General features: G+C 33.4%; 3 protein-coding genes and 3 pseudogenes across 3 annotated transcripts; all 6 read right to left on the bottom strand.

Moving 5' to 3' along the window:
- Positions 1–19,595: 19,595 nt before the first annotated feature.
- Positions 19,596–20,381, bottom strand: LOC120200762 (transcription repressor OFP15-like). Its single transcript, XM_039201515.1, has one exon. It carries the CDS (start codon positions 20,349–20,351, stop codon positions 19,596–19,598), a length of 756 nt encoding a protein of 251 aa, XP_039057446.1. The 5' UTR covers positions 20,352–20,381.
- Positions 20,382–34,484: 14,103 nt separating this feature from the next.
- LOC120200831 (ubiquitin-conjugating enzyme E2 variant 1D-like) lies at positions 34,485–37,047 on the bottom strand. The gene is made up of 4 exons (XM_039201576.1): positions 36,862–37,047; positions 35,559–35,698; positions 35,173–35,298; positions 34,485–34,858 (listed from the first exon to the last, which is right to left on the bottom strand). The coding sequence occupies exons 1-4, from the start codon at positions 36,893–36,895 to the stop codon at positions 34,718–34,720; spliced, it is 441 nt and encodes a 146-aa protein (XP_039057507.1). The 5' UTR covers positions 36,896–37,047; the 3' UTR covers positions 34,485–34,717.
- Positions 37,048–39,259: 2,212 nt separating this feature from the next.
- LOC120200829 lies at positions 39,260–45,078 on the bottom strand (annotated as a pseudogene).
- On the bottom strand, positions 39,271–40,373 carry LOC120200830 (annotated as a pseudogene).
- A 1,679-nt stretch (positions 45,079–46,757) lies between the features above and the next one.
- Positions 46,758–48,351, bottom strand: LOC120200775 (annotated as a pseudogene).
- Positions 48,352–64,139: 15,788 nt separating this feature from the next.
- On the bottom strand, positions 64,140–68,630 carry LOC120200832 (uncharacterized protein At5g41620-like). Its single transcript, XM_039201578.1, has 4 exons — positions 68,463–68,630; positions 67,514–68,076; positions 66,350–66,472; positions 64,140–65,917 (listed from the first exon to the last, which is right to left on the bottom strand). Exons 2-4 carry the CDS (start codon positions 67,997–67,999, stop codon positions 64,520–64,522), a joined length of 2,007 nt encoding a protein of 668 aa, XP_039057509.1. The 5' UTR covers positions 68,000–68,076; positions 68,463–68,630; the 3' UTR covers positions 64,140–64,519.
- Between the last annotated feature and the right edge of the window lie 3,459 nt (positions 68,631–72,089).

Here is a 72,089-nt window from a genome sequence, read left to right on the forward strand (position 1 = left end):
TTGAACTGTCTTGTACTAGAAAAAATCAACCCAATATCTAAATTAGGGATTGAAAAAGAAGGGTCATAAAATACCTTGTTACTTTTCTTGTAAACAACATATGTATCTTCCTCACTTTCATAACTTCTAGAATCTAATTAATTAATATAACTTGTTTCTTCTCCACTATCAGCATCCCTATATTATAACATCCTCCATACCGGGTTAGTGATTAAATTGTGAGATTTAAAAATTTAGAGACTAAATTGGATAAATTAAAAGTTCAAAGAATTGATTGAAATGTTTTGTGTAGGAGCAATTAGTAAAGAATGAGGAACTAAAGGGGTAAATAAGTCTTTTAATAAGGGAAATAATTAAATATTAGTTGGGGATATTTTATATCCACGTGGAAGGCAATTGAGGGATAACTAAAGTTCCAGACTTCTCTTCTTCTTCATTATTCTTCTCCACCGTGAGACCAAACTAAAGGTGAGTTTTCTTGTTAATCAAATTCTTGATGAATTTAATGTTACTTATTGACCATTAGATGATAACTAAGCTTAAGGAAAGCTTAGATTATCTTAAAACCATAAGATAAGGAGTACATGAAGAATTAAAAAAAAGGAAGTAGAAAAGTGAAATCTTGGATTAGAGTTCATAATAATAATTAGAAGTGGGATTTGACTTGTTATCAAGCTAATTAAGGAATAGGAAGTGTTAGAATTAGATTAAGAACATGTTGGAAGTTGAGTGAGATTCGTAAATTCTATATGGAGAATTGGATTTCTAAGTTTTAGAGGTATGGAATGGATAATAATTAGTTTAAGTAAGAGTATGCAAGTTAGGGATATAAAAAGAGGGGAAATATAAAGTGTTGAGAATATGATGAAGAGATTTTCATGCTAAAATAACATTTCTGGGCTATATGCATCAATGCACATTCAATGTGTACCGATGCATTAAGGATAAATCCCAGAAATTGTTCAAGGTGTATCGATGCACTCCTTTAAAATAAAAACATCGAATGCCATCAGTGTATCGATGCACAAGTAGTGTATCGATGCACCCCCTTAAATACAAACATCGAATAGGATTTATGTATCGATGCATAGATAGTGCATCAATGCACCCGTCAAGGGATGCATCGATACATGGTGTAGTACATCGATGCATACCTTCATTAAAAGATGAAAATGGCTTTTCTTTTAACCCAAAAAAATGATAGTTTAGAATATATTAATTAGTATATTGATAAGTATCAATGAATTACTATGTAGATACAGAGCCTAAACAAGTTCCAGAACAATTGTCCAGTAAGATCGATCGAGGAAAAAACAAGAAATATAGGTGAGTGCATATGCATAGCATGAATATAGTGGTATATTCAGTTCTAGACTTGTGAGAAGTCTAGATTCAATACATTGATGCATGATTCATTTCATATTGTGAAGCATGATATGAATTCATACTATGTGCATTGTGTAACATGTTTTATATGAATATGTATGCAAAGTTATATGAGCCATGTGATGTAGGTAAGAAAATGATATGTCTATGTGATATACTATGTAATTTGGGAAAAGCCCATGTTATGTAGATAAAAACTATAGGTATAGTTGGCATGACAAGAGTAGAGGGTCTACGCGGTCCTTCGGGATATATATGTATTCTTTGGAACATGTGTGAGGTCTTTTGAGACACATACTTGATCTTTGGCATATGTATATGATTCTTAAGGAATTTTCTATGTGGTCCTTAGGGATAATCTTATATGGCACCACGGTGTAATTCTACGCGGCACTTCGGTGCAATTCTACGTGGCACTTCGGTGCATTTATACGAGCTATGGTGACAGCATAGTGCATAACCTCACAGTACTCATATACCTTAGGTTCTCAGTATGGTATCATGTGCCAATAATCTTATTAATACAAATTCATGAGTGTTAATGTACTATGCTTACAGGTAAGAAACATGGTGATATAAACTGCATGGTTAAGTATTTGATTTCATCTCATTCCATTTTATTATGGCATTTTCATTACATTTCTTTGTTGTTATTATTATATTGCCTCACTAAGTCGATGACTTAGCGTGTGAGTGTTTCACACGTAGGATACGAGAAAGTAGACGAGACAGGTTAAGCAGCTGGACAACACTACTCCTGCAACTATCAGATCAGACGCAATTTAATCAGTAGGTTCTTTTGTTATGTAAATGAATGTTGGCATGTAATCAAAGGGTCAAGTTGTGTATGCTCTGAGTATTTTGATAAACTTGTATTAATATATGTATATTATTATATTTTAATAATATAAGTTCAAATGTTTTATCGTTTTTTAAAGAGTATTATTTTGTTTAGTCAATATGACATCCTGGACTCGTATACGGGTCGGGTATGGGTTGAGGGTGTTACATTTAATGGTATCAGAGCTATGGTTTAGCCGATTCTAGGCATAAACCAGAGTCTATAGAGTCTTTAAATAGAATACATGCCAACAAATAGTGAGAACTTCTGATCTGGTATAGTATGAGTATGTTGTTTTGCTAATAGAACAATGTGTTTATTTATTAGATGTCTGGACATAATAGCTCCCGGAGTGAACTGGGAAAAGATAGGCCTGTTTAAAGCAGTAATTCACCTGCCCTGGCCAGGCAAGGTGATGGACAGGCATCTCAGGGAGTGCCTGTACAAGACCAAGACACTTTTTTCAGGACGTTGGATGCTATTATGACGCGTCTTCAACCTCCTGCCCCACCAATTCAAAGAATGAATGTAGCAAAAGAGTTGAGAAGTTTGGGAGCTCCCGAATTTAAGAGAGAATCTGAGGAAGGTCCGGTTGCGGCGATTCTTTGGTTAAATAATTTGAAAATCATGTTGGATGGTTTCCACTGCTCTGAAGTGGAAAAGTTAGATGGAGTTGTCTCATTACTAAGGGTCAGGCGAGAATATGGTGGACGAACGTCACCATGAGGATGTCCAGTGACCAATTGACTTGGTCTTTGTTCTTAGATGAATTTAAAAACAAGTACATTGGAGATCAATTTATTCGGCAGATGAAGCAGGAGTTTTTGAACTTGAAACAGATGAACCACTCTATATATGAGTATGAATGCGAGTTCAACAAGCTAAGTAGGTTTGCATCTGAGCTTGTGCCTGCTGAAAAAGAGGCTTGTGAATGGTTTGTGGAGGGCTTACGCCCTAGATTGAAAGAGATGCTGATAGTATTGAATTTGTCATCGTTCCAAGAGGTGATCAATCATGCAAAGACTCTTAAAAGGGCTCAGAATGAGAGATTCAGGGACTCAAGAGTTCAGGCATCAAAGAGGACAGGTGCTTCTTCTATCTTAGTACCACCAAAAAGAAGAAGAGACTCAAGATTTCGATCACAAGTTAGATCAGAATCAGTTGCATCCTCTGCTAGAGGAACAAGTCAGGCAAGGCCTAGACAGACACAGTCGGTGGGATCTGGTGTTGTGAGATCTAATCAGGGTCAAGCAAGACAGTGTCAACATTGTGGCAAAAACTATTTTGGGGCGTGTCGGATGGCTGATGGGACTTGTTTCCGATGCGGAGATGCTGGATATTTTATCCGGGATTATCCGTTGATGGTTAGGGAACATGTACCATCTGAGAGAGTTGGTTCTGCCTCACAAAGAGGATGAGAAAGAGGCAGAGGAAGGAACCAGTCTAAATCCTCTGCTCAACCTGAAGTTCGGTCAACCGCACGGGTGTACAATTTAAAGACAAGTGAAGATCGTGATGACCCTGATATTATAGCAAGTACTTTTCAACTGTATGATAAATTAGTATTGGTATTGATTGATCCGAGTTCTAATTATTCTTACATTACAAGTAAGTTAGTAAAGGAATTGAGGATTCCCTTAGAAGCTACGAGTAATGAGATTATAGTAACTAATCCTTTAGGCCATAGTGCTCGGGTGAACAAAGTCTGTAAGGGGTGTCCCATAAATATTCAAGGAATTGAATTCCCTGTTAATCTGATGGAATTACCCTTTGACAAGTTTGAAGTGATTCTGGGAATGGATTGGTTGTTCCGTTACTATGGGGATGTTAATTACAGATCAAAAAAGGTAACCCTGAAGAGTCCAAGAGAAACAAAAATAAGTGTGATCAGTGAAAGGTTTAATCCTCTAGCAAATCTAATATCATTAATGTATGCTAAGAAGCTATTGCTACAAGGATGTCAAGGTTTTCTTGCAAATATGATTGATACAAGAGCTAAAGAGAAAGGATTAGATGAGATTTCAATAGTTTGAGAATTCCCTGATGTTTTCCCTACTGAGTTGCCAGGATTACCTCTAGATAGAGATATAGAATTTCAAATTGAATTAATGCCAGGAACAGCTCCGATTGCAATGACACCTTATCGGATGGCTCCGAAAGAATTGCAAGAGTTAAAGAATCAATTACAAGAGTTAAAGAATCAATTGCAAGAGTTGTTAGAGAATGGATTTATTCAACCAAGTGTGTCGCCTTGAGGAGCTATGATGTTATTTGTTAAGAAGAATGATAGGTCAATGCGTCTCTGTATTTATTATCGACAGCTTAATAAGGTGACCATAAAAAATAAGTATCCCCTCCCGCGCATTGATGACTTGTTTGATCAGCTAAAAGGAGCTTCGGTATTTTCGAAGATCGATCTACTTTCGGGTTATCACCAATTGAATATTCAAGAGAAAGATATTCCGAAGACGACTTTCAGAACGAGATATAGTCATTATGTATTCATTGTAATGCCATTCGGAGTAACGAATACACCTGCTACTTTCATGGATCTCATGAACAGGATTTTTCAGCCCTATTTGGACCAATTTATTATTATCTTTATTGATGATATATTGGTTTACTCGAAGTCCATTGAAGAGCATAGTGCACATTTGCGAATAGTTTTGCAAATTCTCAGAGATAAGAAGCTTTATGTCAAATTGTCCAAATGTGAATTTTGGTTAAATGAAGTAATTTTCTTGGGGCATGTGATCTTTGCAGATGGGATTCGGGTGGACCCTCAAAAGGTAAAAGCTATAATGGACTGGGAAGTTCCAAAGAATGTATCCGAAGTTCGGAGTTTTCTTGGACTTGCCGGTTATTATCGAAGATTTGTTTAAGAATTTTTTGATGATAGTGTTGCCTTTAACAAAGCTGATGAGAAAGAATGTACCGTTTGTTTGGACTTCTGAATGTCAAGAAAGTTTTGAAGCTTTAAAGAGAATTCTGACAGAAACTCTTGTATTGGTTCAACCGAAATTTGGCAAGAATTTTGTAGTATATAGTGACGCGTCCCATAATGGGTTGGGGTGTGTATTAATACAAGAAGGGAAGGTGGTAGCGTATGCATCGAAATAGTTGAAACCACATGAAAAGAATTACCCCACCCATGATTTAGAAATGGTTGCAGTGGTGTTCGCTCTCAAGATTTGGCGTCATTATCTGTATGAAGAACAATGTTATTTGTATACGGATCATAAGAGCTTGAAATACCTGATGACTCAAAAAGAGCTTAATTTGAGACAAATGAGATGAGTTGAGTTTTTAAGAGATTATGATATCATAATTGACTATCATCCCGAAAAGACTAAAGTGGTAGTAGATGCTTTGAGTAGAAAAATGTTTGCAACTTTACGAGCTATGGATGCAAGGTTATCTTTGACTGGAGATGGTGGTCTATGTGTAGAGTTAACTTAAACCATCATGGTTGGACCCAATAGGAGAATTGCAAAGCCAAGATGAAATATGTTTGAAAAGAATAGAGCAAGTAAAGAATAAGGAAAGTAAGGATTTTGAGGTGAAGTCTAATGGGAAATTGTATTATAAAGAAAGAATTGTAATACCAGACGATGAAGAGTTGAAGAAAGATTTATTGACAGAGGCTCATTGCAGTCCATTGACAATGCACCCGGGTGGAACCAAGATGTATATGGATTTAAAAGATTGGTATTCGTGGCAAGGGATGAAACGAAGCATTTCTGAATTTGTGTCCAAGTACTTAACATGTCAGCAAGTCAAAGCCGAACATCAAGTTCCGTCTGGATTATTGCAAACACTTTCCATTCCACAATGGAAGTGAGAAAATGTAACGATAGATTTTGTTTCGGGGTTACCCCTGACTCCAAACAAAAGAGATTTGATCTGGGTAATTATTGATCAATTGACCAAGTCAGCACATTTTCTTCCTGTCAGAACAGATTTCTCCATGGAAAAGTATTCAGAACTGTATATTAGAGAAATTATTAGATTGCATGGAGTGCATGTTTCTATAGTTTCTGATCAAGATCCTTGATTCACCTCAAGATTCTGGAAATCCTTGCATAGAGCGTTGAAAACTCGCTTAAATTTTAGTACCGCCTTTCACCCTCAAACAGACGGACAATTAGAAAGAACAATTCAAATACTGAAAGATATGTTGCGAGCATGTATCATTGAGTTTAAAGGGTTGTGGGAGAAATATTTACCACTGGCGGAGTTCGCTTACAATAATAGTTATCAGTACAATATTAAAATGGCACCCTATGAGGCGTTATATAGAAGGAAATGTCGTACGCCATTAAACTGGTATGAGCTCAAAGATCGAAATGTACTCAGTCCAGATTTGATTCAAGATATGGAAGAAAAAGTTCGAGAAATTCAACATAACCTAAAAGTGGCATTTGATTGGCAAAAGTCCTATTCTGGCCTTAAAAGAAAGGAGATTGAATTTGAAGTTGGGGATAAAGTGTTTATGAAGGTATCACCATTGAAAAAGGTATTACGATTTGGTCGGAAATGAAAGCTAAGTCATAGATTCATTGGGTCATATGAAGTTGTTAAAAGAATAAGATTAGTGGCATACCAGTTATCTTTGCCACCAGAAATGGAGAAAATCCATAATGTTTCCCATGTATCTATGTTACGAAGATATAGGTACGATCTCTCTCACATCATTGCACCAGAACAAGTAGAAGTTCAACCTGATTTGACCTATGAAGAGTAACCAATACAAATATTAGCTCACGAAGTTAAGCAATTGAGAAATGAAATGGTTCCGTTGGTCAAAGTTCTTTGGAGAAATCACAAGGTAGAAGAAGCCACGTGGGAACGTGAAGAAGATATGTGACTTCAATATCCTCATCTGTTCGTATAATGAAAATTTGAGGACGTTTTTTTCTTAAGGGAGGGAGATTTGTAACATCCTCCATACCGGGTTAGTGATCAAATTGTGAGATTTAAAAATTTAGTGACCAAATTGGATAAATTAAAAGTTCAAAGAATTGATTGAAATGTTTTGTGTAGGAGCAATTAGTAAAGAATGAGGAATTAAAGGGGTAAATAAGTCTTTTAATAAGGGAAATAATTAAATATTAGTTGGGGATATTTTATATCCACGTGGAAGGCAATTGAGGGATAACTAAAGTTCCAGATTTCTCTTCTTCTTCATTCTTCTTCTCCACCGTGAGACCAAGCTAAAGGTGAGTTTTCTTGTTAATCAAATTCTTGATGAATTTAATGCTGCTTATTGACCATTAGATGATAACTAAGATTAAGGAAAACTTAGATTATCTTAAAACCATAAGATGAGGAGTACATGAAGAATTAAAGAAAGGAAGTAGAAAAGTGAAATCTTGGATTAGAGTTCATAATAAGAATTAGAAGTGGGATTTGACTTGTTATCAAGCTAATTAAGGAATAGGAAGTGTTAGAATTAGATTAAGAACATGTTGGAAGTTGAGTGAGATTCGTAAATTCTATATGGAGAATTGGATTTCTAAGTTTTAGAGGTATGGAATGGATAATAATTAGTTTAAGTAAGAGTATGCAAGATATAAAAAGAGGGGAAATATAAAGTGTTGAGAAGATGATGAAGAGATTTTCATGCTAAAATAACATTTCTGGGCTATGTGCATCGATGCACATTCAATGTGTACCGATGCATTAAGGATAAACCCCAAAAATTGTTTAAGGTGTATCGATGCACATGAAGTGCATCGATGCACACCTTTAAAATAAAAACATCGAATGCCATCAGTGTATCAATGTACAAGTAGTGTATCGATGCACTCCCTTAAATACAAACATCGAATAGGATTTATGTATCGATGCATAGACAGTGCATCGATGCACCCGTCAAGGGATGCATCAATACATGGTGTAGTGCATCGATGCATACCTTCATTAAAAGATGAAAATGGCTTTTCTTTTAACCCAAAAAAATGATAGTTTAGAATATATTAATTAGTATACTGATAAGTATCAATGAGTTACTATGTAGATATAGAGCCTAAACAAGTTCCAGAACAATTGTCCAGTAAGATCGATCGAGGAAAAAATAAGAAAATATAGGTGAGTGCATATGCATAGCATGAATATAGTGGTATATTCAGTTCTAGACTTGTGAGAAGTCTAGATTCAATACATTGATGCATGATTCATTTCATATTGTGAAGCATGATATGAATTCATACTATGTGCATTGTGTAACATGTTTTAAATGAATATGTATGCAAAGTTATATGAGCCATGTGATGTAGGTAAGGAAATGATATGTCTATGTGATATACTATGTAATTTGGGAAAAGCCCATGTTATGTAGATGAGAACTATAGGTATAGTTGGCATGACAAGAGTAGAGGGTCTACGCGGTCTTTCGGGACATATATGTATTCTTTGGAACATGTGTGAGGTCTTTTGAGACACATACTTGATCCTTGGCATATGTATATGATTCTTAAGGAATTTTCTATGTGGTCCTTAGGGACAATCTTATATGGCACCACGGTGCAATTCTATGCGGCACTTCGGTACTATTCTACGTGACACTTCGTTACAATTCTACGTGGCACTTCGGTGCATTTATTCGAGCTGTGGTGACAGCATAGTGCACAACCTCACAGTACTCACATACCTTAGGTTCTCAGTATGGTATCATGGGCCAATAATCTTATTAATACGAATTCATGAGTGTTATTGTACTATGCTTACAGGTAAGAAACATGGTGATATAAACTGTATGGTTAAGTATTTGATTTCATCTCATTCTATTTTATTATGGTATTTTCATTATATTTCTTTGTTGTTATTATTATATTGCCTCACTAAGTCGATGACTTAGCGTGTGAGTGTTTCACACGTAGGATACGAGAAAGTAGACGAGACATGTTAAGCAGCTGGACTCGTTTAAAAAAAATTGTTTTATCATTTTTTTTAAGAGTATTGTTTTGTTTAGTCAATGTGACATCCTGGACTCGTATCCGGGTAGGGTATGGGTTGAGGGTGTTACATATATTCCTTATCATCCCTTTTACTCTTCATATTTGAGGCTTGACTGGTTACAACATCTTCAAAAATAGGCTACTCATGCACATCATCACTTGACAGCTTCTTACTATTTTGTTTCTTATAGAATTTCAGACACTCTTCCCTTATTCCCCTAATTTCATCATCATCATATCCATAACCATTTCTTTCTGCAAAAATAAAACATAATCCATCATCAGCAGCATAACTATCACTCTCACTGTCATCCTAACCCTTAGCACCCTCACCCTCATTGTTAGACTTCTCAGTCTCACCATCAACACCCTTACCCTCAGTTTTAGACTTCTCAGCCTCACCCTGAGCACCCTCAGTCTCAGTTTTGAACTTCTCAACCTCTGCTTCAATCTCAGTCTGAGATTTTACCTCAAACTTTTCTTCACTTAAATTATTGTTTTTATTCAACATATAGGCCCCACCATCATTTATTGTCTCACCTACAGAACTGTTAGGTCCACCGGCATTATCACATGTACCACCAACATGTGACTCAGACAAGATCTCAATGGGTAGACTTAATTGGTCTTCATCAACATATTCTGGGATATCCACTTCATGCTCAACATACACATGCAGTACCCATTTTTTACTATGTAAAATCATAGTCCTAAAAGATGCATCATCATAACAAACTATAGGCCCATCCTTTAAAGTATCTCCTTGTACCAAATAGCTAAACCACTTTACTCATCTATAACCAGCCTTATGTACCAAGTCAATTAACTGAAAATAACTTAATAACTCCCTGTCAATTTCCCACTCAACCTCATCTCCACCAACATATTACAAATTTGGGTTCTTATCAAACTTGCCACCCATGTGCATAATAATTATTGTTTTGTCTACACTCATTTTTCAATTGAAGCCTAACATATACAAGAACAAATTTAACTCAATATTTTATTCAATTTTTTAAGCATTTCTATTGAAAATATGAATAATGAATAAAATAAACAAATACTTACACTTTCAAAATATTCTCTACAATTCAGTCACTTTCCCAAAATATCCACTAAAATCGAATCTCTAAAAGCAACAGTAGTCACTCTCTAAAATCAATCAAACAGACAAAACAAATTTTTTAAAAAATTACCCCAATTTAAAACCGTTTAAAAAATACTAACACCCAAGAACCTAAAATCCCTATTCAAAATCGAATAACAAAGAAAATATCCCCAAAAATCAAATGCATTATTATGATTTAGATAAGGATACTTACTTCAAATAATATGCGAAGACGAATAAGATTAAACACTTTTTTAGATTTTAGAAATTCCTCAAAATCGAAAAGCAATAAAACCTTGCTCTCGCGTAGAAACCCTAACCCTGATTGTTTAAAACCTCAATTTCAAAAAAAATCGAAGTGGGTATTCGCCTAGAAACATTAATTCATACACTTCTTTTCGATGTACAACCTTTTTATCCGATAAACAGAGGTGAAAAACCAGACTCGTTAAATCCATATGGGAATAATGGAGTTTAAAATCAAATGGGGTTTCTTCTGATCATTTAATTGACGTGGAAAATATGAGGCAAATGAGTGAAAAAAATATTTAAAAAATATTTTTTAATCACCACGTGTTAGATTGTTATAGGTCAGGGGGTTCCACGTAATCTTCCGTGACAGAAATGAGTATACCCGTTAACGGCAGAAAACATTATGTAGTTAATCGAGAATTTTTAAACTTTATGTATGAAACTGATAATTGTGTATAGTTCATGTATGAAAAGGGTAATTAACCCAACAATCAATTATAATTTTTATCTATATTAAAAAATAATCATTTATATTTACTATAAGCCATATTTTACCATAACAATATTTAGGGTAAAGTATATAAATGGTCATTGAACTTTTTAGATGCTTGCATTTAGGTCCCCAAACTTTTTAAACTTGCAATACAATCACCAAACATTTAGTTCGTTTCTAATATGATCCCCGACGTAACGGCCATTTCATTGTTGTTAGGGTAAATTATATAAATGGTCACTGAACTTTTCAGGCGCTTGCATTTAGGTCCCCCAACTTTTAAAACTTACAACACATTTATCAATTACATTCTAAACCCCAAAATGTTTCTATTATATTCTAAACCTCAAATTCTAAAATACTTTAATTATATAACCAACCCCAAATTCATAATCCATTATCAAAATTTGCCATAACAAACTGAACTTGAAACATCAACCCTAAACCCTCAAAACATTATTGTTTCAAAAAAAATTAACCAACTATAAGTGAACAATAAGTGATTATGTTGGGTTTAGGGTTGTATTAGACTTAAATACTCAATTCAGTTTATAAAATAGTTGACTCAAAATTTTTTTATTTGAGTTTATAAAATTTAAATCAAATCGAATTGAATTGAATTTTCAAATTTCTGTTTAAATTTAATTATAAATATTTATCATATTAGAATAGTATTTGATTCTAATTCAGTTCAGTTTATAAAATAGTTCTCAAATTTTTTTCGATTTGAGTATTAAAATCAAGTCGAATTGACTTGAATTTTTGAGTTTCTATTTAAATTTAATTATAAATATTTATAATACTATAATATTATTTGATTCTAATTTAAATAGTTTTTTAACCATATACAATACATATATTTCTTCATATTTTTTCCATATGTGATATACATATATCATAGAGAGTCAAGGGACTTGACTCAAACTTAAAAATTAACCCACTAATTACTAAATATTTTGAGATATTCAAGTTGTATTTTACAACTCAATTTTAACTTGAAATTTTTTTAAGTTGAGTTTATGAAATTACAACTCAAAGTCAATTTGTATCAAATTTTTTGAATCAATTCAAGTCGAAAAATAATTTTTTCGAATTGAATTGAGTATTGTTCACTTATAGTTGGTTAAATCTAACTTTTAAATCCTAAACCCAACATAATCACTTATTCTTATGGACCCAAAATGAACTAAATGTTGTTGATTATGTTGGGTTAATTGGTGGGAAATTTAGTATTTAGGATTATGTTTTGAGGGTTTAGGGTTGATACTTCAAGTTCAGTTTGTTATGGCAGATTTTGAGAATGGATTATGAATTTGGGGTTGGTCATGTAATTAAAGTATTTTTGGAATTTGAGGTTTAGAATGTAATTGAAATATTTTGGAATTTGGGGTTTAGATTGTAATTGATTACTGTGTTGCAAGTTTTAAAAGTTGGTGTGACCTAAATGCAAGCGCCTGAAAAGTTCAGTGACCATTTATATAATTTACCTTAATGGCAGAGAAACGGCCGTTACATCGGGGATCATATTGCAAACGAACTAAATGTTTGGTGATTGTATTGTAAGTTTTAAAAGTCGAGTGAGCTAAATGGAAGCATCTGAAAAGTTTAGTGACCATTTATATACTTTATCCATATAATTATTCTAGTACAGCCATTTTAGATTCATAAAATTATTACTGGAAAACTTACTCTCTACAAATAAAAAACAATCTAATTTATGTACAAATCTATAAGCAGTTCCATTAGGAGATATCACGTGCTAATAAAAACAAAACTTTATATTTATGTTAAGCATCAGCAACATTAATTGAGCTAAACGAAGGTGACATGCATTCGAGTTTAGCTGTGTAGAGGAAAATATTTTAGCCAAAAAAAAAATTGAGCAAAACATTTTCCACAAACAATTAGATTACAAATATAATGCGAATGTGGTTGTATGGAATGCAGTGATAATTATTGCTTGCATGTGACAATTTCTATTTTATTTATTTTTAAGAAAAAATCTGTCATTTCAATAACTATTTCATAAATGTAGGTGTCTGTTGAAATTAAATGACTTAAATGTGATGAGCATTGAAGGGTTAGTCAAAATCCATCCATTCATCAATCTGCGAATCTGAGAGCTTCTACTGCTACAAAGTGTAGCACACAAGGGACCCTTAGTTTATGCTTGGTTCCATAAAAAAATAATAGATGGAAAGAGTTAACAAAAAATATAGTTTATTGAAACTTATTAAGATGAAAATTAATAAATAATTTTTCCATCAAGTGATGTAAAAAATAGAAATTAAAGAATTCTTAATTAGAAGTATCGGTTAATCATATTTTTAGTTGATCAAACTGTCAGAAAATTTTCATTAGGGCTTTTTTTTAACGATGGAAACCATTGGGATTTAGTAATCAAAGGAAATTACAAACATTTTCGAAAAGAAGTTGACTTGATTATAACTGCGTATAATGACGGTTGCTTCTATCCGTTTCTCTTATTTGTTTATTTTTCACAATTATTTCATAAATGAGCTTGTCTGATCAATAAAGGAACTTAAATGTGGAGGTGTTGGTCAAAATCACAATCTCATCATCTTTGGGGTCAGTTGAGACAACAAGTGAGCATCATGAGCCAGACCCATACTTGAGAATCTTTATAAGGGGATTATAAGTTATTATATATTTATATTTTAACAATGTAGTTATTCTATAAATGTAGTTATTCAAATTAAAAATCTTAAATGAAAATAACAGGCCTTTTAATCTTTGAAGTTTTTGTAGAAGAGATAATTGGGATTTTCCATAATATAATCGTGGGCGTTGTTAACGTACCAAAAAATGTACACAAACTGTGCATAATTGAGACAAAGATCAATTTACCCTTTATGCTTTCGCAGCTTTGCTGATGTATAATATCCTCCCATTTTTGCTATTAATGTTACAATAGTTCCAAGGTGAATGAGTTGTTTACAGTGGTGATTGTGAAGTTCAATTATCAGAAGTAATAATTACCTTTGGGCCATATGTTTAAAATAAAGATGAAAATGTGTGGTTTTTATGTTAGATTATAACTCCACGCATCTGAAGAGAGATTTTTCAGCTTTCAACCTTTCCCCCTGTTTTTCCTTTTCAACGATTTCCAACTTGTTAGAGTTGACTCGAATTTAAAGTGACACAAATTAATTAATATATAAATATTAGAAAATTAGGAAACCTATAAAATTTTATTAAATTAGATTTATATTTTATTTAGTTTTCTTTTGTAATCAATTATATATCGTTATAAATAGATACTAAGGGTTAAGGTTAAATATCAAGTTTTTTTCTTTCACCAAAATCCTCTTGTAATTTCTTCCTTCATATTAGTAAAATTATTCTCTTTTGTCCGTTATTTTTTCCTTTTCGGTTTTTCACATAAATTCTGGTGTTCTTTGTTTTTCTTTTTCAATTGTGTTTATTTGTTTGCCGATAATCATCGTTTCAATATTATAACATATTAGTATCAGAGCTTCGGGTTCAAGATTATGACAACAATGAAGTATGATATTTCGCTGTTGGATCGAAACATCTGGTTCTCGCTATGACATGTGAAGATTTGAGATGTTATTACACAGTTAGATCTCGACGATGCAATAAAAGGATTTGATAACACAATGGACGAATGAGGAAAAGCGTAAGGATTGTGCAGTGCATGATATTGCTTGTGGTGAAACATTTGTGAGCAAAGTTGACACTTATGATAACGTCGATGTGAAGACTAAATCAAAGCCTAGAAAAAGCTTGGATTTGATCAATGTCCGTTATTGAAGATTACCCCTTTGAGAGGTGTTGTGGAAGATGTGGAGAACTTGTTCGTTGAAGTGAAAAATTGTTTTTTGTTGAGTTTGAGTGTCACATCGAATTTGAGTATTTTGTCTTGAAACCTTTGTAATTTCAAAATTCGTATCAAGGTAGAGATTTGTTAGAGTTTGATTTGAATTCAAAGTGACACAAATTAATTAATATATAAATATTAAGAAAGTAAGAAACCTAGTAAGAAAGTAAGAATGATAGTTAGATATCAAGTTCTATTCTTTCACCAAAATCATCTTGTATTTTATTCCTTCACGTTAGCAAAATTCTTCTCCTTTGCCCGTGGTTTTTTTTGGGTTTTCCACGCAAATCCTGGTGTTTTTTTGTTTTTTTTCTTTTCGATTGTATTTATTTGTTTGCCAATAATAATTGTTTCGATATTCCGATGGACATTTTATTTTCAATTTTAATGTATTACGAATCAAGAGGTTTTGTAGAAAAGCTTTGCTTTAAGAAATGAGAAATCTAAACGGATAACAACATTCTTCTTCAGTCGATGTAGGTGGAGTTAATTTGTGGATTGAAGAAATGGAAATCTCAATCATAAATTAAAATGTTGATAATGCCTATGTTAATTAAAATTTCTATCAACAACCCATTGAGTGAGATGAAACACTAAATTTCTTAAATAATATCAAAAGTTTTAATTCTAGCGATTACAAATGGAACAAACTAAATTATAAGCATCGCCCCATAATGACCATCTACAAAACTCAACCTGAATAAATTAATCAATAGACTAAACACTAGTAATTAATTAAAAAAAATATTACAAAATAAAATTTGTTATTATTGACTATCAAAATTAGTGATAATAATAATAATAATAAAAGGAATAAAAATGATATAATTATTATATCGTGTGATTTATTGTTTTAAAAGTAATTGCACTCAAATTTATAAAATCTTAAAAATTAATATTATCCTACAAAATCAATATGATCTTTCGAATTTCGTACACTCAAAATAAAATAATAAATTTAAGTGAACTTGCTCTATTAAAAATTATGAAAATAAAAAAAGAAAATATACAGGATGAAGAATTTTTATGTTAAAAAATTTCAGCAAAATAGGTTACTAAGTCATTAAATTTTTTGTCTAGCAATAGCTATCAATTCAAATTTTATAGTAGACACAGTAAAACAAATTTAATTCACAGACTTTTACAAAATTGCTCCACCTAAAGCAAACATATATCAATTAAAACTTTATCAATTATCTAGTTTATATCACAATATCTTATTGCAAGACCTAAATTTAGGTGTATTTGATATGTTTGTTGAATTGAGAGTAATAATTATTTGAAATTTTGATTCTTTTATAATTAATTTTTTGTTACAAATAAATTAAAAGATTTTTCGACTAACAAATAATGGGCCATAAAATCATTAAAAATCTAAAATAATTGACAGCATTTAATGGGCTGGTTTCTTCGCTCTAATAGGCCCATGTACTTTGCACAGTGGACAAACTGTCGAACATGGATATTAAACTGGTATGGTAAGGCCCATATAATTTACTAGTATCAAATTGAATAATAAAAACCAATTATTCTATTTATTTATTTTTAAGGGAAAATCTAACCATGTCTAAGCAGTGGAATTGAAATTTAAGCCTTCATATTTAACTATAATGCAATTATGAAGTAAATTTTAGTTGATTACAATAAACAAGAGAACATAAATTTGAACGTATTTCTATATATATAATATTCTTCAATCTATAATTAGAGAAAGGTTTAATTAATTTATGTAGCGTATCAATAATAATAATAATGAAATTGAAAGATATTAATCTAAACTCTATGTATTGAGTAATGATTCAATCTAAATTTTTTTATTCATTAATTTTTTAAGATGAACCATGTACGTTTTTTGTCTTAAGAATGATAAAACTCTCCTATCAAAGATTTAACATATTATATTATCAATTACTTGTTATCACATTATTAACGACAGTAAATGTAGGACTTGCTCATAAATTATTTATATTTATAAATATTGATTAAATTTGTATTGAATACATAAATAAAAAAAAATATGAACGGAACCTTCGTCCGGTAATAAGTTACCCGGATGAATTGAAAATCAAAATTCTTACCGTTCAAGCTCTTAATCGATATTATTCATAATCGTGCTTTTAAATTGTAAATAAACGTGGAGGGAAAATATTATATATATTCAACGGTAATTAGAAAGAAAAACTGAGAAAAAAGCATTAAATTCAGATGAGCTGCAACAGAAATTTTGATGATTCACAGGACTGCAAGTTATTAATTTGGACAGCAAAGGACTCGTTCTCAAGTCACTATCTAGCCAAATCCAAAAACTATTAACCCTAGTTTGGATCAATTTTCGAAGAATTGAAACAGAAAACTATGTTACAGAGATGAAGTATAAAACATATGCAATATGACCCGTCACGCTATGCTATAACATTAACGTCCAAAACCCTTTGATTATTTTTTTTGGAAAAAAAAATGAAGAAATTGACAATAACAATGGGACATTCAATGAAGAAACCGGAAAGACGCCAACTTCCATACTGTTTGGTCGTATATTTTCCCGAGAAAATCAATATTTCTCGGGAGGTGGGGGTCCATTAATATGCCATTATCTCACTAATTACCATACATTGGACCATGCTCTAATTTAATGGTTTTTGAAATACACATTTTATCTTTTGATAAGTAAAAGCCTGCAGAGTAAATGGCTCTAAGAACGTTGGGTTTGGTTGTCTCAAGCAGAAACTATCAACCGTTGCTTTTCTCTTTTCGTTCTTTGCATAAACCTTCAGCTTTTGACACGTGGAGTGCCCTGTATAAGCACACCAGATAATCCAATAATTATATTCCATCCTTCTGGTAAACTAAAATATGTAAATATTTTAGATAAATTAAAATGTAAGGCGTGCGTATATAGATGCACACCAGATAATGCGTGAAAAAATATATTAATAATGCTTATAGCATGGTGGTAAAAAAACATTTTAGATTAAAATATTGATTACATCTAAATTAATTACATCGATTTCGCTTCAAGTCTGAGTTGATCTTCGTGAGATTCAAACGAGAGCATGGCGCACAGTTTAGAAGCTTCGGCCATCTATAATTTTAGCTTCTGAGTCTGAAGCCCAATTTCTTGAAGACTGAGAATAGAACGTTGATGATTAGGTTAATTTGTTATTTGTTTTATACGGAGACTAACTATTTTAATTGGAAATTAATGGCTCAAGAGTTTGGGATTATCAAAAACATATCATTGTAAAATGTATGAAATCACTTAATAAACATCATGTAATAAACCATACCATAAAAACTTTAATTTAATAGCAGCAATTACAGAAATTGAAGGAATAGTGAATCAAAGATCATTTTCAACCTATAAAATCAAAGGAATAAAATGTGCTTAGGCACCACTCGTTTCATCTTCCCACTGTGTTCGGTTCTTGTTTTTTCTCATAACTTTTCTTCAATTTGATGCAGACTGCAAACTACTGAGCATGCCAATAAATATCTGTTTACACTCCAAAGTTTCCAAGCATTTTTGTTTTTATTGCATTCAAATTTTATTTTATACTTTTTAAATTTATATATTCACCCTTAAGTCATATTTGCACCTTTGTCTTCGAATGTATTGACTTTTTTTAAAAAAATTATAGTGGTTAAGTATTAATTCAGTAATTTTATGCATTTAATGCAGTTGTTTCTTTTTAAAATTAGTATAATTACATTTTAGTTCTTTTAATAGTACATTATCCACTGCCACAAGTTATCAAAATTTCATTTTTAATACTTTTTTATTATACATATTTAATCTTGATGACTGAATTTAAAAATTTAGAACCCAACCAAGTTTTTGGTATGTATAATTATTTATTTATTTTATAACTTGTTTGTTGTTGAGAAATCTTTTGTACAAAATATTGAAATATCTTAACCAATTGGATTGATCTTAACAAATACGAAATTTATTCCCAAATTCAACGATAAATCATTTCTCAGAAAGAAATTATTTTCCAACAGCATACATATATTGTTATGCTAAAATAGTTAATGAATGTGAATCTGCTTAATTTTATGAAATTTTTAAAAAGAGAACGAAAAATGTTTTAAGATAATATTGGCGAAAGAGCAGAAGATAATGAGAGTACAATGCCAAAATCCTGGCTGGAATTGTACCTATCTTATGATAATGACTTCCCAATTTGAAAAATCAACGGCTATGATCTCTCTTCATAGAACATTGAAGTAGTACCAGGTTAAATAAATCCAATGGTAGATATTATTAAATTTGATAATAATTATAAAAAAAAATAGTATTTATTTTTTAAAATAATGTGAGATAATTATAAGGTAGTATCTATTTAGAATTATTATTCTGTTAATAACTTACACATATTTTACAAATACAATTGTTCGAACTAAATTTTTTACTACATAAATCGTTAATTCAAAATTGACATTTATTTTGAACAATGGTTTTCGATATTAGTGGGGTAGTGGCTTATTTCTTTTTAAGAAAGAAATTAATATGTAAAATTTGTCTCATGTCATATGAGAATTGCATGGAAATTTCCCCGTACTCTCGAAAAAGTTTCATTTTCATTAATTGCAGCATATCGAAATGTGTCTGGGAACAAAGAAAGAGATGATCTTCAACTATCATGCATTTCTGGAAAAATTACTAGTATACACGATATTTGAAAAATGAAGAATCAAACAACTAATAAAGATGAAGCATCATCATCTTCATCTTCATCTTCAGTACCTTCAATAATAATCATCTCCTCCTTCTGATCTACTTCTGATAATGGAGAAACAAAAGGAATCGTTGTCGAAGAGCAATCCTCAGAGGAGGACAAACAAGAAGATGAAGAAGAAGAAGTGTAAAAAGATAGAGCAGAAGAAGGTGAATTGGTATTATCAGATTTTGAATTAGAAACATTAATGGCGAGTCGACCTACAAGCAAATCATGAAAAGCACCAACGATGTACCCATGGTTGCATTTCCCGTTGGCTCTCAAATACCAGAACAATAGTTGTTCAAGTCCTTCCCAATCTTTTAACCCCTGAGCTTCAACCATTTCTTCCATGGATTCCCTGAAATCGGCGTACGGATCTCGAGACTCCATTGACAATGCTACACTCTCTTTAAAAGGCAACCCATCAATACATTCATCTTCTTCTTCTTCTGTCCTTTTTGTTGCCTCTTCCATGATTGAACTGGTCTCTCCAGGCTCGAAAAACAGCCTATCTGACTTTAAACCTCGGATGACATTCTCTAATGGAAGATTATCATCATCTGTTTCATCAATGGAGTCTAAGTAAGCTGAGTTGATGGTGGTGAAAAGGGTGTTGTTGTTATATGTTCGGAAAGACAGAGTTCTGGGCTGGTGACAAGAAGGCAGCCATTGCCAAGAGTTCTTGGCATTGGCATTGGAGAGAAAAGAAAACTTCATCTTATTCCCCATGATTTTCTTTTTGGTTTTGGTTTATAGTTGGAGATTTATGATAAATAGAAAGAAATGGAGAGGCCACCGGGCATGGGGTGTTTTTGAAATAGTTAAAATATTGGGACTTTGAAAAATTAAATATATTATTGTGTGGCATTAATGGGTGAGTCAGACTGAGTGGGAGGAAGATTTTAAAACAGTGGTGAATCAAGTATTCAAGTTGGTGGAAATTGAAATATAGATAGACATAGACTAACGTTTTATTAATAAATGTGATACAGAAGACCTAAACAAAATAGAAAATAAATTAAACTCATCAGGTGGTCTCAGTGATTAAATGAAGTATTGTCTTCTCTTAAGATTTTAGGTTCAAGCAACTGTATCTATAGGATGTGTCATTGTGTTGTCATTAATTAAGAAATATTCTAAATATACACTACCTTATAATCACTCCAAACTATTTAATTTTTTAGGGTAAAATATATAAATAGTCCCCGAACTTTAAGGTTACCCAACTTTTGAAACTTGCAATACAATCATCGAACTTTTAGTTCGTTTTCAGTAAGGTCCTTATCGTTACCTCTCGTTACAGTTAGCTAACGTTGCACTTAACGACCTTTAACCCACATTCTTCTTCTTCTTCTTCTCTCACCCCACCTCTAGTCAGCGGTGGCTCGCATCGTCATCACCAGCGTCACCAGCGTCGCCTCTGACCACACCTCGACCCTCAATTCATACTCACTGTCCTCTATTTTGTCCCTAATCGTGAGAAGATCGTTTGAACACCCATCCCCGATCTTCGTCATCAACCGTCGGTAATCTTCACCGTCGGTACCAGTAGGAGCGTGCCCCATCCAACCAAACCTTCACTAGCTACTCGCCGAAACTCACCTCTGTTTGCCGTGGAGAGGATCCCGAATCTCATCGGAAAACTCCAACGCCCCTTTTCTGTTTTCATCGATTTTTGGCCGATTGGACTGTCCGTTCTCTACAAAGCCACCACCGTTGGAGTTCTTACATTGTTCCGACCAAAACCTAGTCGGTTGTGCCTCCTCGCCATTGTCCCTCCTCCGTCCGCCGTTGGTTAAAAAGGAGAAGAAAGAGAAGAAGAGGAAGAAGGAGGAGGAGGAGAAGAAGAAGAAGAAGAAGAGGCATTTAACGGCCGTTAAATGTCAGGTCAGCTAATCCTAACGGGAGGTAACGACAGGGACCTTACTGAAAATGAGCTAAAAGTTTGATGATTGTATTGCAAGTTTCAAAAGTTGGGTGACCAAAATGCAAGTTCCCTAAAAGTTCAGTGTGACTATTTATATACTTTACCCTTTTTATCCTTTTTTAATTAAAGTTGAAGAAATAAAAGTAAGAACTAAAAAACAAGCCAAGCTACCTCAGTGGTTAGATGGATGATTATTATCCCTAAAGGTATCAGGTTCGAGCACCAGATACTGCAAAAGTGTTTAAACTTTCATTGTCAATTAATTGAGAATATTTAGAATAGATAATACTTGTAATCACCATAGATTAATAAATAATAATAATAACTAAAAAAGTCATTCTAAAAGCAACATTAAAATTGTTAGTAGTAAAATAACTATATAAAACCAAATATTGAACTGTTGTTTAATTAAAAGAAATTCGGAGAATCAAAGAAAGTATGATTCTGGCCCGATTCCTTTCATTATTTTATTTTAACTTTTTATTTTATTTCAACAAAACACTCAAGCCCCAATTGCACTTACCTGAAAACAGTTAGAGAAAAGAAAAATGAATAACAACAATTGTATATTTCAGGCACCAAGAATAATTGCTTTAAATAAGAGAACTTCAAAGATAACAAATGGACCCCTATGTGTATTTCATGAATCTAAAGAACAATTGCTTAGCTTTTCCATTGCAAATTTAACTAATCGATTTTCAGAAGAACAATTGTGTATTTCGGGCACCAAGAAGAACGATTACTCGATTTGCAATTGATTTGAAATCCAAACAACATTCATTAAATTTTGGTCCACTTCTGATTTTAGAGCGTATTGTACTTAAATTTTAGGATTTATTCACTGCATTTCTATTTATTATAATTTGAATTTGTCTAATAATTTTGTTAAATTGAAACCAAGTACCCTATTATCCGAACTAGCGGATACCCGAGTTTGACATGTACCCAACTCTTACGGGGTCGAGATATGGGTCGATTTTTTAGTACTCAGATATGAATACCTCTAATCCAAGTTGATGTCCATTCCTTTCTGGTCATCATCCGTCCACTAGCATTACACCTCCCCATCCCTCCATGTGCAACTTCCTAAATCCCAAACCCCAAATCAAAATAAAGCCCTAAAATCCTAAATTTCTCCTAGAATTCAAGTCGATGTCCCTTTTCTTGGCTACCCTTCATTCATCAACGATACGCCTCCCTAGCCCTACATGTGTAACCCTCTAAATATCAAATCCACTAAATTATACCTTCTCAAAGTACAACTCCTAATCTCAAACCCTTGATCAAAATGAAGTCATAAAACCCTAAACTTTCCTTAGCATCCAAGATGATGTTCATTTCCTTTTTCAATCACCCCCCGACCATCAGCGTTGTGCCCCTCCTAACCCTTTGTGCGCAACCTCCTAAATCCTAAACCCTCATGATTGTGCTCGAGGGCCCTTCTCTCTCACCCCTGCTCCCAGTAATCGTTGATCTGTCCAAAACCCTACTTTGGTCGTGCGTCCATGCTCTTTTTCCTAGGATGAGCTACCCTACTTGAAACCTTGGCGTCCATCTATTCTGCGGCACCATCAGTTCATTCTAACCTACATGATACACTCCAACGCCCTCACCATATTAGATCTACAACTCCTTATGCAACCACCTTCAAACTAAAACCCCAAAACTCTTAGACTTTAAATTGAATCCTTAAACCCTAAATGATACTCTATAACCCTCATTCTCAATGTGGCAAGGGTTAGAAAAAAGAGGGTGTAATTGATAAGAGTGAAGATGAGGGTTTGAGGTTTATAGATTATGGATTGTAATTAAGGTATAAAGACTTTATATTTTTCATTTTAAATCCTACATGGTAAAAATATTGATAAAATATATCATATCATTGGGAAATATTAATAAAATAAGCCATGTCATCCTAGAGTGATCAAAATAGAAGCAATTAAAAAGTTGAGTAATTAAATTGTAAAATTTTAACGTTCAATGGCCAAAATAGGAGTAAAATGATAATTGAGTGATGATTGGTATAATTTACCCAAATTATAAACCATTGTAAAGGCAAACAACCATTTAATAGTTTTGTTATATGGTGTAAACTACACCATCACTGAACTTTATTCTTTCTTCTATTTTACTTACGATATTTTTAATTTTTTCAATTTACTTAATGAATTTTTAAATTGCTCTTGTTTTGATCACCACAAATTATTTTATTATTATTATTCTATGACGTGGCATTTTTATTATTATTAAATATAAAAATAATTTAAAATAAATAATAAAATATTTTTTTATTATCAAATTTAAAAAGATTTAAAATAATCATCGCCCCTTCTCGACCACATCAGCCTTCAAAACCAACAGTCGTTTGATTCCAAATTGTATCGAGAGAATCACTTTGACACGTTGAGTCTGAATCTAGTGGTTGTTTCACTAGAAAATGTCTCAAAACCCATAAATCTCGACTGAATAATTTCGATTTCCTTAATTTCAATCTCTTATTTGTGAACTTCAGAGCATGTTCCGACGAAATGGAGGTCGGATTCGGACTCAGGGTGTCGAATCGAAGCCACACGTAAAATATGGGACCAAACAACCACCATATATGGCGTTCGACTTTTTGGTTTCTTTGCTTTTGATCTGATCAGACTCAGGGGGTTGAGACGAAACAACTAATGAAATCTGAGACCGAATGGCCACCATCTACGATAGTCGAAGGTGGCATCTAATGACGATGAACAGTAGACGACCTGGCCACCATCTACGATAGTCGAAGGTGGCATCTAATGACGATGAACAGTAGACGACCGTCACCTGGTTTTAGTTTTATATTTTAAATTATTTTTATATTAAATAATAATAAAAATACCACATCATACTAAAATAATAATAAAAATAATTAAGCATGATAAAAACAGAAGCAATTTAAAAGTTCAATGAGTAAATTAAAAAACTGAAAGTACAATGAATAAAATAAGAGAGAGAGTAACACTTGGTGATGAATAGTGTAGAACCCATTTACCCTATTATATTTACTCAAATAACATTAAAAATAAGAGACGTTGCCCATACAAGATGTATCCAAAAAAACCCAGAACTTTCAAAAGGGTGATGAAGAAAGCTCTGCCCTGTTTGTTACGACGATTCTATTTTGGATCTTAATGCTTTGGGCCTAATTGTTTTGAGGCAATGAAGGCAGCAAGATTTTCCTGGTGAAATTGACGTGGGTTATTGATGGACTGGAGAAAGCTTTTTGGAAGTTCTTCTGGGCAAAACCTCAACTTCTTTCCTCCAAAATTTCAAGACGGGATTCCCACGGTTCATCATCCCCCTGAGATTCTAGAAGCTGGTACTGGTGAATGGAAGCTATCTCTTGTAGGGCAATTCCTCAGGCCACCTCCTAATTTCTCTACATTGCAACGAATCGTTGATGATCTCTGGAAAAAGGCTCTGCAATGTTCCTGTGCTCAGGTGAGTTTAGCTGGTAAAACTCTCTACATCTTTTCTTTTAACTCTGAATCAGCAATAGATTGGGTTCTTGAAAACGGTCCTTGGCATATACTTAACAAGCCGCTGATTCTTAGAAAATGGGAACCAAATTTGAAGCAACTTAACTTTGATTTATAAAAAATTCCTCTCTGGGTTCACTTGTACAACATACCTCTTGAATTATTTTCTCAAGTAGGCCTTAGCTACATTTCTAGTGCTATTGGAATCCCATTATCAATGGACTCTGTTACTACTTCCAAAACTAAACTATAATTTGCTAAACTTTGTGTTGAAATTGGGGTAAATGATGAAATTCCCAATTACGTTGATTTTGTTCTACAAGATGGTCAGACTACTTCAATTTATGTTGAGATACCTTGGTTGCCTCCAAGATGTAGAAAATGCAATGTATTCGACCATAATGAAAAGGTATGCTTGGAGAAAACCTCTCAAACTCCAGCCATTACTCAAGTCTGGAAGAAAAAGAGTGATTCAAATCCAAAGCCAAAAGCCCCAATTGTTAGAGGAATAGAAGCTCTTCAGGAACCTGATAATTCTAGAGTAACAATTATTGCTGCTCAGCAAGAGAATGGTGATAACTCTGGATCAACATCTTATGCTACTCTCCATGAGAATGGAGCTGCTTTGGATGCTAATTTTCAGGAACCTACTGAAGTACTTAATGATTCTACCGAAGAGCTTAATGACTCTGTTTGTTGATATTCAAACAAAGTCTTCTGATCCTGTTGTTCCTACTGATAATGTTAATTCAGCCCCTCAACAAACAATCACAAAACGAGGTAGAGGCAGACCTAGTAAGGACAAATCAGTTTTAGCTGGTTCAAAAAATAGATTCGAAGTCCTAAATTTGGTTGATGAAAACGCTTCTAACCTAGAGGGCCACCCTAGAAGAATTCGATATGTTTTTTTGGGTGTTGCAGGACTGGTACAGGAGCTTAAAATGAAGAAGGACACAATGGAAAAATCTAAAATTCCTTCAGTTGGTGGAGAGGGAAACACATTGGGTTCATATTCCCAATGATTATCAGCTTTTGGAACGTTAGAGGATTTAATAATCCTCTTAAACAAGATAGAGTGCTTCAAAGGGTAAGTCAAAATAAAGTTGATGTTTTATGTTTGTTAGAGACTAGAGTCAAAGTCGAAAAGTCCAAGGACATTTTTTAATCAAAACTAGCTAATTGGAATGTTAGCTCTAATTATGAGTATGCAACCAATGGGAGAATATGGGTTTTATGGAGGAAATGATTGGAGTTATCTATATTTCATACTTCTGACAAGGTCATTTCTGCAAAGGGTCTGTTCCTTGGTAGCTCTTTTATTATTACAACAGTCTATGGCAGCAATAATGGCATTATCCGAAGACAACTCTGGCAATATCTGTGAGAATTGGATATGAGTATAGGCCACCATCCTTGGATCTTGGGAGGATATTTTAACATTATTCTTCATCCCAATGAAAGGTCTGACTTTGAATTATGTCCTCATTCTTCTTCTAATATGAAGGATTTCCAGAATGTCACTCAAGACTTGGTCCTTCATGATCACCCTTTTTTTAGGCCTTCATTTACTTGGAGCAACAAACAACTTGATTCTTACCTTGCAAGGAAGCTTGACAGGGTTCTTGTCAATACCATATGGGTAAACACCTTTCTTAATTCATTTGTTGAATTTCTTACACCTGGAATCTCTGATCATTGTATGGTTGTTGTTTGGCTCTCGAAAGATACTCTTGCTAATCGTCCCAAGCCGTTTAAGTTCTTTAACTTCTGGACCCTTCACCCTAACTTCTTGAAAATGGTTGATCAATCCTGGCAGAGAGCAGTTCATGGTAATCTAATGCAGATCCTCTTTCATAAACTAAAACGTCTCAAGTCTAGCCTCAGGATCTTAAATAAATCCTATTATAGTGATATCTCTAATAGAGTAAGACAAAAGAAAATTGAGCTCGAACAACAATAACTTAATTCTTTAAAATGAGTTGACTCTTTTGGAAAGGAACCAAAAGGCTAAAGTTCAATGGATTAAAGAAGGTGATAAGTGCTCCACATTCTTTCACTCTGCAGTTGCTGCAAAAATCAAAAAGGACATTATTCGAATACCGATTGATGACAAAAGAAATAGAATTGAATCTCTTTATGTTATGGCTGCTGAAATTCTTGATTTTTACACTAAACTGATTGGGATTATTGATCCTAATGTCAAAGGAAGTGACTTTTTTTTAAAGATATTCTACAGACTTCTCTGCCTACTGAATCTTCTTTAAGCCTGATCAAGGATATTACCACTGAGGAAATCAAAGAAGCTATTTTCTGTCAAGGTAACTACAAAGCATCATGCCTTGATGGATACACACCCTGTTTTTTCAAAAACAGCCTGGTCCATTATTGGTGATGATGTGGTAGCAGCAGTAAAATTTTTCTTCCAGCAGTCTTCTCTCCTGTCTGCTTTCAATGCAACCACAATTGTTCTAGTTCCTAAAATCCTTAATCCTAACACGGTTAAAGACTTCAGGCCAATCTCATGTTGTTCAGTGATTTACAAGGTCATCACAAGGATTTTAGTCAAAAGGCTTAATAGATTTCTTCCAGGTTTTGTTACTCTTAACCAAACTGTCTTCATTAAAGGTAGGAGTATAGTGGATAATACTATTCTTGCCCAGGAATTGGTTAAGGGATACGGTAGGAAATCCATCTCTCCAAGGTTTACCATGAAGATTGATCTCCAAAAGGCTTTTGACATCATTCACTGGGATTTTATTTCTACTGTTCTGAAAGCTTTAGATATCCCTTTGACTTTTATTGGCTGGATTGAAGCATGTTTCATTGAAGCTAGATTCTCCATTTCTTTTAATGGCAGCTTGATTGGATTCTTCAATGGAGCCAGAGGTATAAGGCAAGGATATGATTACATATCCCCTGGCACAATCTGGTATGGTTTCCTTTATATATCCCTAAACATAGTATGATTACATGGATGGCTTTATTGGATAGACTACCCACTCGTGCTCGACTTCAACGAATGGGGATTGATATGGATGGAAACTGTGTTCTATGTAATTTAGTTATTGAAACAAGGGAGCATTTGTTCTATGATTGTCACTTGGCTACTTACTTATGGGAGAACATAATGCTTCTAACATGACTACGGAAAACCACTCTGTCATGGGAGGATATGATCGCTCAGGCTTGCGAAACATGGAAAGGAAAATCTCTTCTCACTACTATTTTAAAGATTGCTTGGTGCGCATGTATTTATACCTTGTGGGAGGAACGGAATAGAATAATTTTTCAAGGTTGCTCCAGAACTGCTGAAGATATCCTCAAAGTTATCAAATATATTATTGGAATTCAACTTAGAGGAAGAAACATTAATTGATTAGATAGTGTCAATATTAATCTTTGTAATGCATGGGGTATATTTTAACTGATCATTCTTTTTGTTGAATACTTGGATTAAACAAGTCCAAAATCCAATGAATAGAATGATCTTCACGAGATCCCCAAATCAAGGAGAAAAATCAGAATTCAAGAAGTTGGCAAGACCAGAAGAGGTTTTCGCATAAGGCGTGGGCACGACTTATTCATCCTGAGCTATCGCAGAAGAAGTCTTCAGTTAAGGCGTGGGCACACCAACTATCGGTTTTATCAATTTCGGTTTTTTTCAGTTATCGATTTTTTAGATCAGTTTTCAGTTATTTTTTGGATCGTATTAGATCTGAACACCATTATTTGGTATTATAGCAGACTCCGCTTCTTTGGGTAATAAAAGAATTTATCCAAAAAAAAAGATGTATCCAAAATGAACATAGTATTTAGGGTGCGTTTGGTTCATGGAATGTAAGATTACCAGTGGGAATGTAAGATTACCAGGGAATAGGATTACTGGGAATGTTGTATTTTGTGTTTGGTTGACTTAGCAGGAATGTAAGATTACCGTGTTTGGTTAAAGGAATAAAAGATTATTGAAATGTATATTTGACCAAATTGTCCTTATTATATATTTGTATAATATTACAAATTGGAAAATATTTATATATTTTCTTTAAAAAAATTTAAATTCATAATATTTATATATTTTTTACAAAATTAAAAATAAAAAAAAGTTTAATGAAAGGGTAAAATTTTATTTAAACCCTTGAACTTCATATAAAATTTTAATTATAATTTTTTTTTGTAAATCTAAAATAATTTAGGGATAAATTTGTAATTTAACCTTCGTAGAATTTTTATTATTCAATGACAGAAGAAATATATTTTTGAAAAAAAATATAAAAAATTAAGGGCATTTTAGTCCAAAACATCGGTAATCCAACAATACCTAAGGAAATAGAGGTAATGATATTCCCGGTAATATACCCAAAAAATCCACTATTGATAATCTTACATTACCGAGAATAGGATTCCCGAGCTAACCAATCAGGGAAATGTGGATTCCATTCCCATAGGAATCTCACATTCCCCCATCCAAACACCCCTTAGTTAAAGCGTGACTGACTATACAGAGACACATCTGTCAGATAATATCATTTACAAATTTATAAACCTAAAATCAGTAAATCTATCTTGGAGATATAGACGCTATAAATATCCTACTTCAACTTAGGTCAAAGCTTTTCCTTATTTAAGTTGTTTACATATCATATTTTTTAAGTTGTTTACATATCATATTTTTTAAGTTGTTTACGTATCATAAATGGTACGTATATACGCAAGATTTTATATTATTACATATAATTTTAAAGTGAATATTAAATATCAATATATACTATTAATGTCATATATATATTATTAATATAATAATTAAATAATTTTTAAAATTAAATATTAATTTGAATATTAATGTTATACATGTTTATTAATCATTAATATCTTAGAAATATTATGACTAATTTGAATATTATGATTTCTTCAAAATTAAAATTATTATTAATTTTGATTAATATTAAAGACATTCATAAATAACCTTAAAAGAATAGCAACTTATTTTTTTATAAAAGTTGTTGATTTTTATTAAAATAGAAAATATTCAAATTACAATTAAAGTTTACAACCACAACTGTAAACTAAACATATAATAAAAATATTTTTCTAAATACAAGAAAACTAGCCACTTAAGATCACACAATGACCATATAAGTAAAATGTTTAAAAAAACCTAACCAAATAAACTCGAACAAGAGATAAGTACGAATAGATCTAATTGCATCGGCAAATAAACCCCAAAAGGGAATAAAGCTATTGAAAGACCACTAACATACCGCAAATTAGAATCGAGTAATGTGAAAATACTATCCACGAACGCAAATCGTATATCTAAATTCAATATGAGGGTCCAAAGCAGAGAAGATTATCATGATAACAAATAAGTGTCATATTGATCAGTCGTGACGATGTCAAATCCAACCATGAAAAATTAAACGAAAACAACGACCAAACAACCGAAAAAATGACATAGAGACAGAAAAAAAACATGCCAAAAATGTAGAATTATTAAGAATAAAAAAAAAGATACGCTAGAATAAAGCAAAAGAAAAATAATGAATACCAATGGTTGGCAACTAGTACCAAGACTAGTGCCATCGCCGATCACAAAGATAAATAAGAAAAGAGATTAACGACAACTTATTTAACTTAAAAAAGAATATAAGAGCTTACATAAATAAAATATATTACTATTTTTTTGAATAATTCAATGTTATTATAAGATAATATATGTATAAATTTTTTCTTAAATAATTAAAACAAACACTCCATGTAGATGCAACTGCTCGAGTCCAAAATCTTTAAAGAAAATAAAATTATTTTTAACAATTAAAACCACTTGATGAGTTCAACAAAAATAAAATATACTAGTTGAATCATTTTTTTTTTTTTGAACAATTTCTATCTAGGGGAAAGAGAGAGGGAGAATTTTACTTCTATTATGAAAATTGAACTCATAATCTAAGAGAAAGTATCAATTAAAAGGTTTTAATTATGTACTTTAAATATTAAATATAAAAAAAGTACATATGTCACAAGGTTAAATTTATAGACAGCTTACAAAAATTTTATATACACACACTAATATTACATCGGTGGTCCATTCCAGTCCCCGAAACTTATCCATACAAAAGTTCAAGTTCAAACAATATTTTTCATTTCACTCTCACTACTTGAAATCGTTTTTTTTTTTCAAATCCTTCCTTATTATGCATATGGTTTCTGAAACCAACTGCATCAAAGTCACCTGATTGAAGATCATTACTTTCTTTATAATTAATTGGTCGAAAGTATAATTTAGAATATTCCAACATATTACTTTTATTAAATATTCTTTGTCATTAATTTAAATAAATAAAAATATATTGTTATTAAATCTCAACTAAATGAGTGTAGCAAAGTGTATACATCTCAATCGGTCAGTTTAGAAACAACGTGTACGATTAACTGATGTTGATAGACACAAAATAAAATGGTTTTAATTTGAATAAATTAAAATTTTAGTTTAATTGTATTAAATAAGTGTTATTCAAATATTTGTGTTTTGAATAATTTATTTAGATAATTATGAATTAAATTTATATAAAATATCAAAACACAATATAACATAAAAAAAATTTAATATTATTCAAACGCATAAAAAATAATATGAATATTATTTGAATAAATGAACATACAAAAAACTTCATAAAACCAATTATTTATACATAAAAATCCATATTAAAAATATTATTGGTTTGATACTTCTAAATAATGTGGGCCAATCTATTTAAATTCAAAGTTCAGGTAATGCAAATCAACTCGCCAATGTGTGTTAAATTATTTTCAATGTTTTAAGAATGTGTTTAAGTGTCCTTTTCTGTATTATATTTCAATCCATCCAATTTCGTTTATCTAAAATATTAAAATATAAAATGTTTTTAAAAAAAATTAAATCACCACAAAAAATTAGGCAAAACATTATATGAATTCATATGCTTTTTTTTTTGTTGATAATATGTATTCTGATGAATTATTGTAAACTAGTTCCATTTCATGTTTAGGATTTCTTTTAATAGTTTGAGGTGATTATAATGTAGTATTTGTTTATAATTTTTTTTATTTGTAAATAGACAATACACACACACTACATAATATGTATGCAATTGCTCGAATCTAAGTCTTCTAAAAAATTAATATTCTTTTTATACTGTAGAGACCACCTAATAAGTTTTCATGATTAACAATTAGGATTAATGTAATGGGGGTTGTAAAGATTAAATGATCCATTGGGTTGTATGTTTGAGGTGAGAGATTCCTTGTAATTCCGTAAATAGCTCAAATGATTGTATGTGAATATAAAAGGGGAAGAATGAAGGGGCTCAAGTAGAATCATAGGTCAGGCTCTATTTTCAACTAAAATCACAGAGACTTGGGACAATAATGCTAACCATCTTAGCCTTTAGACACACAAATTGCAAACTAGTTGACCTGGAATGAAAAGGACTTCAACCCAATAATGCACGCTTCTGCATGTTCCTTGCTCATATCAACTGGCCATACCTGACAAAAACACCTTCGCCGTTGAACCATTTCAGAACCCCATTCCTTTATTAAAAACAAAATCTTGCACACTATATATATTGATAGGTGGATAAAAGAATATATTTTTAGTCTCTAATTCATTTATATTAAACTTCTTACGTGGTTTGTACATCACTATACACCAGATAAGTTAATATTTGAGTATTTCTTTATATTGATTGCTGGCCATACTTATTGTTTATTCACTTGTTGATTTCAATCTCATAGGTTGCTGAATTCATCTTGTGATTGAAAGATTCAAATGTTGATGGCTTAAAGAGCTGACGTAGGATCGAATCTTGATTTCATCCATAAATTACGCACATGCTTCAATCTAAATGATGGGTGAGTTGGGTGACATCCTAGATATGTGCAATTGAGTTTCTTGACTCGTGTTTAGTGACCATCACTGTGAATACCTTAGCGTTGGTTACCAAGTCATTTAGTTTATTAGTAATGTCTTTTAATCCTCTAATTGAATTTTGCAGATATCAAGAAAAATCATTCATGGTTATTCTAAATCAAGAGTAAAATACATTGATCAAGAGAAATTTGTCCCCGTAATGAAAGCAAGAGTGTACTGGACAACAAATTAGTTGTGGATTCAATTACACTCCCAAGGTTGATATAAAAAAAAACACTCTTCCTACTCATGGAGCATTAAGAACGAGGATAGGTGTTATATTCAGTTTCCGACAAATGCAAGATAAAAGCTTGGAGAAAGCATGAGAGGAGCAATATAATTATCTTTGAAAGGTAATACTCATATGTAAGGATAAAAATTTTTATTGATAATTTGTTTTTGTCTCTAGAATTTTATAAATTTGTGCTCTCTTAAAATTTTAAAATTCACCCCTAATATAAAATTTTACACCCGTACCTACTCATAAGGATATTCTTGAATGGAAGTATTTATTTTAGTTTTATAGAAGTTTAAATTTATCTTGCGTGGCATTCGTTGATAAGGAAACTAATCTAGTGGAAAGCAAGAACTAATGAATAAGGAAAGCATATTCTTTCACATCTCCCGCTAGATGGACCAGAGAAAACAACCAAGCTAGAAAAGATACTCGATTTAAGAATTTATATTCATACGGCCTAATTAATACTCAGAGAAATATGTAAAAGGAATTGAAATTGCAAAAGGATTATAGGTAACTTCACACTTGTTTAACTGTTTAAGGAATCTAGTTTTCTCCATTCATAATTGTCAATGACTCAAACTCCTAACTTTGTTTAAGGAATCTAATAATCATCCCACTAGATCAACTAATTGTTGGTGAACTCCATCCCTTTTAACAAACTACATTAATAAGAAAAATAATTTAAAATAATAAAAAATAACAAAATTAAGATAAATAATGTATCAAGACATATTTAACACGAATTAAAAAGTGGCGTTTATCTAAACATGTTTAAAAACATGTAAAAATAAGTTCAACAAATATAACAAAAGACACAAATGAGGCAACTACATTTGTAAACTACTTGTAATACAATAGCAGATGGCAAGGAAAATATCATACGCTAAAATAACAGCAACAACGACACACCTGTAATACAATCATATTTTTTTGCTTCTTTTCTTCGACCTTCTGCTTGGTTCGGAAAGATTAACATGCATTGAACAGAAAAGCAAACCCCCAAAAAAAAGCATATAACATACAGCAAAATTCATCCTCAATTCGGACTTCTTCTCAATTGGAAGCATGACACAAAGCATAGATCAATTAACAAGGCTGAATTGTTTGATTGTCGGAACTTCGAAGTAACACAAATTCCTGGATCTTTTTTTGTACATAGAGGAACAAATAGATCAAAGAACAAGAAAATTCTGCAATTCTACTAAATCAAGGGGAAAAAATGAGGGTAGAGCTAAAACCGATAATCAAAAGGGCATTTTTTATATTTGACACACGGATAAAGTCCCATTAATCATACAGCATCCCCTCAACAAAGTTTGATAAGAAAGGATAATGAAGATGAACCCAAGAAAAGGTAATTGGAGAAGCTTTTAGAGGCATTCCCCAGTATTTTCTTTAGATCAACAAGCATTACAAACTATATACTGCGTACCAGAAATGCAATTGGATCCAGGACATCTAAAATCTTGAGAGCTAGAAGTAGGTGCCCTCCAAAGGTTGGACCAGCTTTCGGTTATGTGGGGCTGTCATCTCCTTTTTCAGCTGCGTCAGTATATCCTCCATGGTATACTCCCTCTGCCAATTTGCAAGAAGTCCAAACTTCTTTGGTTCCACCTGTTGCCATCAGATGCCATCAAATTATTGTCATTTAGTTTCATTAAGCATACTTGTTAAAAAATAAAACAAATACAGTTGCATTAATCAGAGTGCCCTGCACAGTTGAATTGCTTTCAGAATAATGAGTATTCGAGTTCCATTACAGAGAAAGAAAGCAGGAGATGGGTGGGGGTTGAGGGTTGGGCAGTTTACAAATTGAAACAAACCTGATTGCACCATTCTCAAACCAGTGAATTGTTTATAGAATCAATAAATAAAAGCAGCATAGGATCAACAAGCAGATGCAGATATGAAACAAATTACTAGTATACCACTCCGGTTTCATGGTTAACACAAGTCATGTTGATCCTTGAATGGAAACGAACACTTGGCGGCTTCTCAGGATAATCTTTATCGCAGAACAGCTTCAGCTGATAAATTCGACCTTCATGTACAGTCTGACAGCGGGAAAAACAAAAATCACCCACAAAGAAAGAAATAAAATTCCATGTACGAAATGATCAATATAAAATCAAGCAACAAAACATCAAAATATTTGTGAAAAGAATCATGAGCAACGATAAGGTACTAGGGTAATGACATATCAGCCCAAAGTTTTCAGAATATTCACAGATGGTTGGCTATACAAACCCAATGTTTCATCCAAAGGAACAACATCAAAATATATGATTTCTTGACTGTAAATTAAGCAAATTACATTATGAGGACCAATAATGGTGCCAGTCCAAGAGCGCATGTAAATGTCATCTCCGTCATCCATTCCATAGCTAACAGTACCATCACCAATACCTTTTTCCCCACGCTCAAGTTCCTCTAACAATCTGAAGTTCCGAGGCACTGCAAAAAGAATTTATAATACTCATGATATGTAAAGCTAATACTATAACAAGTTCGAGCATTGCACTTGATGCCAATGAACACCAATCTAGAAGTGCGAAAAGTAATCCGACTCACATTTTTTCAGGTTAATCATGTTAAAATGAATAACAATCATATTGCTCGAGTATAATCAGATTAAACCTTCCATTTATTAATAATTTGTCTCAGTTAGTTTCAATGATCACCAATGAGTCAGCTCCCTAAGCTTCTTTCATATCAGATTATGACAAATTATTCGTTTCACCTTCTTACCATAAATCAACCTGCCACTGCTTAATTGTTTCAAAGTCATTAATGTTTCTTACAATCTCCTCGGGTTTGAGGCGTGAACCCCTTGAAGTTAGACGGTTCAGGTAGTATAAAAGGGAAAAAGAGGTGGCATCAATAATGAGAATAATAACTTGTCTCTAATAATAACCTAAATTAGCCCTCCAATACGGTAACTGTTCAAAGAATGTACGAATTTAAACCCTTACAAGCCTGACATAGCAACAATTTTACACACCAAAAGAACTTCATAATCATCAATGGTTATACCACGTACTTCAATTATAAAAAATACACAACGAAATATGAATTTTCATCATGTTCTTGATTCAAAAGTTTACATGCAAAACAAATTCAGGACACTTCTGGAACATAAACCATCAACACTCATAAAACTTTATGATAGCAGTATTTACATGACCTCGAATTTGTCAATGTAAAGATTCTCAGCAGAAATATAAATGTAATTTAGCAAATTTGTTAATAAAATATCCAGCATTAGATTAAAACATCATACGATACATACTTTAAATTGCTAAATATATACTCAAGCTAGGCAAAAAACATATTTTACATCGAATATGACAGAAATGAAACCAAACCAAAAACAATTACGGAAATTTAAAGCTACCCAAAACTTCAAATGAACAATAACTCCATAGAACAATAGAAAAAACAAAGGGACCCTTTCAATTTCTTATCTTAATCCACATAAACTAGCCAAATCACTGATCACATATAACGAAAAAGCGACGAAATCTACGAAACCCATGTATGGAATCTAGGAATGATTAATAAAAACGCAAGATCGACAAGGGAAATAAAGAATGGAGAAAGGGGATCGAAGGGCTAACCCACGACACTCGATCCTCCTGAGCCAAGCGCCATGGGTGGTTCTGTAGAGGGTTTTGTATGATGGGTTTGAAGAGAACTAATCAATTAGAGATACAAAGCTATAATAAAAGCAAGAGAGGAGTCAGATTAGAGAATCTCGTAAAAGGAAGGCGACGAAATGAAAGGCAAAGCTGAGAATAAATGGGACATTTTTATTTGTCTTAAACGATGGCAAGTTGGCAACTAACTTTTATTAATAAAAATAGTATAAATAATTAAAATTACAACACACTTATAAAAAAAATTAGGATAATAATCATTAAAAATTTATACATAAAATTAAAATATTAAATTCAAACCTACGAAAAAATGAAATATTCTATTGAGAATGACATCTAATATCAAAAGACCACTAACATTCATAAAACTTTTTATCTTTGTCGAACGAGACACTTTTACGAATGATAAAGAAGCGGATCGAAAACGAACAAAATAATTTGGTAGGCTGCTTTACTACACAATATTAATTATATCGACAAACAACATTTTACTAAAGATGTGATATGCAAACCAATCAAAAAACAAATAGGATCACCAACACGACCGTAGAGGTATACGAAAAACGTACCAAAAGCCATAAGGAACGTGCCACAAGAGTAGAAAAAAAATGTCACAAGGACAAAAATTCTTATTTAGAAAAAAAGAAAAAAAGACATAATATGAAAAAATAAGAAAAATAAAAATCACCGACAGTCGACAACCAATATTAATATTGGTGTCGTTGTCGGTTAAACAAAAATAAAAGAAAAAGAAGAATACGACATAAAAATATTGAGAGAAAATTTAGGTTAAAATAAATATCATATTTATGTTTGTTTATTTAACATATTTTTATCTTCAATTTACTTTCATTTAAAATAAATATTTTCAATTTATTTTTGAAGGTGTTTGTATTTGTTCGTTAGTTTAATATTCGACAATCAGCCATCTCTTTTTTATTACTTTTATTTGCAAGTCAAAAAATGATGAAATTAAGTAACTAGTTATTATATTTCTAAGATTCATAATTTTAACTTCAAAGTTTCCATTATATTCAATTTAATCTTTATTTTCGTCAATATTTTAAATGCAAAAAGAAAAAGAAATGAGAACTGAGTAAATGAGACAATAAATAAGGATGTTTGTGAACATAAATGAATCCAACACACATATATTCATGTTTATTTTTTTTAATAAGAAATGAGCCTAAAAGGATAAGTTAGGCATATCCCAGACGGATATAGAGGGACTCAAGATGTCTCGTTTTAGTAGCTCATCTACATGTGGCATCTTGGAGTCAAATACCACCGTTTGACTAGAGTTGTTTCCATCTGTCTTGAGAAGTAAATCTGCAACCATATTTACTTCGCGACGAATGAGTTTAAAATCCACGCAACAAGCTTTATTAAGGAGTCTTACTATTTCTCGGATGAAAGAGTAGGGGCTATCAAAGGCTGCGTCAACTTAAATGTATATACATGTATGTGCGAGAGAATAAAGAAGTTCTTTGTCTCTTCTAAAACAATTTCTTTGTTTCGGAATGAGTTTATGGGAACAAGTGTATCTCATTAATCATTGACGGTTGATTTCTTCTGGTTTGGATGAATAATTGTTACAGGTGAGAGGATAATCATCGATCGATATTTTTCTGATAGAGAGAGTTGATTATAAGAAAGAAGTTGAATCTTCTTGACACCATAAGATCAAACAAGCTAAAGACCTTGTAATACACCCAAAGCTCTGCTGCAACGACTGAGGTAGAGCCAAATTCCTGTTGAAGCCTGTGATGAAGTTACCAAGGTGGTCTCGAAGAACTCCACCAACAACTTAATTATATATACATATATGTGCAAGAGAATAAAGAAGCTTTTTGTCTCTTCTAAAACAATTCCTCTGTTTTGGAATGAGGTGATGGGAACAAGTTTATCTCGTTAATCATTGACGATTCACTTCTTCTAGTTTGGATGAAGAATTGTTATAGGTGAGAAGACAATCATTGATCAATATTTCTTTGATAGAGAGTTGATTTATAAGAAAGAAGAAGATAAAGATTGTGTCTATATTGTTGAAGGTTTAAGGGCTTTCTTAATCTTGACTACTGGGTATTTGACCATTAACTGGTGGTGTCAGGCTGTAACTATAACTATCTGTAGGTCAACAGACTAAATAGATTTAATTGTTAAATTTAGATTTCGTTCTTATTTGCAGGTCACCAGACTAAATAGATTTGATTGTCAAATTTAGATTTTGTTCTTATATGTCATGTAAACCTGTTAGAGGTATTGTCTATGTATTATAATTGGTTCAAAAGCTTATACTCAGAGGATGCGAGCTATGTGGAAGCTTAGATAAACAAAGAGTCTGTCCGATGGTCTTTCTGCTCGGATTCCACAATACAATTTACTAAATGTGTAGATTTGAAGTTTAATTTTCCTTATTTCAAAATCATTATTGGAAAAAGTAAAATTGAGAAGTTGGCGGTTTACTGAGAAAGTGCTGCGAATCCCAACTTCCATGATTGATTGCTGAGACAATACCCCCCATCGATGGGCAAGTTAACACCACTCACATATTTAGCCTCGTCGCTGGCCAAAACAGTGCTGCATTGGCGAAATCTTCAGGCTCCAATACGGTGCCTTTCAACACTGCTGAAGCCGCAATCATCTCCCTCCCCTTCTTATCGAATAGCCCCAGTGTTTTCTGGAACAAAGGGGTCGCAGTTGCGTGAGGTGAAATGCAGTTAACTCTGATTCCGTGCTCGCCTAATTCGACGCTCAAGCTTAGTCAACCCCGTGACAGCATGCTGGATTTGTAGGCATGGGGGTTGCCGTAGCTGATTTTCGAAGAAAGACTCGATGTGAAGAGAATGCAGCCTTTCTTGGCCGGAACCATGACCCTAGCAGCATGCTTGGCACCCAAGAAACCACCCAACACATTGATGTCGAACACTCTCTTGAAGTTCTCGGTGCTGGTGTCCGTCACTCTTACTTCATTGTCACCAATAATCCCTGCGTTGTTGAACATGATATCGAGCTTTCCGTACTTGGAAACCACCAAGTTCACGGCGTTTTCGACATCCGATTCACATGTGACATCGCAGTGGACATAGCCGATGTTTTCAGTTCCAAGGTCTTGGCAAAGGGAGTGGCCCAAATCGTCTTGAATGTCAGCAACGAGAACCTTGGCTCCGTGTTTGACAAATAGCCTGGCTGTACACTCTCCTAAGCCACTGGCTCCACCAGTTATCAGTGCCACCTTACCATCTAGCCTGTACCCAACAAAGAAAGAAATAACCTTTAGATGTTATGATTCGAACCATGAATGAGCACAAGATTTTATGTTAAAGAACAAACTTACAAAAATAAATTCGTTGCGTTAGGATTTAATTACCTCTTGGTTACTGAAGATTGAGAACTCATTGTGGTAGTGAAGAAAATAGGTGGTCGACTTTGCTTGTTTCTTTGAATGCAATGCTTGGGATGTTGTGTTTCACTTCATTGTTTTTCTGCTATTTATAGATTCAGGGACTGTAACCATGTTCTGAAAAATCAACAATGGCGTCGTCCTCCTTTGAATTCTTTCATTATAAAAATAATATCTTGTATGACATTATATTATAAATAATAAATCTTGCTTAATACTATGAAGTGTCTTATATGGCAATTTTTTTTTAATGAATTCAGGCTTAAAATATGTGGAGACCTGTCAGCACATGGTGGGCGGTATAAATACATATTTTTCTTAAATAAGTAACAATTAGAAAAGAAAAACATAAAATGAATAGACACAAAAATAACTTAACATAAAATTAAAAATCGTAACAATAAATTAATTACAATTTTTAATTAATTTTATTTTATAATTTTTTAAAAAGCTACCTACACATAATATAATATACATTTTTCTACGGATAAACCAATGCCTTAATTAATTTAACCCACACATCATATTATTCTTTTCTTGAAATATGTATTTTTTATTGTTAAAAGGTCAAAAATAGCTTATCCTCAATTTAATTATCGAATTTTAAATGTAACTTCAAATGATCCTATTATAATTGTATTCAAAGTTGGCTAACTTTAGTGTTCGCCGAATGAGACTAAAATAAGAATTTAATAGAGGCTGAGATTCAACCTCCGTCCCCTTCAATATAGGAAACTAGATTTTTATTTTTCTTATTTTTAAACACATCTAAATTATTTAATTCATCTTTTTATCTATAAATTAAAAAAATATCATATACTCTATTCAAAAAAAATATCATGTATTTAAATTCACATCTTATTATATAATACAATAATAATATTAAACAAATTCAGTTTATACCTGGAATAAAAAAACTTAACCACTTATCAATTGACTTATAAATTTATCTTTTAACATTGATAACTATTATTTATTTTTATAATTATGATTATAGCTTACTGGCGTTATATATTCTATTATTTTCATTTATTAAATCTCAAAGTTGGACTTTAGATTGTTTATTCGTGTATTTAATTAACATTTTAAACACATTCAAGTAGTTGCCTGGGGCTGCTATATTTGTCTTTGCTGAATGTTGTTACTCTCATACGGGTATTCAAAAAGGGTTGCGTTGCTTCATAAATTAGTCATCACTTGACTGGTTGGATGCTTGCTCCCAAAATTGGGTTAAGGTATCCTATCGGTCAATAAACTATAGAGGCAATTTTATTTTTACCATTGAACTATGAGTTTTATTAATTAAGTCATTAAATTATTAAAATAGTTTCAATTAAGTTGTTTATCATTAATTGTTAATTAATTTACCGATATAAAAGTTAAATAGATTTGTATGATTAGACATTTGGTTTATATTACTTACAAGTTCTATTAATTTGATCTTAATTTTAAACTAAATTTAAATTTGTAAAAATTCAAATATCAAGACACCATATAATCGACGAGTTACCAAATGTGGGTGTTATGGGGTGCTAACTCTTTCCCGTAGATAATTAACTTTCGAACCTAATTTTTAAGTCTCTGGTCAAGCATGTATTTTAGAATTGCCTTTAAAAATAAACTTTTAAAATTTTCTTTTAAAAGACGGTTTTATAGGTTTTGACATTACTTAGCTCCAAATGATCGATGATATGACTTAGAATATTTCTTTTCAAAATCAGAATTCCAAAATAAATCTAAACATTTGCGCACTTTTTTTAAAATAATGAAAAATCATCGAGCTTAAAGATTATTTCAATAGACATAGATTGATTATATGTTGTTTTGATAACTAAAAATTATGAATTTATATTTATATTTAATTTTCATTTGAGTTTTTCATTATATCATGCATTATTTCATTTTTGTAAATAGTTAAGCTCATTGTTTTCATATTTGTGGAGATTTTGAAAATGAAAGTTTTGAAATAAGTCTTTATTTTCTTTTTTTAAAAGACTTGTGAGTTTCTCATCACATGTTTGTGTATGTGCGTTTTCATATTATGAACTTTCCATTCCAACTTCGTCTTTATTAAGTGCGGGTGAAACTGACGTCTTTGTGAGAATTGAATCTTTGTACAGACTTAACAACTAAACTTTGAGGTATATATATTTTATGTCTTCGTAAGAATTGTATTTTTATGTAGACATAAGGAAATATATCCTCCCGAATTGAACTTAAATTATATATACCTATAATGGATGAGGATTAAGGGTCATACTAACCTTAGTCGGAGACATTAAGGATAATTCAAGTACATTTGTCTCAAAACAGAAACATCATGTAATAAATTATAAGAGACCCAAATTAGAGTCATATTGAATCTTTACTTTTTTTAGAGTGTATCTAGATAAACACACAAAAGAGAAACAACTCTAACATTTGTTCTTCGTTTTAAATTTATAGATTAGGTTTACTTTCGAATAAATAACATGTGAGATATAAAGCATGTAGGGTAGGATGTATTTTCAGATAAAGTATATTAGGTAAAAGGCACATATGGATAAGAATATTGTTATTCAATAAAGGTATGTTTGATTAGAAATCATGTCTGAATAGGATACACTTGAATAGACCATGTTCATGTAGACAACATATGTGAATGGGTTTTATGTGTTCAAAATTTATCCCTTTTAACAGTAGTTTTCTTAATAAGATTGTTCATATTAATTCGTTTTCTTTTCCTTTTGTTTTTTTTAATTTCTTGCATTTACATTTTCATGACATAAAAAATATCTTAATTTACAAGTGATCACAAATATTGATAGATTTTTATAATTAAATGATGGATTCTTAATCAAGTTGTCGAATTCATATAATCAATGATATTTCGAGGATTAACCAAAAAAAAGTAAATCGATGAAAGAATGAACTCAAAGTTTATTGACTCTCTTCAAAGGCAGCAAGATTGAGATGATCTCTTAAGGGTCAGATGCTATTAATGAATATCACATTCATATTCCCTTCAAAATTTATTAAGGGGATCTCAAAACTAACGATCATAGTAGATAATTTGAGAGGAAGATAAATAACACCATCAAATACAGGAGATGGATCAACATTTTGATTGGTGCAACTGCAACATCGACTTGAAAAATAAATCTAGTGTCAAATGGAAGAAGCTAGCTCAGAGAATTAAGAGATTGAGGCTTGTCCATATTTATAAAATTTGACTATCTTGTGTAATGAAACATTGTTTTACCGATGAAAATTGATAACTCAAATTCCAAAAAAAAAAAAATTAACACTAAAGAACATGAATCTATAGAAAAGAAAAAGAATCAAAGTCACACTCTCGCAAACCAATGCTTCAACCCTTCGAAACCTGCATTCCATCCAGATTAGGATTTGAATCTTCAAAGCCAACCCTTGAAACCTCATCTATCCCAAGTTAGCCCTTATCAGATTCTCATGATGATCCCAACAATGACAAGAAGAAGATGAAATCTAAAGATCCTCAATTCGATCTCATTCCTTTCTCATCTAGTGAATTAAAGGTTACTCGAAGTTCAATTGATTACACTGCATTATATTAAATTTGAGTTGTCTCCATATCCAAGATGATACAAAGAAAATGTTGACTTAAATATCATACTGAAGCTCAAAGACACTCTCTCAAAAGGTGTAGTAACGGATGAAAAAGTACACATCAAAAGCATTACAGGAGACTTCTTGGATCCCACAATACAATTTACCAAATGTGTGGATTTGGAGTTTAATTTTCCTTATTTCAAAAACATTATTGGAAAAAGTAAAATTGAGGAGTTGGCGGTTTACTGAGAAAGTGCTGCGAATCCCAACTTCCATGATTGATTGCTGAGACAATACCCCCCATCGATGGGCAAGTTAACACCACTCACATATTTAGCCTCGTCGCTGGCCAAATACAGTGCTGCATTGGCGAAATCTTCAGGCTCCAATACGGTGCCTTTCAACACTGCTGAAGCCGCAATCATCTCCTCTCCCTTCTTCTTATCGAATAGCCCCAGTGTTTTCTGGAACAAAGGGGTCGCAGTTGCGTGAGGTGAAATGCAGTTAACTCTGATTCCGTGCTCGCCTAATTCGACGCTCAAGCTCTTAGTCAACCCCGTGACAGCATGCTTGGATGCCTTGTAGGCATGGGGGTTGCCGTAGCTGATTTTCGAAGAAAGACTCGATGTGAAGAGAATGCAGCCTTTCTTGGCCGGAACCATGACCCTAGCAGCATGCTTGGCACCCAAGAAACCACCCAAACACATTGATGTCGAACACTCTCTTGAAGTTCTCGGTGCTGGTGTCCGTCACTCTTACTTCATTGTCACCAATAATCCCTGCGTTGTTGAACATGATATCGAGCTTTCCGTACTTGGAAACCACCAAGTTCACGGCGTTTTCGACATCCGATTCACATGTGACATCGCAGTGGACATAGCCGATGTTTTCAGTTCCAAGGTCTTGGCAAAGGGAGTGGCCCAAATCGTCTTGAATGTCAGCAACGAGAACCTTGGCTCCGTGTTTGACAAATAGCCTGGCTGTACACTCTCCTAAGCCACTGGCTCCACCAGTTATCAGTGCCACCTTACCATCTAGCCTGTACCCAACAAAGAAAGAAATAACCTTTAGATGTTATGATTCGAACCATGAATGAGCACAAGATTTTATGTTAAAGAACAAACTTACAAAAATAAATTCGTTGCGTTAGGATTTAATTACCTCTTGGTTACTGAAGATTGAGAACTCATTGTGGTAGTGAAGAAAATAGATGGTCGACTTTGCTTGTTTCTTTGAATGCAATGCTTGGTATGCTGTGTTTCACTTCATTGTTTTTATGGTTTTTATAGATTCATGAACTGTAACCATGTTCTGAAAAATCAACAATGGCGTCGTCCTCCTTTGAATTCTTTCATTATAAAAAATAATATCTTATATGGCATTATATTAATAAATAATAATCTTGCGTCCTGAGATTGAACTCCTCCATTCTAGTACTCTTGAAGTGTCCAATATGACAGCATTTTCATGACTTAAGCGCATATTTGCGGTCAAAGATTTGAGCATATATCTTAAAACTGTAGTATTTGTTCATTTGTTTTATACTTTGTGATTCTTATAAATAATTTTTCAAAAATATTAGAAAGATATTTAAATGTCGAATTTTAAAAATACCCAAAAATATGTTAAATTTTAAATTCTAAAATGTAACCACAAATGGACATATGATGATTGAATTCAAAGTTGGCTAACTTTGGTTTTCATCAAATGAATAAAAAAACAAGGCTTGACCGTCACCAACTCTTAAGATTGACAACTTTTCAAATTGAGGTGAGATTCAAGCTCAGCCGCCTTTGATATACAATTGGAAATTTAATCAGCTTATCCATTGACTATTTTTTTATAATTACTTTTTATTTTTATAAATATGATTACAAAATAATTATATAGCTCGACTTGTGTTATTCTATTAATTTCATTTATTAATTATTTATATATGTAATTAACGTTTTACCACATGTCAGTAGCCGCTTGAGACTGCTATCTTTGTCTTCGCTGAAATTTTATATATTTAATTATTTATATATTGAAAAAGGGTTGCGTTGCTTGGTCATCACCTGATGCGACAGCTTGACTGGCTGCATTTCTTTACCAAAAAGTTTAAAATTGAGTATAAATCTGGCAAACTTAAGTAAATTATATATTTTTATTTAATTAATTAAACAAATGACATTAATCGAATCTTACTTAATCGTCGGATCAGATCAAAATTCGTCAAATTTTGGTATCATACCCGTCCTTGGGGCTCGAAGTGACCCATATTCGAGAGTCCTTTTTTCTCGTTTTGGGTTCTCCTCTTCCTGTTTTTGCAGTTACATATAGAGATCTAACTCCCTAGAAATCATGATCGTGAAAGGAGTCTGATAAGTGGCGTGAAGGAGTAGGAAACGTAGTTTGTTAGGGAAGACTAAGTAAAGAGAGTTGATCGGACTCCATTATTGACCAAAATTGGATCCAGATTTGAGGATCAATCAATGATTTAAAATATGAATTTTTTTTATTTAAAAATGAAATATCATGTGTCAAAATACTCTAAAAAAATATGAGTTAAATTAATTATTTAATCAAATATTATAGATTTTTCTATCATAAAAAGATATTAATAATCAAAATATTTAAAAAAATAAAAAATAAAATAACTATTTAATTATACATTACAAATATTTTTTCATATTATATCTACTTTTACTTGCTAAAAAGTTCCACCAAACCGATTTTGATATCACTTGGAAACGTAGGACCGCGTCAGCTCTAGACTAATCATGTTAGTAGAGGTAGAAAAAGCTAATTGCATTATATGACCTAAAAACAAAATCAAATTTCAAATTGGTGTTAAATTTCAACAATGTTTTAGGTCTTATTATTAAATAACAACTAAGACCCGATTGAGATGATCATCTAAAGATTGAATTCAAACATTCAACCCAAATAACCAAAAGGAAGAAGAAGAAAAAAATCAAACTTTGGAAGAGAGGCTCTTAAGAATATTGGACATTGAAGGATTAGTTGTACAAATTGAGTCCACTCACGTACTTAGCATCATCACTCGCCAAATACAAAGCCGCTTGAGCCACATCTCCCGATTCCAATATCGTCCCCTTCAAGTTCGACCCCGTCGCAATCAGCTCCTCCACTTTCTCCTTGGGCATGTTGCCGAACGGTCTCGTTAGCATCGGAGTCGCGATGCCGTGCAGCGAGGTGCAGTTTCACTCTTATCCCATGTTGCCCCAACTCCACACCCAGATTCTTAGCCAACCCCACCAGCGCATGCTTCGATGTCACGTAGGCATGACCAGCGTCGGTGCCGACGATCACCGAGAAAACGCTCGTAGTAAAGAGAACGCATCCTTTCTTGGCCGGGATCACGACCTTTGCAGAATGTTTAGCACCCAAATACCCTCCAAAGATATTGACATCTAGAACCTTTTTGAATTTGTCATCATTTGAAGTAACTATGTGCAAATCGGGACTGGACATGTCGTCATTGTTGAACATTATATCGAGCTTACCATACTTAGAGACAGCTAAACCAACAGCGTTTTCGACATCAGAGTCCGACGTAACATCACAGTGAACATAGGAGATGTTTTCTTCTCCAAGTTCTTGAACCAAGGCTTGTCCGTGATCATCTTGGATGTCTGCAACAACCTTAGCACCATGTTGGATAAACAGCCTTGTTGTGGGGTGTAAACGAGTCGAGTTGAGTTTGAGTGTTGCTAAACTCGATTTGAAAATTCTGAAATGGAGCTCAATTCGATTCGAAAACTCACGAGCTTAAAATTTTCAAGCTCGATTTGAACTCGAAATCATGAACTGAAGCTCGTGAGCATTTCAAAAAGGCTCGAAATAAAAAAAAAATCTTAAACTTAGTTCGATTGAAACCTCAAACTTAAACTCAAACTTAAACCTTAAATATATAAAATCTTACTATATTTAAAAAAAATCAATACATAAATGTTAATAATATTAATAATTTATTTTAAAAAATTAAAATCTTAATATATTATATTTTCGAGATACTCACGAGTTTTTCGAGTCAAATATCAAGTAGTTCGTTTTCGGCTTGTTAATAACTCGAGTAGAGCTCGAACTCTAGTCTATTCCATTCGATCCGAGTATTTATCGAGCCTTGATCGAGTCGATTCACGATTGTCTCGTCTCATTTACAGACATCGCCTATGCCGCCGGCTCCTCCAGTAATCAACGTCACCTTACCTTCAAGCCTGTAATGGGAACAAAATAGTGAAACAAAAGGCTAATTGAGGCAATGATTTCTAGGTTTTCACATTAACAAATTTTGGGGGGTTTTCCTTACCTTCTTTGGGTGGAAGCTGTGGAAGGATTGGAACTCATTTTTGCCTTGAAATCAATTTGAAACTACTTCTGCAAATAAAGAGTTTGTAGTGTTTTTGGTGAGGAAGATGAAGATCCCTTGTGGTTTTATAGAATATACAATCAAACTATGGATCAGAGCTCCATTTTTGTGACCAAATTGAAGAACCAAAACAATAAAGGTTACTTATCCAAAAAAAAAAACAATAAAGGTTAATTAATTATTAGATAACGACAAAACAGGAGGAAGCCAACTTTCTAGAAAAGGACAAAATACTTTTTTTAAACCAAGCAATTTGCCATTTTTCTTGAAAATTATATTATCAGCTTAAAAAGATAGTATACTTGTTATGTCGAGATCAGTATAATTACTATTCTGATAGACGTTTACAAAATTTAATTTGAATTAACTAATTAATAAAAAATATATTACATATATTTTTACCTGCAAATAATTTTTTTTGAATAATGTATACATATGATATATCTATATATTTAAGATTCTGACATTTGATATGCATTATTCAAAATTTTGGCCGATTGCATGGCATAAATATATTTTATTCATTTTATCACGAGAGATTTTTATTTTATTTCAATTCGTTGTTATTTCACTTATTTTATCTATGGAATTGTTAAATTAAATATTTAATTATGTCAAGTTAAGTGAAATTAAAAATTGAAGTTGGTTGAATTAATGATCATATTTTATAATATAAAATTTATTTAATTTTTTTAATCAAATTTATAAAATTAGAGTCGAGTTTAATTATTCAAGTTTTTTTTGATGAATTGTTTGTGTATATCATTCAAGAAAAAAAAAGCAAAAAAACATGCTACAATCAACAAGGTGCTCAAAGCAAAAACAAGAACACCCTACAAAATAATATCTCAACTAGTACAGAGATTCCTATTTACATCATCCTTGTTATCTATATTCTTATGAACAAGTTTAGCTCTCACAATCTCACAAATATTATCAAGAATCATCTGCCAATCTCTAGTCAGACTCACAAATTGTCTGTCATTCCTCTCTTCCTAAACACAGTAAATAATAGCATCCCTAGATATCCTAAGGATAAAGGAAATTAAAGACTTACTCTTAAGATATGATGAAACCCACTCCAATTCCTCCTCCCAACTCATTGCATTCCTGGGGAGATTACATATAGTCAAAACATTCTCCCAAATTCGGCGAGCAAAGGAATATTCAAAAAATAAATGATTCCTAGTTTCGAGGTTATCGTCGGCTCCCATCGGCAACAATCCTCATACGCAAGAGTTGGTCCTTGGTAGGAAGCCGCCCAAGAATGGACATCCACCTAATGATGGAATGCTTGAGAATGAGAAGGGAAACCACAAAGTCTTATGCCATCCTAGGCCCATCCTGTCTAATAGAGCCCCAAATCCAGAATACAGTAACACCATTGAGACAAGAAGCAGCAACGTAAAGACCCTGAATTTCACCCCTCAAGTCCATCAATTTCCGCAAACTCAAGCTCTAGTTGATTTTCTTCTCAACTTGCCAAAAGTTTAACTCTTTTAAGACATAAGATTTTACTTAAATATTAATAATATTACGATGGTATTTAATTTTAATTTAATTTTTTTATAATCATGTATGATATATATATAATGTATGTATTATATAAAGTTAAACAACTCGATTTGAATTTAAAATCAATCTATTAATTATTAAATATTTTAAATTATTTAAATTCTATTTTAAAAATCAACTTTGAGTTCAAAATTATTTTAAGTAGAGTTAAATTTATAAAATTACAAATGAAGTAAAATTAAATTAATTTTTTTAATATTAAATCAAATTAAAAATATTTAATTTTTCCTATTCGAATTGAAGTTTGTGTAACTGTGGATGGGAAGGAACTTAGTTTTGTGGTACCCGAGACATGTGATTTTAGTTTCTTAGTGGGTGGGGGCGATTACCGTTTGATATATATTTCCCAAAGTGGCACCCTTTCGGCTGAGCTGACGAAAGAGGCATCTCCGGGGACGCGTTTTATCCGGGTTTTCGCTGAGTTGGATGTCACGTGTGGAAGGCACATCCCCGGGGACATGCCTTCACGGGATTCTGATGACTCAGCTGCCACGCTGGTATTTTGTTTAATAATAAATATTTTATTTTTATTATTATTATAATTTAGTAATATATTATGTAAAGTGTTTCGATTATAATGTAAGAATTATCAAATGTATTTTATTAATGTGTGTTAAAGGTAGAGTGAATTATCTACATTAATATGATAGAATAATATATGAAAACCAATTTTGATTTTATTGTAGTTATAGGAAAAATGTATGAAATTATAATATTACACATATGGTTATATTATTATTTTTTATTTTGATTATCGATCTATTAATTTTATCAATTAATTATTTAAATGTTATCAATCTAATCATATCTTATCAATATTTAACGAAAATATTGATGCATAAGTTAATAAATTAGTATAATTACACATTTAATCTTCAAGACTTACATATTTTATGAATTTAGTCTTATTAAAAATTTAATTTAATAAATTTAATCCTCCAATCAGAACATGAAATGTGTCATCGTATACATAAATTTTTTAATAAATTTTAATTTGTTTAATTTAATATTTTTCTCTACTTAGAAGGTGGAATTATTATAGTATTTTAAAAAAAATTATAACTAATAATATTAATTATTATATTAAATAAATATATTGAAAATATTTATGTATTTAAAAGTTAAAAAAATTAGTTGTACATACATTGACAAATTATATAAATGCAATAACATTAAATTATTATAAACAAAAACATTCATTTAAATACAATATTAATTACATAAGAGTTAACGGTTATATGATGATAACAGAGCTGGACATTTTTTCTATTGTGCCCGATGTTTCTACAATGCCCACATCGTTTTTGTTCTGTTGACTTCTCCCGAATATCCATATCACAATGTATTCTAGTAGATTTTGGACGATCTGAGTCCCTCAATAGCAATGGATCTGGTACAATTGTAAGCCAAGTTTGAATCTCATTTGGGTCTCTTTCGTTTCCTATGGGCGGAAACTCAAATTCATATACCTTGAATACTTGTGAAAGTTGGTATACAGGATCAACATAATTTTTGTAGTCCAAATGCGAATGTGAGCAAGTTGCAATGACATGAGAGCATGAATATTTGAGTGCTTGAAAGAAACCATAATCGCACCACCTCTCTTGCAGATTAACTCTGAAAGAGTTAGCTTCAATCCCTTGCAGCAGACGTGGCATTTCGGTTACACGAAACAATTCACGGGTGCGAGAAAAATTTGTTACTAACATCCCATTTGATGCAGCCACTTTTTTCTGTAAATCAGCTACTAGTCTTGGGTGGTAATTATGGTCGTTTTGCATCCAAGTAAGAGCTTGTCCACCGAGCTTTGCAAAGAGTTGACCCAAACGAAAATAAGTCGTTTTAACCAACGCCGTGACTGGTAAATGACGCGCCCCCTTTAAGGTTGAATTTATTGCTTCAGCCAAGTTTGTTGTCATATGACCATAGCGATACCCCCCGTCATACGCATTTGTCCATATTTCTTTGCTGATGTTCATAATGTACTCGCACCCCTTCTTATTTTTGCCAAACAGTTCTTGTAGCATCGACTCAAACCTTTGAGGTAAGAGTTCGTAACCTAAGCCATTAGGAATATGTAATAGTTAATATGAAGTATAAATAAGTAATAAGAAATTGATAGAAAAATTGGGAAAAAGTAACATACACATCCGCATGACTAACTGACGTTCATCGTTCTTCTTGTATTTTCTGTAATAGTTTGCAGCAATATGACGGACACAATAACGATGTTGAACATGTGGAGGTCTATACATTGTACCAAAAGAGTCCATTACTGCTTTTATCCCGGCTCTTCGGTCTGAAATAATGCATACTCGTTCCCTGGTGACAACATGTAAACGTAAATTTTTAAGGAAAAAAGCCCAAGACTCAGTGTCTTCTCCTTTGACGAGGGCAAACGCAACAGGAAGAATATTGCGGTTTCCATCTTGGACCACAGCCATTAATAAAACTTGCTTGTATTTCCCATACAAGAAAGTACCATCAATTTGGACAACTGGTTTACAATACTTGACTGCATTAATACACTGAGGGTAAGTCCAAAAGACACGGTAAAATTGGCAGCGATCGCGAACCATTCGATCATTTACGTAATGATGTTGAGTTTCGAACTCAACAATTGTCCCGGGATTGAGTCTTTGCACAACATGAAACCAACTGGGCAGCTCGTTGTAAGAGGAATCCCATTCACCATGAAGTTTGCAAATGGCATTCTGTTTTGCCAACCACGCTTTTTTATATGAGACAGTGTACCCATATTGTGACTGTATAGCAGAAATCAACACTGCAACAGCTATATGAGAGCTTTGCTTCACAATGGGCATGATTGCTTGGCAAATAATGTTGGAGTCCAAGTTGAGATGATCCTGGTTTATACCTCTTGCACAACATGTATGAGGACCGTTGTATCTGATTAGTTCCCATAAGTTGTTCTTCCTCTTCCTCTTTGATACACGGACCATCAATTGACATCCGTTGTCACGTTGGACGCAGTAGCAGACATATTTCTCCGTGTTAGATCGATCAACTCAGGACTGAACTGAGTTACGAATATTGTAACTCTTTATTGCCATCATTGCTTCCTCCTTCGATGCGAACTACATTCCAATATGTAAATTACCGTCATTGACTGATGATTGAAGTCCATAGTTGCCAACATCAGGAAGATCTGGAAATTCAGGCTCATACATTGCATCATAATCAACCTCATACATATGTGCAGAAAGTTCAGCCGGTGTTGTATTTATCGGAATGTCATCCTCGTCATCATCAGAATGTACGTTAAACTGTGGTGAGTCAGGTTCAACGAATAATCCCGTTTTAGCACCATCTGCACCTGGCTCCCGAAGAGGTTCTTCTGGTGGAGATGAGGGTTCCTCCGATAATCCAATGTTGAGGTCAAATAAGTTCCCTCTTACGTGTCCTCCCCTTGAACTTGAGGCCATTGTATCATGTGGGATGTGAATAGACTGCCGTCTCATTGGCATTTCCATATGTAAGTCGAAAACATTGACAGATGAATGTCTGCCCCTTGAAGTAGAAGAGATGTTGCCATATGGATTATTGGTGAAGCCACGTGGGTTGAGTTCATAAGCAGTTGCACATGAATGCCTTCCTATTGAACTTGATGGCATGGCATCTGGCGTTGGATCTGCCATTAATGATGTGAAATCATTACATATCAGTTGTGTCGGGCTATCAACTTGATCAGCTTGATATGCAATGCCAAAGTGAGAGGAATATGAGAGACCACGAGAAGTACGAACCTCAATAAAAGTGGCATACATTTCAATAAGAGATTTTGAGCTCCCCATATGAGCATCAACCATCATAGAAACATCATCATCGTTTGAAAGCTGAAATAATATATACGTGAACGGAAAAAGTTCAGTAAGAAATTTGTAATGAAGTGAATATAGTCTTCTCCGGCCTGCTACACGAATCTTTAATGAAATTTTTGTGATTAACTCCTCAATTGTGATGTTTCTCTTCAAGGTTAAGGGGATATAATGATCTGACTCAAAAACAACCCCCTCTTCAGCTTCCTTAATTTTTTCATCATACAAAACAACAGCAGAAAGATGACTCATTTTCAAAGAATTTGAGAATATAGAGTTTGGGAATTTGAGAATTTGAAAGCTTGTGAACTGAAGTTTGTTTTGAAAGTTTATAATACGTTGCATATAATAGTGTCTATAATTGGGGTTACTATTCACATGAAGGCGCGTTCCCGGGGGCGCGTCTTCCATTATTTTGTCAGAGAATATGTTATCATTGCCCTATTATATCACTCATGTCCCTCGGGGACACTATTCATATCAGTACCTATTATTTCTCAGGGGACTTGAAGGCGCTTTCTCGGGGGCGCGCCTTCCATTATTTTGTCAGAGAATATGTTATCATTGCCCTATTATGTCACTCATGTCCCTCGGGGACACTATTCATATCAGTACCTATTATTTCTCAGGGGATTTGAAGGCGAGTTCCTGGGGGGCGTCTTCCATTATTTTGTCAGAGAATATGTTATCATTGCCCTATTATGTCACTCATGTCCCTCGGGGACACTATTCATATCAGTACCTATTATTTCTCACGGGACTTGAAGGCGCGTTCTCGGGGGCGCGCCTTCCATTATTTTGTCGGAGAATATGTTATCATTGCCCTATTATATCACTCATGTCCCTCGGGGACACTATTCATATCAGTACCTATTATTTCTCAGGGGACTTGAAGACGCGTTCCCGGGGGCGCGCCTTCCATTATTTTGTCAGAGAATATGTTATCATTGCCCTATTATGTCACTCATGTCCCTCGGGAACTATGGATAGATTGTGAAATCAGGTAAATTATAACCAAAATTTAACTTCTTTTGAAAGTTCAGCAAGTTAAGAATAAAATTATACATATAGATTAATTTAAGTTCATAACTTAAATTAAAACGTTATGTGAAGTTTGAATAAATTAGATAAAATGTTATGGATAAATTGAATAAATGTGAAGTGATAAGTTGATTGTGACATTGAAATTGTATGGAATGAGCATCGAGATGTTTTTACGAATAAATGTGAAGTGATAAGTTGATTTTAATGTATACGTTTTAATATATATGTTAATGATAAAATCATATGTATAGATAAATTTAATTTCAATTTAAGTATTGTGAACTATAATTGGAATATAACTTTTAATTTCGAATACAATTGGAATATTAAGTTGAAATTTAATGTTAAATTTCGAATACTATAATTTATATTTTAAATTTAAATTTCGAATAATATTATTTTTATTTTTATTTTAAATTTCGAATAATATAATTTGTATTTTAAAAACATTTATCAAACATTTAATGTTAAATGTGAATAAAAATAACATTAAAAATATGTATGTAACAACCATGAAACATTTAAATAACATAACCAAATTACATAAAATTCTGGAATATAACTATTTAAATAACATTAAAATACAACTGGATCACCGATGTAGTCTTCTCGAATGAGTTCCACATGGCGGTGGTTGTCTATTTCGTAGAGGATTTCTTCGTGGAACTTGTTCTTCAGTCTCCTCATCTTCACTATCATCAGTATTTTCTTCATTTGGTGTAGATGACGTTGAATGGGCTGAAGGGCCTGTATAAAATAATGACCCTGGAGGAGTGCTAGTAACAATCCCACCGCTCCCCGGAAACTGTGAAAACTGTGGAAACATTGACATCGATGTCTGTGATCCAGATGGAGATTGAGGTGTCTGTGGAGAAGCACCACCAGCCAAATAAGATGCATATCAACCATATGTAGATCATTAAACATAGTCGTATATGCACCTCCATATGGTATAAAACCCTGTGGGCTAGGCATGTAACCTGGCGGGCTCGGAATATAACCCTACGGAGATGGCATATGAACTGGTGGGCTTGGCATATGAAGTGGAGGGCTGGGCATGTACCCCTGCGGCATCGGTGGATAAGGATGTTGTGGTGTGACTGATGCAGAACCGGTAGCGCCTTTTCTTCGTCCACGCGTCGAGGGACGATGATATTGAGACGATTGACGTCTTTCTCGGCGGCTAGGAATGCTAATCCCTCGTGCTTCCACCGAAAGTAGAAACGGCTTCCCATTTTCATTAAACCAGTCCATATAGTTATCCGTAACCATATGACCAGTTTCAGCGTAATATTGTCAAGGGGCCAACAGTGCATATCGGTTCTCCCAAAGCGCAATCCAATCTCTGTGTCTCACCACCCAGTTAACCTCTTTCTTTCCTCGTCTATCTATGTTATGCACGTCGTCTAAATTCCTAGGTGCTCCAGGAATATATTGCGTACAACCATACTGACGGAGCTTGCGATCAACTGGATGCCACTCAATAATAGCATAACATATAAGAGGTATAACCGACATCCATACCTCTAATAACCCACTAAGGTGGGGTGGGATGCAAGCCTTCACTACATCGCTCGCATAAGGTATCCACTAAAACTGAAATATAAATATACAATTCAAATAAATAAAATATTCTAATTATATCTAGCATTTTAAATTAAAATATTAATATTTAAACAGATTTAAAAACATACCTCAGACCCAGCTTTCGTATCAATAAGTAAACGAATTTCCTCTAACCCAGTAGGTATACTTTTATGGTTCTTTCTTTTCATCGGCCATCTATGAAATATAATATAAACCAAATATCACCCTATTTAATTAAAAATATTTAAATCAAAATTTAGTTCGAAAATTACCTCAATAATAATGGGAATATGCATGGTTCATTCACGATCGGGCATAAGAAAGACATGTGGAACCACGCCCATGATTGCAGAAGCAAGAGACATCCACCGATAGCAGTTTTCTTATAATTTGTCACCTGACACATTTCTCTAAAGAGAAATGCCAAAACAGCAGCGCCCCAACTATATCTCCCAGCTTCATCAAAATCAATCAAATGTCGCAACCACTTACAATGCACCTGGTTGCGTGATTTGTCGGGCATCAATATTCCTCCGATTATTTGTAGAATATATGCCCGAGCACATGCCTTTGCTTGATCCTCTGAAGCATTTTCATTTAAAACCTCAAAATTAGCTTTCAACAAAGATAAAGTTATTCTACCTCCATTAAACTCTGGCGGAGCAGCTCCAAGATACTCCATGCAAATTGACTGTCAATCACCATCCGCTATACCACACATTATATTTTCGTCGACAGGAAGCCCCAGATGCATAGAGACATCCTCCAATGTAATTGTAGCCTCTCCACATGGAAGGTGAAAAGTGTGTGTCTCGGGCCTCCACCTCTCAATCAGTGCAGAAATTAGGTCAGGTTCGAGTTTGCAACCGCCAATAATTGTTGCAATATACCCAAACCCGGCAGAAGCCAAATATGGCAAAATACGTTCTGGTGCCGGTATACGTTGATTTTTAATAACAGTCTCTAAAATACGATCAATATCCTAAATAAAATGCATTATAAAAAATTAAAATTAATATAAATTCATAATAACTTTAAATTAAAAATAAATTTAAATATTAACATTAATTATAAAAAATATTACCATATCTCTAAAATGTCTGGAGATATGGTCAACATCCAATCGCAGCAGCATTTCGTTTTCCATTATAACTGTAGACAAAACAATATAATTAGCAAACAAAAAATAATTAATAATTCTAAATAAATAATAATTATATAAATATTATTTTAATAAAAAAATAATATTTATATAATTATATTAATATAAAATATAATAACTATTTTAAAAAATACTAACATAAAAATAAATTTCTTACCATTAATAAAAAATTTAAAACTCAAATAGTTGGAGAATTTGAGTTATATAGGAGAGGAGAATATGATTTTCGTGTGAAGAATGAGGGAGGGTTGAGGGGGTTTATATAAGGGAGGAGGAGGGGTAGTTGAGGGAAAACGGATAGGGCCATTTATGGCATTTAATGGAAGGCGCGTCCCCGGGGATGCGCCTTCCACACGTGGCAGTCGAGTCATCAGAATCCCGTGAAGATGCATCTCGGGGGATGCGCCTTCCACACGTGGCATCTAACTCAGTGAAAACCCGGATAAAGAGCGTCTCCGGAGATGCGCCTTTCGCCAGCTCAATCGAAAGAATACCACTTCAGAAAATATATATCAAACGGTGCTAAAAAAATAAATATTTGATTAAACATTATCAATTTAATCAAATCTCCGTGGGTGGGTGGTGGTGGGTGGGTGCCATTGAATGCGTGTTCAAATAAAACTATTTAACTAAGCTTCAATCACATCTTCGGACAATCAATTCGGTAGCTGTACAGAAACCATGTGGCCATGTGATCCATTAGCATAGATACACGGCTCAGATCCCCTTTAAAACAGATTTGACTAAATTTGCCAATAATCATTTAAAACTTACCTTCAAAAAATAAATAATACTTTTTTCCAGAAAAAATAAGAACACTTCCTAATTATGCTCTCTTCTTTAGGCAGAAAGTAGTAGCACGGTACAAGAGTGAGTCAAAAGTAAAAACCAAAAATATAGTTGAAAACTTGAAATGTCTCTTTATTAGTTAAGGGTATTTATTAGTTGGATATTAACCTTTAAAATTCTGTTAATAATCAGTTGGGTTCTTTATTAGTTTGTTGGGCCGTTATAGTTGTCTGTTGGGTTGTAAATACAAATGTGTAATGAGCTCATTAAGAATGTATTGATCACAATAAATAAATTTTATTCATTTTGGTTTTTAGCTTCTCACAAACCCTAACAGTGGTGGATGTAGCCTTTGTTCAGGGTGTCCAACATTTTCACATGTACTTTGGATGTAGCAATCTCAAACACTTAATTTTTAAATAAAACAATGAACACTCTAAATCTGCTTCGATCTAAAGTGTCACATTAGGCTGTCGAGGTAACCACTAAATTTCAAAATCTTTTTCCTTTCTATTTAAAACATGACATAATTTTCCAAAATAGACTGTAACACCCTTAACTCATATCCGACCCGAATACAAGTCTGAGGTGTCACATTGACTTTTCAAAACCTTGACTCTTATAGAAAATTCCGGGAATTTTTAAAACTTTCATTAAAACGAAATACTTTAATTTACATAAGACCATAAAATACAAAATCGATCAGAGTATTTGTAATTAACACTTATTACATGCCAACACTCTATACATAACCAAGTACATACTTTGTCAATTACTTCTGATCTGATCTCTTAGTAGTATTGTTGTCCGTGCTACTTCTATTTCCACTTTTTCTGATTCTTGGTACCTACGTGTAAATCACTAACACGCTAAGTCATAGACTTAGTGAGGCAATAAATGAATATGCAACAATAAACTTATGAATGTTCATACTTACAATTGGATCATGACATTTCAATATGGAAGTACCTATCGCACGATAACATATAATGCACATACGAAACTTACCTTCTTGTATCACTTTCACTGTAAATCGGTATTTCAATTGCATAGCCCATGTATCTTATTGAGATTAGAGGTATGTGAGTGCATTAAGGTTGTGCACTAATACTGTCACCACAGCTAGTATCTATTCCCTCATGGGGCACCGAACCTTAGTTCAGTATTCGTCCCGTAGGACTCCTACATCCCGAAGGACTACGTCCCGAAGGACTACGTCCCGAAGGACTTCTCCTTAAGAACCACATACATAATATAATGGCTCCAATCAGTGTACCGAAGTACCATATATAGGTTCCACATAATTATATATATGTCCCGAAGGACCACGTAGAACCCTCGACTCTTGGCATGCTAATTACACCTATAGTTCTCATATCGTATACTATGGGCATTATTCTTATTTTTCGTTCATGTACTCATGTCATTTCTCTTGTGATCATGTAGCTCATGTCATTTCTCTTGTGATCATGTAGCTCATGTCACTTCATATCATGTTCTCATATCACATGTCATATCACATATCATATCACATGAACATATATATGTCTTATGCATGTATCACAACAATTATCATGTATGCATGTTCACAACTATTATATTATAAAAATCAACACATGGATTAGACTTATCACAAGTCTTATTCCGTTATAATATACATATAGTATGCACTTACCTTAGCTTTGTTTTGATTCGATTCTAATCCTTTGATCGTTCCGGAATAAGCTTACTTTTAGTATCTACATAAACACACATGGATCTATATCAGTATTATAACTAATATACTCTAATGGTTCACTCTTTAGAGTAAGAGAAAAGTCAACTTCATCTTTTAATGAAGGTATGCATCGATGCACTACTGATGCATCGGTGCATAAAAGGTATTCGATGTAGTATTATTGCTGGGATGCATCGATGCACTCCTTATGCATCGATGCACCAATTGCATTCGATGTTTTACTATTAATGGGATGCATCGATGCACTACTTATGCATCGATGCACGAATTACATTCGATGTCTTTATTTTAAAAGAGTGCATCGATGCACTACCAATGCATCGATGCATATTCATACAATTTCTGGGTTTTAACCATGATGTATCGATGCACTATGAATGTGCATCGGTGCACTCTGCCCAGAATCCTCTTTTTGAACCTGAAAGTTCATTCATTTGGATTAAATCTTTCATGTTTAATCCCCTTTTTCATTCTTAACTCTAGTACACATCCTTTAACCAATTTATACTTATTTATTTCATCTTAAACCTTCAAATCCTCCTTCATATGAAATTCAAGAATTACATTAATAAATCAAACATGTTTGAATTATGTTTTTAACACTTCGTATATCTTACTAGATTGATGACAAGTCAAATTTAACTTTCAATTCTAGTTATGAACTCTATTCCAAGATTTCATTTAAGAACTTCAAATCTTAAATCTCTCCTAACTCAATCATCCTTTGATGTTAAGATAACTTAAGCTTTCCTTAAGCTTAGTTATCATCTAATAATCAAAACCCAATATTAAATTTAACAAGAAACTCAATAATCAGAAATCTTACCTTTGCTTTGGTTCACACGTACAAGGAAGAAAGAAGAAGAAGATAACTCTGGAAGGCTTTGGTGTTCTCTTCTTTTCATTCCACTTGTACTCATATATATCATTATCCCTTCTTTAATTAATTTTCCTTGCAAATGACTCTTTTGCCCTTCCATTCCTTCTTCCTTTCAATTCAATCCTACACAATCATTTACATATAAATCTTTATACTATTAATTCATTCTATTTTAATCACCAAAATCTGAAACTTTCCAATTTAGTCACTAACCCGATATTGAGGATGTTACATAGACATACGTAACCGTTGAAAAATACTTTTACAACCGGAGCTCCGTAATACATAGTTTAAATAAAATAATACAACTCAAAGTTTGCAAATCCAAATACATAAGGGTCCACTAAAAGTAACAATACAATACTCTGGAAGAGATGCTGGAAATCCTACTGCGATGGTGCTCTTTGAATGACTCAACTACTAACCTACAAATAGAAACATTCGGATGCTGGCCTTACAAAGCTCAACAATATAATCGCTAATCTAGAGTAGCATTATTAGTCTCATAAATATAAGAATGCTAGAAGACATGATAATTAGCAATAGGTATATGTATGACCATTATCAAGTGTTACCTACTTAAGGTTCAACTATTCTATCACTATAGTAAGAGTCACACGCTTCCCTTAGTCATCTATTAAGGGTATTGCCATGAGTATACGTATATTGAGTCTCTAAGCACAATAACGAACTATTTTGTATTCTATAAATGCAACACACAACACAATGATAATATCTGGTCTCACACAATCATTATATACTAGTTACTATTGGGGGAACTCAATGTCACATAAGCCCCGGTTCTCACCAACCTGTTAAATGATCTTATAGTCCACACAAAGCCTTCAAGTAGTACATGAAGGAGAACTCGATCTCACATAAGCCTCCGTAAAATTCTCGCTCAAACTTAGCATTAGTTTGGTCTCACACAACCGTCAAGGAAAACATTAAAGATATCCTCTATACAATACCACTGCAATCACACATGCATACATGGGTACCATAAGGCCACACACAACAATCAATGTCACATCAGGGCAACTAAGGTTGTTCAGTTACATTGGCTCAATTCATCACACTCTAGTGAGGTCATCCTCTCATTCACTACGGTCTCACTCGTTCTCTCATCTAGAACGTTCTATAAGGGTTTATTAGTCTTTTACATCTATTAGTTCGTTAGGCTACACTATCCTCGTCATTTAACATCGAAGGGCATTTTAGTCATTTTTACCTCTAAGGAAAGTTTTTGTGTTTTATGCTCTTATGACAATAAATATTAAAGTTACCCATTTGGTATGTTATTTGCTAGTTTGATACTCGACTCGGGGTTGATTATTCGTTAGCGACTCCCTAGTCGTTCTCCTCACACTGATCTTCAATTCACCTTTAAATCAGAGAGACAACTTGCTCGTATTTGATTTATCGATGTTCGTGCAGTACACAGTTCTTTTCTTACGTAATTCACTTAGTTCATCATATCGCTTTCAGGTACATCCTCCGCAACGATCCTTTATTCTCAATTACTCAATACATGCTCGAATAAGGATACTTAGAAATATTACCCCATTAAGGTTACTTCGGTCATAACATATTCCTAAGAGAGTTTCTAGGCACTTTTAGCCATTTAAATATCTTACAAACTAAGTCTCACCATTACGGGTCATCCCTAACTCTTACGAGCCTTAACGAAGTCAAATTTAATCATCTAAAACAGGTAGTATCGATACTCTACAAATAGTAGTGATACTCTATAGTCAAGTATCAATACTCACTTGAGTATCGGTACCAAAAATAGCTTCTAAATGCCAAACATCCTCCCAGTATTAATATTGACACCCTTAGTATCGTTGATACTAGGGGTGCAGTATCGATGCTACTTCTTAGAGTATCGGTACTCCCTTTATAAAATGCCCAAAAATCAGCCCCAGTTCATTCAACATTGATACTGGTAATCCAATATCGGTACTCAAACCCATAAATATCTTATTTAAGCTCAAAAACACTAAAAAATCCTTTCAAACATTCTAGTTTGGTCTCAAACCAACTTTTAAAGCTTAAGGAAGTTATTTAAGGTCATATAGCATTATAAAAACATCATCTTTAAACTAAAAACGCCATTTAATCATAAATCAAGCAAAAAAAAAACCCCAATATGCTCAAATACTCAATCCCTAACAAAGCATCACATTTAATATAGCCATAACACCACAAAAGATTAGAAATATACTACGTTGGTGTTAGAAACCGAAATGAACCTCCTTTTGCTTATACACTTGTTCTCTCTCCTTTCACTTGAACTTGAGCACTCAAAACCCACTTTTTCTAACCAAGAAGAAATAAAAGTCTTTAATCCAAAACCCACTTTTTCTAACCAAGAAAAAATAAAAGTCTTTAATCCAAAACCCAGTTGCTGGAAGATTTATGGACGGATTTTAAGTCTTAAATAAAGCTTAAATATGCTCAAATGACTTATCTTTGACTTATAGAGCTTGAGGAGGATGAAAGGAGAATGAGAGGAGAATGAAAGGAGATGGAAAAATGAAAAACAATAAAGCCACCAGCTTTTGGTTCAAGCCCCCACGTCACCCTTACCTAGAAATCCCAATAGAATCAGTCTTGTTATCAACAAGGGTCTAATTACATTTTAGGTCCTTTATATTTTGTCTTCTATGCAAAATTACTATTTTTATGGCCAATCAAGTCCAATTAACATCTAATTAAGTCTTCGTTTGATTCAACAACTTCTATTACGAATTCCATGTGGCCCACATACTTCTTGTGTCAACTCAAAATTATTAATCCAGAATTCGGAGTATTACAAACAACCCAAAATCACTTTCCATAATCAATTTTAAAAATTATTTTTCCACCACACTTCCTAAAAGCATTACCAAACCGACTCTTAAGGAGGTTCGAGAATATCCTGCAGTGAAGAGTAAGCGTCGAAGATGTTGGGCTTGTAAACGAAGTGGGCTGAAGTATAAGCGTCCATGTCTTTGGGTATCCAAAGACTAGGAGTAGTTGTCTTACATCTTGAGCAAGGGTTGCAGCCCATTGCCTTGGGTTTTTTGGACCGTTGAAGCGATTTTTCTGAATTGGACATGGATCGATCAAGCTTCATGACTTCTTGAATCTTGGTCGGTTATTGGACTGCTACAAAATGAATGAATCACCAACAAGGCTCCAACAACTCCATTAATGGTGCCATCCTTAATCTCTACTACGTCAGCTTATTATCAGTTCATTCAAAAACTTCAAATGACATTAAGGCTAAGAAGAGGAGAAGATGACAGATAAAGTTTCAACACTTCCAGCATACTTTACATTTAAGTTATAGTACAAGATCAAACTGGTTCAATTACAACAGTTTCCTTGAAAAAAGAAAAAGAAAAATAAATTGCTCTACAAAAGACAAACAATCCTAACCATGGTCCACAAACAGGTGCAACATATCAAGCAGCGATCATTGCAATTTGAGCACCCTCTAGAGGCATCACACAAAGCACTAACCAACAAAAAAAAAGTGAAACTTGTTTCCATCCAAATCCTGTTACAGCAGGGCATCACACAAGCTTGATCACTCTTCCAGAATTCAATTGGCAAGTCAAAAGGAGGCTGAGAACAGTTAGAAGAGCATAGTCAACAAAATTGTGTTTCTCAACGTCTTGATTTTCTATCATTACTGGCTTCACCTCTGAATTCTGCTACCCTTGACTGCAAACCACTACCAGGCACCAATGGTGGCCTCTCTTGAGCTACATTGTCGAGATCTCTTGAAGCGCGTGTTGAACTAGCATAAGCTCTACTTGCTCTAGAACCAGATAAAAGGTGTTCCCTAAGACCTTTTACAGCTTTATATCCATGCATTTCATCTCCATAACCTTTTTCTTCAGCTTGCTTTTCCAGTTCAGCAAATCTACCCCCCTCTGAATCGTTATCAAAATTCCGAACCATTTCATTTTGCATGCCCCATTCAACTCCATCTGATATGCTCCTTTGTAGTGAAGTACTTCTCTTTGGTAATCTGCTGGAGGTAGACTTTCTACCTGTGATGTTTGCTTCATTTATTAGAGGGTCTCTTGAATCGTGAACAGCAGCAGGAGCATATGCCCACTTGTAGTTCTTGCTATTGTTGTCCGTATTTATTTCTATGGAATGAAGATCACTTTCGGCTGAGTCTTCTTCGCATTCTACACCATCTTCAACTTCTCCATTGTCATCATTTTCCTCACTTGGATGGAAACCAAAATGGGCTCTGTTTAAATAGGCAGCAATATCCTCACTTTTAGGTTCACTTACAGAATGACGCCCTGTTTCTTTTACTCTTTTTTTACCTAGAAAAGCTTCAAGTTGGTTCCTCAGTTTATCAACAGCTGCATTTTTCTTCTCAAGATGATATTTGCCACCTGACAGCTTTGTTCGAACTCTCTGATCACGCACCACATCAGCTAACTGTGTTATCTCCCTTTCCTTTTCTACCTCTTCATGAACTTTCACAGACTCTCTCTTCAGCTCTTCCATTTCAGCTTTATCTTCACTGATATCCCTGGCTAATTCATCACATACTTGCTCCATTACCTCCCTCGTCCTTTTCTCATTCTCGAGTTCTTTCACTGATTTCAGAAGAGATGTCTTTGTCTCAGCTAGTTCTTTCCCGAGCTTCTTGTTTAAACTTTCAAAACGTATCCGAAGCTTTCTCTCCACGTCAAGTTCCCCTGCAACTGACTCAATAGCAGCCTCGACAACTTTTTGTTCTTTGTTTTTCCACGCTGCCTTTTCTTGAGCAAAGCACTTCATCAAATAATTAATTTCCTGCTGGTCCGAACGCTGCTCTTGTATGAGTTGATTTACTTGCAGACGAGCCCTTTCTAACTCAGAATGTAAGGCAGCAATAAGGGGCATACTTGATGAAGGGCGATCTTCATGACCCCACATGCGGTTGATAATTTTCAGTAGTTCTTTGGATGTCGTCAAGGCATTACTAATATCCTTCAAACGAGTCTTAGTGCCAACAGTTGATCCCTTGGGAGTTTGGGCATGAGATTTAGATTCAATCTGCATTACACATCAATATTGTCAAACTCCTTTTCACTCACCAAATACCCAAGTGCACTGCAGCTTACCGGGAAAAGAAAGGTTACAAAAAATTGAGAACAGAGTGAAAGTCATAAAGAATGGCAATGACCTTTTCTTGTCTCTCTTTCTCTCCTAAGAAATGCAAACTGACAGGCTATAAATATGAGAATATTCACATGAAGAGATGAGAATTGAGCATCCCCCTCCAACCCTAACTATCGAACCCTAACAATTATATATACCATAATCTGTGATTCCATTTACATATGGCTTTAATTTTATGTACATTTAGTCACATCTCTTGAAGGCACAAAGTTCAAAAGGTTTCATTCTACCTTGTATTCATTACTAACAAAATACAAGAGAAGAAGAAAAATGTTTTTCATTTTTTCCAACAACCAAAATGATTACCTCCATCAAACTGGCATTGCTAGTAGAATCCAACACCCCAACATTGTGGTCTATAAACCTGGGCTTCTGAGAAACAGATGATGCTCTTCTCCGATGACTAGCAGTTCCAGGTCGATCCATTCTCTGAAAAAAGAACATGGTAACCATTCATACAAGCAAAGATATTATGTATAAAATCAATAGTTTTGGTTATCAATAACAAAGTAACAATGGAATAATGGTAAAATTTGACTACAGATATTTGAGGCTCAGCTACTGGAAGCCTAAAACATCCATTGCATTCATTGATCAGTTTATAATAAATTTATTAGCAAGTTAAAATCATGATCTCCATACTTTGTTTCATAAGAAAACCAACATTGCAACTAACTAAATACTGTGATTGTTAGTTTCTAACACAATTCTTTATATGAACAAACACTTAAACCTATACTACATCGGTTATCAACTGAGCAAACCTCAACATTAACCATAACAGTACTCATTAAAGTAATTCAACCTGACCCATTACTCATTTTCGGAAACTTCAACCATAGACACCAAAGGTGGAAACAAAATAAAGCACAACCTATTCAGTGATGTGAAAAGTCTGACCCAAAATCAAATCCTAAAATCATAAACCAGTGATTCTAAACATCAGTAGCTCATTGAGAAAAGCATCATCTAGAAATAGCACTCAAAGCTAGTTTAAACTTACAAGCTTACAATATTTAATAGAAAGCTATGTTGCTCTAACTTCACTATTCTTGAAGTTCCTGAGTTATATCCGGACGTAGGTATGGGGATGATCCTCCAAAGATCTTCCAAATACATGGAAATCTTGGAGAAAAATGAACAAACCATGTAGGACACATAATGGTGTCCGGCACGCATACCCAAGTCTGAGAAACATAGATAGAAAATCATAGTGTTTTAATGAATATCTAGTTATATCCTACATTACTGTTACTAATACATATTTCTGATCTAAAAGCATTCACCAAAAGCAGATAAAAACAGCAATTTGAGTCTTGATCACAAGAAAGCTTCAATCAAAAGTGACCAAATGCTAAACCAAACATACCAATACCAAACTATATACTCATTCCTTAATATAAAAAATGTAAATAAAATTCTGAAAAAATATATATACATTTTATAAAAGATAAGAAAAGAAAAACCCACCTCAGAAACTGGGCTATGAGAAGGATCAGACAAGTGAGGAGGCAAAGAACCCGAGTGAACGGACCTGGCAGTGCCCCTTTCTCTCCCTTCCTTCCTCCTCCTTTCCTCGTTCCTTCCCTTTCTTATAGGTGACGGTATCTCATTCATTTCCCACAGCGTCGCCGCCAGTTTCCTCGCCGAAACCGGCTGCTGCTGCCCCAGCCCTTGCCCTTTCACTTTACTCCCACTTTGTGAGCCGGCATATTTAGGAGACTCAGCAGCTCTCAACTTTGAAACTGATAATGGGGATCTCATCATCAGCTTCCACGTAGGCACAGGCGTACTGGATCCACCCCTTTTGCTACCTACAGTAATCGCTCTCTTGAATCTGTAGTTTTGGATAACGGATGATGAAGATGATGTCGATGGTGAACACACTCGTTTCCTGATTTTGCCAGGGAGTAAATTTTCCATGTTGATGTTGCCTAGTTTTTGCCTTGACATCATCACTTTACCCTTCGATTCACTGAATTAACTCGGCCCTCCTTTCTTTACTGCCTAATTTTTGCTTGTTAGATCAAAATCTGTAAGCATAATAATGTGGATTAAAACCATTAATTGTAGAAAAAAAATCCCAATTTTTTATTTCCAAATTTGGGATCTTTCTATTATTCTCTATGACTTTGAATTGCAATTGTGTTCGTTTTAGGCTTATAGATCTCATAAGCTTGTGTTTGGCGGCTTGGAATTTGAAGAAAAATAAAGTAAATAAAAATGACAGGATAAACTAAACATTTGAAAAAGACAGTTGAGTTTGACGTTGTCTGTTTGTTTCTTCAGACAACGAATAAAAGAAATCAAAATATAGAAAATTGAGAGACAAAAAGGGAAGTTAATTTTCGTTTTCCTGTATTGAAAACGAAGGAAAACTAATCGGACGGAATAAGTTTTCTTCGTTCCTGAAACATACCGCTAAACTTTGGCTCCCTTTAAAGTCGCACCACCTAAGACTGTTTGGAAGCTGAGAAAACGAAAGAAAATTTTTTAAAAGAAAAGGAAAATCTGAGATTTCAGAGCTTCTTTTTAATGGCCTTCGTGGAAACGAAGCATTACCCAGAGCATAATGAAAATATTTTTGGGACAATTTACAGACTGTAGACAGGGCAAAAGCGGAATAAGAGATCTTCTACGATCAATTTAATTTTGTGTGCTTACGCGTCAAATTTTCATTGGAGCTTATGATTATTGTCATTTGACTTCTGGTCAACCGTTTGGTGACGTGGCTTGTATTAAGTGAAAGGTTGGAGTAGCCGCAATTTGAAATACAGCAGAAAACCCAAATATTTATTATTTTCCAAAATAAAATGTGTATGGTATACTATAAGTTACACAATTTTAATTTTATACGGTCAAAGAAAAAAAACTTAAATGCATCATATTTATGTTTTTTATATTAAAATTTAAGTCCAAAATGAAATAACAATAAATCTAAGGTAAACAACCTTGCCGATTTTTTATATTTTCAGTGGGTTCAATTTTGATCACTATTTTTAATTTTTTTTAACTTTGGTTATTTTTATTTTCAATTATGTTTTATTTTGTTTACTAAGTCGTTAATTTTGTTACTTTACTGACACATGACATATTAATAAAAATAATAGATTTTAACTTGAATCTTGAATTTTAGATAAAATATTAATATAACCTTAAATTTCATGTAATATTAATTTAACTCATGAATTCAATCAAAGTCCACGTCGCCGCCTCTAATCACCGTTATCAAACACCATCGGTTGCCATCATCGATCACCATCGATTTTTGTCATCTGTCACTACTGACTATTGTCCTCAACGTCCGTTGGACACCAAAATTTCTAATTCACCCTTTTTTGATCTCTCAAATTTAAATTTAATATATGTTTCATCAAAAAATAAAAGATCGAAAATAAAAATAAATTATAAAACTTAAAATTAATATAATAATAAAAAATTAAATTAATTTCTTTTGTAAACATGTTAACTTCAAATATTTTATATAAAATTAGATGATTATTAGACAAGGGAAAGGAGGGATTTTAAACCAAATAGGATATGAGAGTTTTATTCTTACCTTTGTCTTTGAGAAATTGCACAGACCACTGCTAATTTTGCATTGCCACCGAGAGATTCCTGCAATAAAAATGTCAGCTTGGAGTCTCTTTAGGGGATATGCCTTCAACACTGTTGTTGTATGTCCTGTTCACAACATTGCCAGCATGATGCTTATTATTATTATTATTATTATTATTATTATGCTGGTTTATAGAGATTACAATATAGTATTTGTTCAAAAAAATTCTAATTCATTGACAACGTACACAACCTACAAACTCAACTGCTCGAACCTAGAACCTTTATGAAGAGTAATGTTGAGTTAATCGATCGATGGAATTGGCCAAGAGGGGGTGCATTGGCAATTAAAATTTCGGTGGAAGCTTTTGCAGAAAATTGAAAGTAATTGCACAGCGATTTAGAGTGGTTTGACTTTCTTAACCAAAGTCTACGTCCACTACCTTAGCTATACACACTAAGGATTTTCGAACAAATTCACTAATTTGTTCTTTCTTTTGAGGTCAAAGAGATAATCTTACAACTCCCTCAAGAATATACCTCAATTCTTGAGAACACTCTTTCTCAAAGAGAAGATTACAAATTCGCAAACTTAATTAAAAACCTCACAAGGTAAATGTGTTTGCACAATTCTAGAACAAAGAAAAGAACACTAAAAAATGAATACAATTGAGTACAAGTAGTGTTCTTGAAAACAAAATGAATATTGAATGAAAAATAGGCTTGAAATGCTCAAACTTGAGGTTTGATGATTTCTCTTTGATTCTCTCTTAATTCTTGATTCTTATTATTTCTTTTTATTGATCAATGACTTCTAAACTTGTTTAAATACTCCTTCAATTGATTTTGAACGTTGGGGATGATTAGTGGAGTCAATAGAGTCGTTTAAGTGTGAAAACAATTAATAAAAACTGTTGGGAACGTCTGGTGCATCGATGCATAAGGCTAGTGCATCGGTACACTATGTGTAAAATTCAAATATTTCGACCGTTGGACCCTTAGTGCATCGGTGCACTAAGAGTGCATAGATGCATGAAGTGCATTCGATGTTTCAAACAAGCTCGAGTGCATCGATGCATGGTCTGTGCATCGATGCATAAAATGCATTCGATGTTCAATTTATTCAATGGTGCATCGATGCATGGATTGGTGCATCGGTACACTCTTTTGAAAAATTGATTTTAGGCTCGTTTTTTGTTCGAAATAATTTGTGAAAATTGTTTTAAAAATATTTTAAGATTAAAACACAATTTTACACTTTAGTAAGGATTGAAATTGATCTTTGAAAGACTTGGAGTAATATTTTGATATTCGAGTAATTAAATCGAATATACTAAGAAAATCATTTGTAAAATCTTAAAATTCATTTATACTTAATTTGTTATATCGAAACATCAAAATGTTTTCAACAATCTCCCCCTTTTTGATATAACAAAACATTTTAGTAATTTTAAGATTTTGAAATCAAGTTTTGAAAAATTACTCCCCCTTACTATAACACTTCTCCCTATAATACTTCTCCCCCTTTTTGTTAAATCAAAAAGACTCTAAACTTTTTTAAACAAGGTTTTGAAAAACTTAGCCAATTGATTTATTAATTTAAAGATTAAGCTCCTAAGATCACAATCAAAAGAGATATTAGCCATTAGTCCCATCAATATTCATAAGAAAATGTGAAATGGTAAAAATTGGTCATAATGCAACTAATATGTAAATGATGCAACAATTAATAATCATTAAGCTCCAAAAGAAAACCAAACCAAATATATATATATAATAAGTTCAAATATCCAAAGCAACCAAAATATAAATCCAAACAAATTCAAACATCCAACAATCAAAGTAAAACAATCCAAAAGCATTCAAAATGTTTTAACAAGTAAAGTTCTTAGTTGATCCAAAACAAAAACAAAACAAGGTCTACTCGTCCATAGAAGGATTGGGAGGAGGAGGAAATCGTGCTTGCATCTCAAGAGTAAGAGCATCCATACGTACAAGCATCTTCTTTTGAAACTCCATTTGTTGAGCTTCCAAAGTGTCTAAGCGATGATTCACCGCTTCGTTGTTTGTAGTTAAATGGGAGTCGATGGAAGCAAACTGTAGATCAATTGTCTCAAAAAACGAACAGAAATATGGAGGCACTTGATCCTTTTGTGGTGCTGGTTCCGGTGCAGGCTCATCGTCTGGTACGTGATCGTCGATATCTTGCATAAGCTGTTGAAGCTCGGGATCGTTGTCAGCAGCCGGTGCCGGAGGAGGAGGAGGAGCACGAGAAGAGCTAGGAGCAGCTCGTGAAGAACTGGCTCCCGGAGTTTGCTTATTGGGTCGAAAAACCCATTGACCAGTTTCCTATTCATGTTTTTAATCAGCTTTCTTCAACAAGGTGAGATTGATTTGGTTTTGGAGAGGGATGTGATTGTCGAGAGAGACTCTGAGGCCAAGTTTGATAAAATTATTACTAAGTAGACACATATAAACTAAACTTTTG

Source organism: Hibiscus syriacus, unplaced genomic scaffold, assembly GCF_006381635.1.
Source record: "Hibiscus syriacus cultivar Baekdansim isolate YM2019G1 unplaced genomic scaffold, ASM638163v2 tig00006570_pilon, whole genome shotgun sequence".
Classification (NCBI taxonomy): Eukaryota; Viridiplantae; Streptophyta; class Magnoliopsida; order Malvales; family Malvaceae; genus Hibiscus; species Hibiscus syriacus.

What these genes read in the sequence shown, in the direction of transcription:
- LOC120200762 (XM_039201515.1), bottom strand. Translation starts at nt 20,351, where the DNA reads ATGGGGAATAAGATGAAGTTTTCTTTTCTCTCCAATGCCAATGCCAAG.
- LOC120200831 (XM_039201576.1), bottom strand. Translation starts at nt 36,895, where the DNA reads ATGGCGCTTGGCTCAGGAGGATCGAGTGTCGTGG. An exon ending in AGGAGGATCGAGTGTCGTGG is followed by an intron (nt 35,699 to 36,861) that starts GTTAGCCCTTCG and finishes TTCTTTTTGCAG; the next exon opens with TGCCTCGGAACTTCAGATTG. An exon ending in TTAACCATGAAACCGGAGTG is followed by an intron (nt 34,859 to 35,172) that starts GTATACTAGTAA and finishes TGATGGCAACAG; the next exon opens with GTGGAACCAAAGAAGTTTGG.
- LOC120200832 (XM_039201578.1), bottom strand. Translation starts at nt 67,999, where the DNA reads ATGATGTCAAGGCAAAAACTAGGCAACATCAACATGGAAAATTTACTC. An exon ending in CTCATAGCCCAGTTTCTGAG is followed by an intron (nt 66,473 to 67,513) that starts GTGGGTTTTTCT and finishes TTCTTTTTTCAG; the next exon opens with AGAATGGATCGACCTGGAAC. An exon ending in GCAATGCCAGTTTGATGGAG is followed by an intron (nt 65,918 to 66,349) that starts GTAATCATTTTG and finishes TGTGTAATGCAG; the next exon opens with ATTGAATCTAAATCTCATGC.